We start from the raw sequence: 71,577 nt of genomic DNA on the forward strand, positions 1-71,577 counted from the left end.
ACTGCACTGGACTGAGTAGCTGTACATGTTTGGATTATTTTGTTAATTCATAAACCTTTTTTATGAACTATTTCAATATTGTGTTATATATTGTGTTCAATATTGTGTTCCTCATAAGAACCAGTTGTTGGACTGTATAGTAACGTAAAACATTGTTATTTACGATACATTTACAACAGAAATAATTTCAATTTCATAAGAAATATGTTCTGCTGCAAATACTGATGCTTAATTCCATCTAATAAAATATATTCCATACAATTTGAATGCTATTTTTTTCAGTTTAACCTTGGTCTGTGGTGAATATTACAATTAGAATGCAGTTGTTTTTTTAATAGGCAGCCATATTTATATATAGTTGTGTGAGTGTGTGCACACACACACACAACACACACACGCAGATGCACGCACACACAGATTGGCACCATTACTGATTTCTACATGCAAAATCTTTTCTTATAATATTTGTGATATTGTAATATTTGTGATTTGTGATATTGTTTATGCATTTTTGGCTTATAACATCCCTGCCAATTTCCATATCTGTCCATGTATGCAGTAAAATCAGGGTTTTTACAAATTGTGTTACATAAGAGTAAAGCCATTGGAAACATGAAACAGCTGGGAGAGATCATCAGGAGATTTGGTGCAGGGTGTTATCGGTATGCTGATGACACCCAAATCTATTTCTCCATAGCGCTTTCCAGATTACACCCTGCAACGGGGTCACAACGTATCTCTGAAGTGTGCTTCCACACTTCCTGTGCTGTGACACACAGTCCCTTTGCTGACAGCAGGGGGCTGTTCATATTTCCAATGCCTTGTTTCGAATTTAATTGCAGCAATATAATGTATATCTGGCGTAATGAAACTGCTGTTTTTTCAGGTTGTTAATTTTCGTGAGACTGATCACATTTTGAATGTGATTTGCCTGAACAAAAGCATTTTGCTACTGTTGAGCAGCTAAGCTGGAAAGCGCCCAGGTCAACATCATCAGGAGAAGGCATAACCTCCCTAACTGCCTGCCTGGAGGCAGTTGTCGCATGAGGACAGCTGGGAAACACCCCAGCGGCACGCTGTCTTAGCTGGAGGGAGCACTGCCGAACTTCCTGTGGTGGCCAGTGGAGGAGGAACAGGTATGGACCTGCGTTACATGCACATCCCTATTAATGACTTATGACTTGCAACTTACTTCAATCAGTTTGTTCTTTGACCACATAAGCAACTTGGAAGCCAAGCCAACTTGAAAAGGAGGCATTATCTTGGAACAACCAACTGGGTAGGAAGCACCACCTGCGAGTGCAATAGAAAGAGGCACATGAAGATGAAGTGGTGTCAGACCAAATCTGGTTTCTTCTCCAACCTCTACTGTTGGACCATCCTGATGTCCTTGTCTTTTATTGTGAAAGGATAAGGGCTGAGTTAAAGGTTTCTTTTTGCCACCAAAAAGGTTTCTTTTTGTACATGGGAGCTCCCATGCAAACTGAGAATTTGCACTAGAACCCTGTATATCATCATAACAGGTTTTGTTCCACACTTTCATTTAGTGTCAGGTACTGGGAGCAACACAAAAACCTGGACCTACATGTTGCCCTGCCACTTAATGGTGCAGCAGGGAAATGACTTGACAAGCAAACCACTGGTTGCCCGTTCGAATCCCCGCTGGTTTGTTTCTCAGACTATGGGAAACACCTATATCGAGCAGCAATGATATAGGAAGATGCTGAAAGGCATCATCTCATACTGCACAGGAGATGGCAATAGTAAACCTCTCCTGTATTCTACCAAAGTAAACCACAGGGCTCTGTGGTCGCCAGCAATCAACTCAACGGCACACTTTACCTTGACATGTTGCATGATCCACTAGTAATGTCTTTCCACTTGGAGGTGACTCCACCCTCTGTGGTGACTACCATACAATAGATAAGAGCAGCAGATTTTACATGGGAAACACAGATTGATGATACAAATGGGTTTGTCCTGTTTAATATGAAAGAGACCATTGTCGTTTGTGGGTATGTGAACTTAGAATTTTTATCTTTGCTTTAGCAAAGAAAATATACCTGTCTGTAGGTCAGATAATTGAAAATGATGAATCGCTGCAGAAATTACACAGAAACGGCAACTGGTTAATGTGGACAGGTTTGTCCTGTTTGAAAGAGATGTGTATGCACTGCCTATGGGAATGAATGACTTCCTCTATCTTTGCCCTTCTTTTTATCAATGACAGATATCTATCTTGGGACCAGGCAACTGAGATGAATGAAAGGATGAATCCCTATATTTCTACAAAGAATAAAATCTACACACAAGAAGGCCATCATTAATAACGTTTTATAGAGGTAAGCTGAAAAGAAAATCAATGGAAATTCTAAAGTTCCACTCAGCAGAAAACGTTTTGTAAGTTGTACTTCTTTCTCTTACCGGCTTTCTCCTTACCTCTCCATGTACATATGAATGATAAACATATAGAGACAAAAATAATCACAATTTAAATTTTAATATTTGAATTCAATCAGATAGTATTTCTACAGAAATATTTAATGCTGTTTGTCATTGAGGACTACTGAAATATCTACTGAAGACGACAAATATTTTTACAAATATTTAGACTCAACTACACATAGTAGAACAAGAGAAAGGGTAATTATTCAACAGGCAGTGCAGGTTATTCATAGAACAGACTCAATCACTGGATTGTCACATATGAAAACTATACAGCCCCAAATACTGGAAAAATACTCATGAAGACGTGAGATCACTAAATTGTCATTCTTCCTCTTCCATTGATTCTCTCCACCCCTTTGCCTCTCTGTCTTCATTTCCATACTGTAAAGTTGCTTATAGTTTTTAAAACAATAGAATAATGAACATTCGAATGTCAGAACAGCCCTGCTGGATCAGGCCCAAGGCCCATCCAGTCCTGCACCCTTTCACACAGTAGCCTCCGAGAAGCCGACCCCAAAGGCAAGAGGTGAGGGTATGCCCTCTCCTGCTGTTGCTCCCCTGCAACTGGTATTTAGAGGCTTCTTAGGTTGGAGGTGGCTTATAGACCTCAGATTAGTAACCACTGAAATACCTGTCCATCCTCTGACTTCAGTCAAGTTTATGTCCATCATAGATTGGACATAATTAAAAACAACAACTAATGACATCAACAACATATTTTTTTCAGATTTATAAAGAGAAAGTAGATACCTTACCCATGCAAGAAAAATACAGTGCTGTGGAAATGTTTGTCAGCCCCCTAGGATGGTCTGTATGTTGGCACAATTCTTATTCAAACATTATTAGATCCCAAGCTAAACCCTGATAAGAGAGAAAGGCAACCCCATTGAATAAGTAACTCAGGCAAAAAGGATATATTTTGAATATTCCTCCAAAAGAAAGATTCAACAACAAACATCCTTGTGTGGAAAAGTATGTGAACCCTTCACTCAGTAACTGGTGGCACCTCCTCGAGCAGCAATAACTGCAACAAAACGTTTCCTGTAATTGGAGATCAGTCTCTCACATCGGTTTGGAGGAATCCGGGCCCATTCTTCTATCAAAAACTGTTTCAGCAATGTGACTTTTGAGGGCTTTCATGCATGAACAGCTTGCTTCAGGTCTTGCCACAACATTTAAAGAGGGTTTGGGTTGGTATTTTGAGTTGGCCACTCCAACTCAATGAAATCTCTTTTTCTTCAATCATTCTGTGGTAACCTACTTGAATGTTTAGGGTCATTTTCTTGCTGCATGACCCACTTTTGGTTCAGCTTCAGTTCACAGACAGATGGCCTGACATTGTGCTCTAGAATTTTCTGATCTGCAGCTGAATTCATGGTTCCCTCAATGATGGTGCTGTATTCTTTCTAGTTAAACGCAAAACCTTTGTGTTTTGTTGATTGGTCATTTGTCCCAGTGAGGATCCTGTAGAGAGTGTGGGGAGGAGGAGTCAGAAAGAAAAGGAAGAGAAAGGAGAAGGATAAAAATGGAGTTGCTTCTGAATAAAATCTTAGTTAAATCAGCATAAGATTTTTTCGTGTTTACAAGGGAAACATTTATAAAAGATGGCGAGCCGTCTAGGTACTGATGCAGCAAAGCAGCCCAAACCATAATGCCTCCACCACCACGCTATCCTCCCATGAACACCATTCCCATTCAGTTTTTTCCTGATGAATCCTCTCATGAACCCTCACATCAGCCACACAGAGAGAGCCCTGCAGATCTTGAGATGTTAGTCTGGGGTTCCTTGTGACTTTATGGATGATTTTCTCGGTTGATCTTGGGATGATGTTGGCAGGACGTCTGTTCCTGGGTAGAATCACTGAGGTCTTCAGCTTTTTCCACTACCTGTCTGACAGTGGATGGATTGAACTTCAAATGCTTAGAAATGGCTTTGTAACACTGACCAGACAAATGAGCCGCAACCCCACTTTTCGTAGGTCCTCTGGAATTTCTTTTGATCGTGGCATGATGAGTTCCCACTGACTGTCATGGTACAAACCTAACTCTGGACTTTTAGGACCTTTATATAGGAGAGGATGCCCAAATGTTGCCATGCAGCTTTCCTCTGCAGGATTGTTTGCTTGTTACCCAACCCAATTAGTTAGGCACCTGATAGCCCCTTAACTGTTCTAACAGCACTAGGGGTTCACTTACTATCTCACAGACTGATCCTGAATTAGTTTCATTGTTCCCACTTTGTACATTATTGTGTCTCAAGAAATACAGCATTGTTTAATTCATGCCCTTTTATTGCATTAAGAAAGACTGGTTTCAGTTATGCAAGGGTATCATGGTAAGACCTTGCAGTGTGATTCTTGTTATTGGGGTTCACAAACTTTTTCTCAGCACTGTACTTAGTTTAGTGGACTGCCCACGTATTGGGACCATTGGATTTTTCTGCCCAACTGGGAATCCGCTGGGGGACAAATGGTAAGCCCCAGGAGAACAGATTCAGCTTCCAGGCTATTACTTGCCCGAAAGTAAGTATTAGCCTCCAGGCAAAGGCGTGTCACAGCAGTTTAAGTAATTGTGACGATGTTCCAACAGAACAAATTTCCCGTCAAGTGTAATGACAGTTCAAGTGCAATTATACTATCTTTAAAAAAATCTTAGTGACTTGATGCATTTGCCCTGGGATTCGTAAGTCTTGAGAGAGATACAACCCAGGGCTGATTCAAACTTGATGCAGCTACAGAGAAATCATGTCAAATGACAAGTGTAGACATACACAGACAGTGATTTTTCATTGTTAGCCATCATACTTGCAATAACATCAAAGTGCCCCACTGCTTTGGAAGAAAATCCCTGTATAAAATCTGGCCTAATTCTGCGCCACTGTCAGACTCAAGTTGAATTCTGGGTAGATAATGAGGAAATGTCATTCAGCTACAAAACAAATTTAGCTGGCTTTCATTTCTATAAAACAACTTTTAAAAGGTGATTTGAGTAAAATCACCAAACTACAAAAACAACAACAACAGAGACCCATAAAGTAAGAAAGGCATACATAATATACCCCATATAAAATAATGAGAACACTATAGATGTTGAGCTATTTATGCAATACTAGCTGGGCCGGGCTCAGACCATCTGCGCTTCCGCCGGCCTGCTTCATCGCCTGCCTGCTCCCCCCTCCCCCACGCGCTGCTTGGCCCTTTCTGGCTGGCGGGCTGGCCAGAAAGCCGGCCTGCAACCACCTCCCGCCCGCCGGCCCGCCAAGTCCCAGTGGCTGGGCCGGGCCGCTGCCGCCTACTCTCGGTGGCCAGCCTGCCACTGCCGCCTGCTGCTCTTGGCGGCCAGACTGGGCCGCTGCTCCCTGCTCCCGCCGGCCGCCCACTAGCAGGAGCAGCCCGCTTCTTCTGCCCCCACCCCGCCTGGCGTTTTCTGGCTGGCGTGCCGGCCGGAGAGCTGGCCCGTCGCCACCTCCTGTTCCCAGTGGCCAGCCCAGCCCGCCGCCGCCTCCTCATCCCTAGTTTCGTCCCCGTCACTAGTCCGGCAGCTCCTTGTAAACTCTTGCGAGAGCTGCCATGCATGGAATTAGCGATGGGTATGCGTAGGAGAAATAAATATATAGATTATGTTCCCTGTGAATCTAAGCATTTCATATTGATCTATATGTATTGATCCTAGGGTATATAGTTAATGGAGAACTGAGCTCTTGCTACACCTTTTTGATGGTAGCTGAAGAGAGCAAGAGTCCCCTCCATCTTGTATTCCTGAATGTATGTCAGTGGGAAAGAATCTGCTCAGTATGCTTTGGTTCTCAGACACTGTGCCTTGAAGACCTTGTAACTTGCAACATAGTATGGATTCTCTATGCCTTGCTTTGTTCTGGCCTACTGGTCAGGAGAGGTGCTGGTGCTGGTATCTGAACTGCCTCCTAGAGGCTGCATAAACACTCCTTTAACAATGGTAGTATTGTAAGCCGGAGTTGTACTGCCGGACTGCCTGGCTGGCTTGTTGTGAATGATGATGTATTCAGATGTATCAATTCATGTATAAATGCTTTGGACGGAAACCATCTTGGGTCCATCTTGTTTTGGGGAGCGATCCCCTTGACGGTCGCTTTGTTTATTCTGCAGAAATAACAAAGCTTCTTTGATCTTTCAGTCTCCTCTTGGTATGTATGGGAATCGGCTATCCACTACCAAGCAGAAATAACCCGTCGCAGTTATCAATTACATGATTTATATTTTATTTTAAGGTCTATTACTTGTTTTAGCAGTTTGCATTCATTTTATTATCCATTTTTATCATACACATTGGCCCAATTAACATATAATGTGGGACCATGGGTCCAATGGACCCGTGGTTCCATTCCCCACCCCACTCCAGCCCTCCTGTCCGATTTGGAACATTATGGAGAGCAGGGCGTCTGCAGAGAGCTAGAATGCAGAGAGGAGGCGAACTGGCTGTGCGGGCTTCCTTCTTGCATGAAGGAAGAACAGCCCACACAGCCAATCATGGCTGGAGAAAGGAAGGAGCTTCCTCCCTGAGGTTACAAGGAACGCAGCCTGCTATTCTGCATTTGGACATAACACAGGCTCTGTTCAACCTCAGGCTAGGGTGAAGAAACTCATCACTACAGCCTGAGTGTACAAATCAGAGTTTTAAAAAGCAAACCTCAGGTCTCTCTCCTCGCAGAACCAGAGTTTCCTGCATTTGGATGTACAGGGTTGGGAACCTCTGGTCCCTTAAACTCCAGTTTCACATTACATGCTAATGCAGCCATTATTTGTTTTTGTACCCCTGAGGAAGACCTACAGTTGAAATGTGTTGGATGTTCTGCACAAAATAAAGAATTATCTTCTGGCATCAACTTGACATCTGTCTAACCCTAGATATTATTTAAGCCTGGCTTCTAAGAATGTTGCTGGCCTGTACTTTGAGAACGTTTGATTCAGTTCTATAGATTGCTAATGCCAATTCAGATTAATGAAGGAAACCCAAGATGTGTCTATAGATCAGCTCAATCAGTAGTGAATTTTCAATGACCCAAATTGTGCAATGGCACAGGCAGCCTGAGCAACAGGGTGGCCTCTACATGGCTACTGTCTGGCTGCTGCTCAGAGAGGCTGCTGCGAGAATCAAGGAATCTATGTCTCCATTGAGCCAAGCACTCTCACCTCCCCCATCCCATTTCCTCCTTGAGAAGGTGAGTGTATGGTGGGGGGAGGGCTCTGGAGGAGAACAAAAGTGCCTCAGAGGAGGTCCTGGGTGGGGTGTGTGTGTGTGTGTGTGTTGGTGCATAGGAGCACAAACACACTATGGCACTATGGTTTTTGTCTTTGCTGATGGGGGGAATCGTTGAAGCCTTCAGCAACGTCTCCCCTCTCCCATCAGTAGTCCACAGGCTTCCTCAGTTGCTGCTGTATACAGTCTTTTCAGCTGCAGCAGCCCGCTTGAAAAGTGTGAGGGAGAGGTGCATACAGAGGCGTAACTAGGGAAAATAGCGCCTAGGGCAAGCACTGAAATTGCGCCCCTGTCCAAACAGGAATGATGGGACTTGTAGTCAACAATATCTGGAAATCCTTGTTAAAAGGAACACTGTACCATCTAGACATGGTTGTTGATCAAAACCTGAAAACATGAGCCATCTCTGTAAAAGACTTAGAACAGTGAGGAGTTATGCGAGGATTCCAAATGTCATTTTCTCTTTCTCATCTTATTCTTTTTAAAAAAACATGACTTTGTCTTAGAGGATCACCTGCCCAAATAGCCACTAGCAAAATAGGGGAAGAAGAAGGTGGTGGTGGTGGTGGGGGGGTAAATGATTCCTGCCAGCCTTTGTCTTATGATGACTGTTGGCTCATGATGGGGTATATGTGCATTCACCACACCAGTGCTTACTTTGACATCAAGAGGGAGGAGGATACATTAGTTTGCCACACTAGACAGAGGCAGTTGAAACAGCAGCAAGACAGCCAAGTTCTGCCAGGGCCAAAACCAGCCCCTGCCAAACTAAGAAATCGTTGTAATTTGCCTCTTCCTGTCACAAGCAGTGTGCTGTTCTTTGATTATTGACTCTAACTCTCAAATATCCCAGTCAAGGATGGAAAATTCAGGGTCCATTTACAAGAGACACATTTTCTACATGGAAGTTTCTTCTGTGCAGGTGTTGTGCAGAAACCCATGTGTAGTGACCGCCAGGGGCATAGCAAGGTTGGAATGGGCCAAGATGAGATTTTAAAATGGGCCCCCAGCCCCTCAAAGTCCAGGGCCTCCACACATCCCAAGGATTTAAGTCTGATATTTCAAAATAAGTATGCTGTCTGGAAATACATTTCACTGAATAGACACATGCACACTTCACAGTATATAGTGATATACACTGAGTACTATATATTTGTGCTACTTTTAATGCCTAAAACACACTAGCAACACTAATTATTAAAATGAACCCCTCACTGCAGATTAGCAAAGGAGACTTTCAACCATGCAGGGTGAGCCTATGTTTGTTTTCTCAGAATTCTGAACAAATTCAGTCAAGTTTGATTCCAGGAGGTTTTTCACACCAGGCTTTTAAAGCCCTTTAACACACATCTCCTCTGGAATGGAGGTGCTGCATTCACATGTTGGCCAGATTGACCCTGAAGTCCCTGCAAGTTATTGGGGAGCAGTTCACACACAAGAAAAATAAAATAAAATAAAATAAAATAAAATCACAACACATGCTTCACAGTTCTCACTCAGACCTTCTGGATTGCAAAACAACTTGAACATAAGTGCATTTATGAATGAATGAATGAAAATAAATAAAATATACTTGTTCCAGAAGTGTTTGTAATTTTCTGACATGAAACAAGCCACTTATAGGCCTTTTTAGATAGTTTTTGTTTTTAAAGCCAGCACATTTTCCAGTCTGTTTTAAATTAAATATTCAGAGACTTCCCAGTCTCGCCCCACCCCCCCATATCGAAGCCCTATGGCAAGCAGATCCCTATATATGGGGGTAACCACAAAAAGGAATTCACAGCCTACCTAGCAATAGCTGTTCTGGATGGGCTGGTCTGGGCAGAGGGTCTGCTGCCTGCTTCCTCCCTCCTTGCTTGGGGCCTACTCGAGTTCAGGCTTCAGGGAGGCCTACTGGGAGGCCTCTCTGGAAGCCCCGCCCACCCGCCGATCAGCTGAGAGGCGGGGAGAGAAGAGCTCTGCAGTTTGCTGGCCTTGCCGATCCTAGGCCTCTTTGCCGATCAGCAGAGCTGGAGGCAAGTGGCTGGGGGGCCCTGGGGCTGGGCAGGTGGGCCGTGGGGTGGGGGTGGCAGGAACTGGCATGGCGCCCCCCCTAGTTCCACCTATGCACACACACACACACACACACACACTTGCTATTTGCCCCCCAACGTCTCTGAAGATACTGGGGAGAGACATTTGATCTGCACAGTGCATCTAATTGGGGCAGGGCAACATACTGTATCTTGGACTAGCCTGCCATTTGTAACCTGCTGGCAGTGGTGGATTAACACACAGGCAAAGTAGGCACTTGCCGATGGCGGCAAATTTTGAGGAGCAGCAAATTTGCCTACGCATTAATCTGCCACGTGCACTTGGGGGGCAGGGGAACGTTGAATCTATGAAAACTTTTTAAACCACCGCTGTGTGAAGGCAGCAAGAGCTCCTAGTGGGCCTGCCTGCCTCCCAAATCATGGCAGGTTGTCAGGCTGTCTTCGTAGGTGCATGTGGCAGGATGGTGGCGGAGATGGCAGTGAGAGCTCCTCCCACAGGCCCACCTACCTCCCAAGTGGCACGTCCGGTTTGGGGGCCTCTGCGCACACGCATGCAAGGCCTGAAATGGGCTGAAAATGTTTTTAAAGTCGATTTAATTCCTCCCCCCCCCCCCACCAAGCCCTTTACTTGTAAAGGGGAACCCTTGCTGGAGTGGCAAATCTCTGGTCACCTATGGGCTGCATATAGCTTAATCCGCCCCTGGCTGCTGGAGCTTCTTCCTGCATTTTGCTAAGCTTGTAACCAGTGGGTCTAATTCCTCCCCACTGCAGGGTTCTCAACCATAATCCGCTGAAAGTCATTGATGATACCTGATTTTACAAGCTTCCCTCACTGAAACTTCTGTAAGTACCTGAAATGAATTAGTTATTACCATGATCACTGATTTTTCTGCATCTTGGACAGACACTCCTCTTCAGGGCCACTGTGTGGTCCAGAAGAACTCATCAGACCTTTCCCATATTTTTTTTTGTCATGGTAAAATCTGAGGGTACATTTCTGACTATGTGAAAGTACCTCTGAGTATATGCAGAGTATAGGGCATTTCCCTGTATCCTGTTTTTAATGCAGGACTTCAACTCTAAAATGTGTGATATAATTAAAAGAAGAAGCGAGTTTCTTGGAGTATGTGCAGATTGCCAAGTTTGTTTTGAGCCAAGATTTTGTGTCTGGAATGTAAGAATTAATGATAACGAAGTAAGCTCCTTTGATCATGTGCAGGCTGCTTTTGTGTCATCACTGAATAAACTAGATCAGCCCTCATGCATTTGGTACTGGAGATCCAGCTTGCTGGTCGGAGGCATGATTTCAGGGCAGGCTGAAACTAGTTACTCAGTGGTGAGAAAAATACACTCTGCATGTGCTTTGAAGCACTCTTTTCTTTAGTACTGTTGACTAAACAGTACTCCAGGGCTAAGACTCCAGAGCTAAGCCATGATGCTTTCTCCCTTTTCCATTCTGCCTGATGTGGAGTTGTGTGGTTCCAAAGCAGCAAACCCAACAAGCTTCATGAAATTGAGACTCCCTAGACATTACTTCTGCTACACCACACTGGCTTTCTCTTTCTCTTTTGTATCTCATGATATCTGGCATTGGCATTGCAAAAATTCTCTGTCCTTATTTCAGAGACCTTAGTTCCACAGAAATGACCCCAAAGATACTGGAGGCCCTGCTCCAGTCATCCCTGCAATTGAAGACTCTGTAAGTACTATCTACAACCCTTTTCCTTTTCTGGTTGCCAAACGAGAGAAGAAAAGAGACAACTGGAAATGGGGAGTCAGCCTTGTTCTAACCCCCTCCTACTCCTCAGCCCTCTAAGTAGGTAGATGGGGCGACTTCAGAGGCTGTAGTTTTTCCTGTGAGGAGGACGGCTTACCAATACTCACACTGCTAGCAAGTTGTTAGCCAATCCACACTTCTTGCCCAACATGCTATCAAGTTTTGCTGTGGGAATGGAAGTCATGCTAGAGTGGTAGTTTAGAGATCAGGCATTCCTCAGAAACTTGACAGGGGCTTCTCAGCGAGGTGGTCAGAAATGAGAGACAAGCTTCCCTGAAGCCAGAGGTATAGTGGAGGGGGGACGCGCAGGGACGGAGTGTAGGTACTTCCCGGCTTCTCTGACTGTTGGTGTGTGCGTGGCCATGGGGGCTGTCATGGAGAGTGCCTGCACTTCTGAATTTGCAATGACATCACTGCCTGAAGCTTGTCTACCACTACCAAACTTCCCCCTGAAATATGGAGCTACAGGATTGTTGGGTGTGTTCTAAGCTGTACGCTCAGTTTGTGTGGACCAATGGTGCGGGCAACAGCCCTGGCCAGCACCCTGTGTGGGTTGAAGGAGTGCAGGAACATTCCCCAGAATCCTCTGCAACACACAGGAAGTGGCAGATATGCAGGGAGTCTGTTGCAGACAAAAAATCGGAAAAGATTCCCTGATGGTAAAAAGTTTGAAAACCACTTAGCTAAAGTAATGAGTATCTTTGGGCATCATGTTGAGACATCTCCCAGTTCTGTCTTCTCTGGAAATATCTCTTCATTAAAAAAGGGTTCCTTCATTCTTCTCCTTCACAGGCTGTGTGCTTTCCCTCACCAGCACTCAAACACAAATGGAGTGGGGCCATAGCTTAATGACAGAGCTTTGCACATGTGGGGTCCCAAATTCACTCTCTGGCACTTCCAGTTTAAATAATCTCAGGGAACAGAGCTAGGATAGACCTCCATCTGAAGCACTGAAAAACCATTGCCAGTTAGAGTTAGAAAGCACTGAACTCAAGGGGCCAAAGATTTGCCACAGTATAAAGCAGCTTCGTACTTCTTCGTCAAGTAAATATTTCATCAGAAATTATTATCTCTCACAGCAAAGGGAGAATATTATCTCCCTCACAGCAAAGGGAGGAAGGTAATATCAATTATCTCCCTCACAGCAAAGTCAGCTGCATCTTCTTCAGTATATGGAGATGGGAATATCCCTTCATAGGGTAGTTTGGAGTTAGAACCATTTTCTGAAGAGATGTGGGGAAGAGGATATGTGGAGAGGCCCAAACGTGTGGGTTGGCATGGCACCCTCCTGAAAGGACTGGATTTGGTGTGGGGGTTGCTGGTTACGGTCCTCTTCTGCAAGAAATGCCAAGAAGTTGTGAGGAGTTCTGTCTTTTTCCTCCACAGCATCTTGCCTAACAAGATGTGCTGCTGTCTTTGCGGTATGAAGGATGACACTGAAGTTTTGTCTGATACGATTAAGTTGGACTGCACCGACACATGTACCACGAACGAATCTCTCTGCGGTAGGCCAGCAGTAGTTTATGAAATTCTGTATTGTTTGAATGTTAAAGACAGGGGAATAACTATAGAAGGGCAAAGGGAGACAGTTGTCTGGGGACCCATTGCCTTGGGTGGGGGCCCAGAGGCAAGTCACATGACTGACTCCCCCAGCCACGCACCCGCCCGGGCTTCCTTCAGTTGTATTCATCCTCCGAAACTGATGTGAGTGTTAATATCTGGAGCTACCAGAACAGCATGTCTTTCTCTAGTACCATTACATGACTTGTATTGTCCACAATTTACAAAACCTTTTTAAAAATAATTGAGGATGGTGTTCTTTTGTGGGACATATATACATTTTACTATGCTTTTTGTTACCACTATTTAGCCTCATTTAAGATTTCTTTACTTCATGAGCTGAGCTTCAGTGAGGGGGGGCATTTTAAAATCTTGTCTCTGGGCCCACTCCAACCTTGCTACACCCCTGGTTAAAGAGCATTTCACAATTTTCCCTCTAAGCAGAAAAAGAAATGTTGCAAAATGAGCTCATTGGCAGAATGTACTAATAAAGAACACCTCACATGGCAATGACCATAACTGCATAAAAATTAAAGCAGATCTGCGAATGTCTCCTTTTGGAGATAAAATAATTGTTGGACCTTTACAGGTCTGCTTTGATTTCGGGAGTTCTTCCCTTGGTAAAAAATATGTATCTTTCCTCCTTGTGTTTTGTGCAGAGTGACCTCTGAAAGTGTAAGGGCAATGCTTTCTAGAGGCCCTTACTATCCTTTTCTGGGGGGTGTCAGCTGCCTGGGACTCTAATTATTTTTCATCTTCGATTGCCAAACCAGTAATCTTACTCCAGAGAGCAAGAGTAAGTTGTTATTAAAACAAGCAAACAAATTTGTTAATACTTACTGAAGAACTGAAGGGTGAACAGATATTAGGGCAGCTCACATGATCACTCCTTGGGTCAGAGAAGCATCCTACCTATATTCTGTAACCTTCCACGCTCCCACTTACTGATCATGTGTCATTAAAAAACAAGGTGTGGGGTGAGGAGTGATAATCTGCTAAGCGATATCTGGGCAGGAGAGCTTCATCCTAACCAGCAGCTGTAAAGTAAACGTAAAGTTGCTCCGTCAAGTCAGTGTTGACTCCTGGAGACCTCAGAGCCGTGTGGTTTTAATTGGTAGAATACAGGAGGGGTTTACCAGGGCCATCTCTCCTGCAGGATGAAATGATGCCTTTCAGCATCTTCCTATATCGCTGCTGTCTGGTCTGCTGTCAAGGCACATGTTTCTTTGCTGCTCAGTATCCCTATGCATGTTCTACCTCCGTCCACATTGGCCATGCTGCTTGATTCAGCAGTCACATGCGTATTGCTTTTGTTGGACCAGGATCCATGAAACTACAGCCCTGGGTGCCCTGGTCTCTCTGGTTCCTTTGACCACACTCCTGTTCTCTCTTTTCCCGGAGAGAAAAGCGTCTTCCCCACTATGCTGTTGAGAGACAGAATGAACAATTGGGGAAGAGATGGCAGGTGGCGCTCTCTCTCTCTCTCTCTCTCTCTCTCTCTCTCTCTCTCTCTGGACATTGTGTTAATGGAGCTACAAGGCTCTTTGTTGTGATTTTGCCAGTCACACTTATAGATTTTCAAACAGCTAGAAACTTCCTTTAAAACAAATAAAGCTGAGATTTATGCTGCTTCCAGCAGCAATAAATGCTACACGTTTAAGTGGATTCTTACTGACTACACATACTCCCATAGGCTTCCATGCTGCTACTTAGCTGTTTTTTATTCTCTGGCCACACACTGATCACAGACCTTGTGCTATTTTCTCAGCGCCACCTGTTGGCCAGCACTTGCATTCCATTCTTTTACTATGTGGTGACTGCAAGCATTGGCTGGCAGGTGCTGCTGAGAAAATAGTGCAAGGTCTTTGATCAGTGTGTAGTCAGAGAATAAGATCTTCATAGAAAGCAGTTTAGAAGCTATTGGGAACATTTGTACTATCAGTAAGAACCCACTCTGAACTTATGCAGAAGCTTTCAGCATCACACAGTTGATTGTGTCTGGAAAGTACCCTATGTGCACACTAAGACTGCAACCTGGACATTCTCACAGAAGGCACCTTTTTTGGAATTTGGGAGTCACTTAGCCGGGTGCAGAAGCAAGCACACAGAGATCACAAATTGCAATTCCCTGCTGCACCGATGCAATTTGTTGGGAAATCCTGTTAGTTTGTTTTCTTGCTAACTGTTGCATCCTTGCTCTGCATGTAATTGACAGGATGATATGCACTAATACATTTGTCCCTTTACAACTTCTCTTCTTGCAACGTGCTAATCTGAGCATCAAGTGCCTCTGGACTTTGGATGATAATGTTCCTTTCTTCTTTTTTCTGAGCAGAGAAAGATGAGGCTTTGAACAGGATGCAAAAAGAAGTCATGAAGGCGTTGGAAATCAGGAAGCTGAATGCCAGCAGTACACTGAACATTGTGCCTGAGAAACTTTTACACAGCAACATAACAATGAAGGTCACCGTGAGGCAGAGAAACACCAATTTAGGTGAACTCAACCCACACCTTTTGAAATCGGTCCAGGAATTAGGTAAGCTGAAACCTGAAGAGGTCCTGCAAATCAAGTGGAATGACACGTCTGAACTGAAAAAGCTGTACATGCTGGCCAATTTGCTCCAGATGGCTCTTACAGAACAAGTTATGGAAGATAAAAGGGGCAGGCAAGGGGAACCTCGCCAAATAGCACGCCGGTCTGCTTGGAAGTGGTCTGTTATGCAGTTCACAACTAGCTTCCCCTTTTTGACAGCTTCCATCATGGTGGATAATGACGCTGCTGACTTGACTGGCCGAGTACTTATCATTCTGAAACATTTCAATGAGTCAAGCCATCAAGACCACTCTCTGCATGAGGAAGAAACAGCGGCTCCCAGTACCACTACCACCCCCACTACCACCCCCACTACTACCACAACTACTACCACTAGCACCACTAGTCCTACTAGTCAGAGTTTGCTGCTGGAAGGTACGTCCGGCTCTTCCAAAAATGAACCTAGTGAAGGAAACTCAGAGCAGACATCAGATAATGCACCATTAATGGCAAAGGAGGCGCTGCTCAACCAGCTCATGCATGGAACTCAGGAAGGTGGTGTGCCCCAAATCCCAGGAGATAACGCAGAGGCACCCCAAATCCCAGGAGATGACACAGAGGCCTCCTTAAACGAAATCTCCCCTGATATAACATTGTCCCATGAGACACACTGGGAGCATCATGAACTGAAGACCACTGCTCGCCACAAGCTGAACATCTTGCCCACTGATGATGACTACTTGCTTCAAGGGGACCTTTTTGAAGCTGAGCTGAACAAGCGGCTATCACCCCTTATCCCAAACACACCAGTGAGGAACCTCATATCCCACACACTCCGTATCCTCAAAATGGACTGCACAGTGTCCAGGGTCCAGCTGGCCTGTGCTAAGTTCATCTCCAGAACAGGTCTCCTCATGAAACTATTCAGTGAGAGAGAAAACCTCATGGATAACTCCGCCTTGTGGAAGTCATACTTCTTGTCTATGAAGAATGTCTCCAACTTGGCCACAGGAAGTCCAAGAAAACTGGGGAAATCTGAGGTAAGAGGCAAACCTTGTCAAGCCTGAGGGGTTGTCAAGACTACTAATGGGTTGTCGGGAGCTTGGGCAACAATCAGCTGACCTGGATGTGGCTCCAAAGCTGCTCACTGGGTGTGAACAATGGGAGGCAATGGGAGTTCACCTGGCACTGGCTTCTTGAAAGCATAGAGTCAGCCTATTAAACATTTGGGTTTGTTGTTCATGCTTTATTTTAAAATTTCAATAAACGCAGTTCTGATCAAGACACTGCCTTTAAAAAGTGGTTTGGTAACTGATTCGGTCAATTTGAATTGGTTTTGAATCAATTTAAATTTATTTCATGCAGAAAATACCAAACCGTTTTTGCAGAATATATTTCATGCAGAATAATGTCAAACTCTCATGCAGAATAAGAATATCAAACTCTCACTTGTATCTGTAAAATAAGTACCATGATATCACTTGAGAAACAATGAGGTCATTCTTACGACCAGCTCTAGCTGGGCCAGTGCAGCCCAACCTGGGTAGAGCTGCTCATGAGAAGCACCAGGATCGGTCCCAATCTCAGCAGTCCTCGACTGGGTAGTCCAGGTGAGGTAGGAGGGTGTCCATGCACCCTCCTCCCTCACCATCTGGTCATGTGGGCAGCTGGGCTGCTGACAGCTCCTTTCAGGCTGCTGGCAACCATTTTAATGATAGACACCAAGGGAAGGAACAAGCCAGCCTCTAGAGTTTCTCAATGCACAGTGCTGCTCGTGTGGTGCACTGTGGAATTCCTGGAGGCCAGGTTTTGCTTTCCCAGCCTCCAGATTGCTGCACTGCTCATTGCAGTGGCGGTCATGTGGACAGGCAGATGAATGGTGAGCCTGGGAGGGAATGGAGGTTGTGCAGGGAAAGGTAGTTGTGATCCTGCCGCTCCCGCCGCCCTCCCCATCCCCTACCACAGTGGTTGTGTGAATGATATATTTTTTACATATATATATATAATCTTTTTAATGTATATTTAAAATTTTAACAGAATTTTTCATTTCTGTTAATGGTTTTTACAAACAAAATACATGGAACAGGATTAAAAGAACAGGAAAATAAAATATAAAACGCACAATTAAATAGGTTGTTTTGAACCGCATTATTTAGCCACTTTTTTTTTAACCAAAAGCCTTTTGTTGAAATAAGAGCCGCCCCATCTCTGGCAACTTTTAAAAAGTCACTGTGAAGACATATTTATTCGCCCAGGTTTTTAGTTAGATTTATAGTTTTAATATTTTTAATGGGAATTTTAAATGATTTTAATGTTAATGATTTTAATGTTTAAATGATTTTAATGTTTAAATGATTTTAATTGTTTAATTGATTTAATTTCTAAATGATTTTAATTGTAAACCACCCAGAGTCACAAGTTTGGGGCAGTATAGAATTATGTTAAATAAATAAATAAACTAGTTGCCACTTTTTGTGATAAGGGGTTTGGCTCCAGTTCAAGGCAACCAAGAGTTTAGATTTGGGTGCAGTTTTGGTACACTGAACACAATTCTGAACCCGTTTTTCAGTTTAGGTTGAGTTTTGGTTTGACTCCTTCCTGGAAAATGGCTGAAAGTGGTTAGTGGGCCACTCAGCTGTGACTGGGTAGGTGCAAATTGGCTCAAGGGATCAGCATCTGTGGATATGGCCTGCAGCCAAGGGCCACAGCATGTAAAGAAGCAAGAAATCAAAGGCAAGGAGAGGCAGAGTCAGGTTGATCTGGGTTGAAAGGGACAAAGTAGAGTGGAATGAGGTTTTTGCACATACTAGAAAGCTGATAATATGGTTTTGAAGAGAACTCAAGGTGGAATGAAAGAATCCACATGGCCTGTGTGCTCTCATGCTCTCTCTCGCTCATTCGCTCTCCCTTTCTCACACTCACAAATACCTCCCTTGAATGGGGGCGATTTTTGCACCTTGAACTATAAACACCTGCAAAACCTATTTGACCAAAGAAGACACTGTGCCATAAAAATGACTTTGCACAGCATGAATGACAATGGCTCAATCATACCACTTTCAGCTCTCTGGAATCAGAAAAAAAAAATCTAACATCTATCTTTATCCTGGATTGTAGGATTTTGTAAATGTTCAGTATTTGCTTTTGAACTTTGGTTTGAGAGGTATTCTAAGAAGGAATGCAAATCTTAAGCCTTTTTCATGTATACCTGTTTTTCTAACATAGCAACATAGTGACTAATGGATGATGAAGAGGAACAAATTAAAATTAAACAACAGCAACAGGAAATTAGCAGAAACAGAGGAGCTCAGGTGCAGGTTACAAACTGTGGTGCTGGAGCAAAGAAGATTCTTAATTATTCGTTATGACATTTAATAAGGAAAACAGAGGCCAAAAAGTTCATTCTCTAGGGCCTGCAAACACCCTGTGGCTGCATCTGAGAGGAAGCATGTGGCTGAGAGGCAGATCATGGGTGTTTCCAGATGAAGAAATATTGTGTTTGAAAATGGAGGTTCTTACCACTTCTGCATGATGCCTTCAGATGATGTCACTAACCATCACACAATTTCACAGCACCACCTGCTGGCCATTTGCTGCCAATCTGTGATGGTCTCAAAAGACTTGATTTCCGTCATAGATTGGTAGCAGATGGTCAGCAGGTCATGCTGTGAAATTGCACGATGGCCAACAAACTCGGCAGATCACCCCGTGGAGAAATTGTGTGAACTTCAATTTCAAATAGAGTGGTTCTGTTTGGCAATTCCCCATGTCTTGCATTCAGGAGAGCTCAGGTTTAATCTCTAGCATCTTAGTTAAGGCTTCAGGGCTGAGAGCAGCTGTAAAATGGAGTAGACAGTACTGGGCTGAATGGACCAATGTTTGACTTGGTATAAGACAATTGCATATGCCCATATGAGAGCAAACTCAACAGAGAGCAATACAAGTGGTCTTTTTTTTATTCTGAGGAGAGAAAAAGTAGAAACACAAAAAAGCCTATTTTCCATTTTCCTTCTCTTTGTCCCACCTTGCAGATTGGAAGCCAGGGAATCCCAGAATATGGCTCTGGCAAAAAGCTGTTGTTTGCTATTTCAGTGACTGCAGTGATAATAATTATTAGCTGAGGAAGAACTACTATCACATTGGATGTGCCAAATACTCATGCTTTGTAGAGAGCTTTAAATTGAGCCAGAGTTCATCCTACCTCATCCTCTGGTGGACTCAGCTGCTGTTTCTAATCCCAGAGCTCAGATCTGAAGCGTGCAAAGACAGTAGGGCCTCTGAGCACGTTCAGTGTCTTTCCCTCGCCCCTGAATAACCACAGGCATGTCCTCACAACAGGGATTAGAGTTGGGAGATCCAAGCAACAATGAGCTCCAACACCTCTCTTTTTTTGGAGGACTATAATTATAGGAATGCTTACAAACCCATGTCTTGGTTGTCCACCCAAATCATTGGCTCTGGACAGATGCAGGAAATCTTTACGTGGTGGTTGGTTGCTCATGATCTTTCCTCTCTTTTTCTTGACAAACAGATCTGCTCTCAGCGTTCTGCAGCTAAGCATGGCACCCCTCAAGAAAAACGGTAAGCCTTGTTCAGGAATGCCTGGTCTTCTGTGATTCTGCAGTCTTGGGATTCTAGACACAGGACCTGGTCTCAAATGCAGGATTTGGGTGTCCACTTCCATGTTAAAAAACAAAAGAATTATTTAGCCCATAAGGCAGTAGATGAAAAGTTGAAAGTATGCGAATAGCATCTGCCAAATCCTCCAGTGTTTAATGGGCAGAGCTTCTGTATGCTGCATAAGCCTCTGGCCTATTCATCTAACCACACACTCCCCAGCCTTCATATTCCAAAACCTCTCCTCCTATTGTCATTTTGCCTTTTCCATTTTTGACATTTCAGTGTACAAATCTATCCCATCTGTGCAATTTCCACAACCTTTTTCATGTGTGGGAAAAATTGGTACACCAACTGTGAATACCACTAAAAATCACGTATCACCCATTTCTTTGCGATAACGTTTCCGTTTGTTCCATTCTCTCCCTCCTCCATCTCCGAGCATTCCAAGGCAAATGATCAGGCCTGGGTGTTATTTAGGAGTGTGCACGGACCGGTTCGGAGACCATTCTACTGGCCTCCGAACCGGTCCGGACATGGGGTGGTTTTGGTTCGGGAGGGATAGGGTGGGGAGTTCCACTAAGGGCGGGGGGGGGGGCTTTACTTACCCCTCCCACCCTTTCCACTTTTTGCGCTGTAAATATCCCAAAAAATCCCGGCGGCAGGATTCCTCGCCGCTCACTTCTATCCACTACGATGGGTCCGGCGGCGGCGCTCCTCCGTGTGTAAACAATCGGGCGGCAGGGTACTTCCCTGCCGCCCCTTTGAAGCCACCTGTTGCTGCTGCTGAAGCCCCCTTTCGCCCCCTTAAATCTCGCCCGGACCGGCTGCGCTCTCTATAAGCGCGCGGGCGACAGCGAGACATACTCCCGCCTGGCCCTTCCCTGCCGTCTGCGAAAGTGAAGCCTTCTCCTGCCGCCTGGATTTTTTGGGATATTTACAGCGCAAAAAGTGGAAAGGGCAGGAGGGGTAAGTAAAGCCCCCCCCCGCCCTTAGTGGAACCCCCCACCCCAGTGCCGGACCACAGCTCCGCGGTTCCGTGCACACCCCTAGTGTTAATTTCTTCTTTTTATTCTCCTTCAAAGGACGTTTCTGGGCAGAAAGAAGAAAGGAGCAGAACAGGTAAGGAGATAGCTTATGTTCTCCAGTCATCAACAGGAATATGGATTTTCTGGAAACGTTTGTTGAAATTTATCTGAAAAAGTATCCCATGCAAATGTTCCCACATTTGCCTAAAATTTGTGGGAGGGTTTCTCTAAAAATAATAATAAATACCGTAGAAATGTTCCTGATGCCCTAAATAGATTGAGATCTAATTTTGCGTTATATGATCTGATTTTGCAAGTTATTGATATAAAAAACCAACAACTCTACACCATGTTAATTTCCCTTCACTGTCCCTCATATGATTTTCAAGTAGCCAAACAGAAATTTTAGAAACAGAGATTTTTGTCTTCACCACAGCAGTATTCCTCACTTTACCTTTCTCTGTAGGAGGCTATCTTCCATTGACTTTTCTGTGAAAGTGAATTTTATGTGCATTTCTAAACTATTTTATGATGAGAACTAAACCTGCTTCTTGTCCCAGTGATTAAGACTCATCCTCCTTCCCACATAGCCATGTTTCTTCATCTGTATGGCCCCATTCTGGGTTTTTCTCTTTGGCATTCTAATGTAAAGAAATGGTGGGCGTTACTATCATATAGCTAGGATGTTTTCTAGACGTCAGTAAAAGATGCTACATATAGAATTTGCGAATAAATACAAGCCAAGAGTTTACAGAGAATCCAGACCCTCCCCAAGATTGGTGCTGCTTTTTCTCCAGGGATCTGATAGGGAGGTCACATGGGAAGAAGGCCCTTGGTGCAATTTTTGCTGCACCCCGCTGTTGGCCACTCCTTGCTTTTTGTGATTAGCTCACATTCACCAGAAAATAAATTTGAGAAGGGGTGGATTAATAACGAGAAGCAAGAGGTGGCCAGCAGGGGGCGCAGTGAAAATTGCACCAGCAGCCTTCTTCCCATGTGACCTCCCCATCAGAACCCAGAAGAAAAAAGCAACAATCTGCAGGAGGCTCTGGATTCTCTGTAAACTCTCAGCTTATATTCATTTGCAAGCTCGGTTTGTAGCATATTTTACTATCATCTAGAAAACCTCTAAATAATGGCATGATATCAACCCCAAAGCCTGAAGTTGGTTTGTTGTGACCCACTGACACATCCCCTTCTTCTGCTCAGTCTTCCAGTGCAGGTTCTTCAGTGCTCGATAAGCCTCTTTGGCTCAAGGATATGTACCAGCCTCTGGATGAAGTACGGAAAAAGAGCATGGTGGACAAAATGCACGATGAAGAATCCTCTGAAGACGAGGATATATTCAGCTGGGCAAGGTATAAATGAAAGGAATATTCTCAGAGCTGCATGGGTTGCATAACATCTCATCTTTGATTGCTCCCACACTAGCCCTTCCCTTCAGAATCACTATCTTTCATTCACTCACTTGGCGCATGAGGAGTGGCTTTATGACAATGTGGTTGATTATGATGCTCTGCCATTTCCTGGTCCTGGTGGCCACTATATGTCCTGCAATGTCTCTTCCACAATTATTTTTCAATAGAGGCTTGCCAGCTTTGAGGTGCTGATGTGGGAAGTCGCAACAGGGGACTCCTTGGGCAGTTTGGTATTGTTTTGTTCTTTAGTTTTTTAAATAAAACCTTTCTCTAATGTGCAATAAAGTTGGGAAATGGAGGACAAAACAGTGGAGTTGCTAGAGCAGATTACGATCACTCTCTCCCATCGATCACTCTCTCCCACCATTTCCCAGAACGAGCCTGCAAATGAGCTTTTCCTGACTCCCGAACTTGTGCTGATTATAAACAGCGGCAATCTACAACATTAACCCAATGCCTACATATATGTAGGAGTAAATGCCATCAAACGGAATGGGACTTACTTCATTCTGAGTAGACATGCATAGGAATGGACTGAGCTTAAGATCCACTTTCATAGCCTGTGCGCTTTCCAGACGATACGCTACAACAGTGTCACTACTGTCCATTAAGTGTGCTTACGTACTGCCTGTATTTCGACATCGTTGTCCTTCCGCTGTCAGCAAGGTGCCATTCACATTAGGGATGTGCAAACAGGTTTGGGGGTTTGCGGTTTGGGTTTGGGGGTTCGATGGTTCAACCCCTGGACCACACACCCCCAGTTCGGTTCTGCCTAGAACCAAACCACCCCGATGGTTCGGTGGTGGTTCATGAACATTTTCAAGTTTAATTTATTTCTTTTACCTTAAAAGTGATCATCGAGGGGGTGGTGGGGATGGGTGCGCAGAGGTCAAATGCCCCCCTCGAGCCCTGTAGGCCTGTTTTTTGGCCCCTTCATGCCTTCCTAAAACGGCACGGTGGCCAAAACGTCAGCCGCCAAGCATGCCTGGCATGGCCCACAGGGGCCGTTTGCTCATATATGGTGGCCATTAAAAATATATATTAAAAAAATAGCTGCCAAAACAAAAATGGCCACCTCGCATGTGCAAATGGCCTTTGTGAGGCCATGGGCCATGCCAGGCCTCGCAGAGGCCATTTGCACATGCACATTGGCTGCCATTTTGGCTGCCACGCCATTTTAGGAAGGCCTGAACAGGCAAAAAATGGGCCTAAAAGGCCCGAGGGAGGCATCTTGAAGGCTGGAGGAGGGAGGGGGAAGCTCCACTCACCCCCCTGCCATCTCAACAATCACTTTTAAGGTTAAAAAAGAAATTAATACTTGAAAAGGTTTCTGAATCCCCCCAGACCGAACCAAACGGGCTGGTGGTGGTGGTGGTGGTTCGAGGGGTGCTGGACCAAACTGGCTCGGTTGGGTTTGAGGTGAGTTCAGCTTCGAAGCAAACTGGGCCAGTGGGTTTTGTGCACACCCCTAATTCACATTTCTGATGTCCAGGGGCGTACCATTAATGAGGCAAAGGGAGATGAATGTCTCCTGGCCCACAGCCTCTGAGGGCCCCTCCAAGGCCAGTCCTTGGCCTCTCAATTCTGCCATGCAGTATGCCTGCAAGGGAGAGCAAAGGCAGCTGCCTGCCTGACATATCTCTCCCTGCTTCCCGGCCCATGCAGCATGCTTGCGAGAGCGAGAGGGAGCTGCTGGGAGCCCGAGGTGATGGAAGGAGAGAGACAAGCAAACTTCCGGCAGGCTGAGGTAGTTGAGAATAATTGTTTGAATCGCTGCTGAGCTCTGTCCTGCTGTTGGGGGAGGGAGACGGTTCTATATGCCTTCTATTGCCCAGGCTGGACCTGGAGGTGGAAGAGGACAGGAGACACCACAAAGAAGGCATGAACAAGTAAGCCCCCACCCCACCCTGTTTTTGGCTTTTGTTTTTTTGCAACTTATGGAGCTTGGAGTTCAGTTTGCAAACTGTCTCTCTTCAAAGGGGAAAGGGGAAGAGTTTCATGTGTTTGGGTGTGTGGAGAATGGAGCACCCTTGTGGAAATCGGGTCTGTCTTGTGTATGTTTCCCTTTTTTGTACCAATGTCTGCTCTCTGTGCTTGCAAAACTCCTGAACTCTGCAAATGTCGTGAAAAAGCAAAAGCAGCAGAAGCAGGAGGGAAGCTGGGAGAGGGGGAAAATGCCTTCCTTCCAAACACTCCATTCAGCGATGACGAGGGAAAGAGTGCAAGCCAGGAGAGAGAGGCATGAGGGAGCAGCTAAGCAGCTTCTGCTTTTCTGAATAGTGGGTCTCTTTCCCACCCAGCCCCCAAGTTGCATTAAAAAACAACAAAAATTCCAAGGTCTATCACATCCTCGCTCAAAAAAACCCATTACCTTGTGTGTAGGGTTTTTTTTTACATCTTTATATTGTTAGGAATTCAATTGTTTAAATATTCAAATATTCAAAATATTCAATAGGAATTCAATTGTTTAGAGACAGAGAGAGGAGTGGATAAAGAATTATGCAGGATGTGGGAATATGTTAAATTGTGTGTTGAAATGTTTCTGCTAATGCATATTTGCATGAATATACTTGTTTAATATTATTACATTATTGTGAGTTCAGTTGTTGTTTGTGCCCTCAAGAACCCAAGTGTGCCATGGTGTGTGTGTGTGTGTGTGTGTGTGTGTGTGTGTGTGTGTGTGTGTGTAAAGATGCTTGACTTCCCAGTCAGTGTACACAGGATTGCAGTTTTATTATAAACGTATGTCAGCACAAAATCTCAGGTGGTGTGGTTGTGTTTTGAAATAAGGGTCAAGGCTTTCAAACTGAGTCACTTGGTGACAACCCACAGGCTGGAAAAACTCCGAAAGAACCACATCCAAGCACTGGTTTGCAGGATTGTATGGATGTTTTAATTGTAAACCTCCCGGAGCCATTTTGGAAGGGCAGTATAAAAGTTGAATAAATACATAATAAATAAAAATGTTAAATTAATTTGCAGTGCTCTTTAAGGCTTGTTATTTTACCATGGAAAACCTCTACTGTGAATAGCCAATATACTAAAAACGCAGCATCGAATTTCAACAAGTTGCCTTCCCCATATTTTGCAAATTGTTTTGTTGGGTTTGAGAACAACTCCCCATCATTGGGTCCATATATCTTGGAGTGGATTCAGATGCCAGTTTGTGTTGTCTCTTTAATGTTCTTCTGCAGCAGAGTCATGGGTCCAGGAGAAGGAGAGGAAGGCAGCGAGGGGCCCATTTTAAAATCTCATCCCTGGGCCCACTCCTACCTTGGTACGCCCCTGCCAATGCCTTCTTTCGGATTTCATCCTTCCATTTTAGTCCTACAGCGTTGCATGTGTGTCACAAATATATTATTGTATTTTCCCATTCTAGGAGGGTTGCACAAGCTCTTTACGTTTTCAAAACGAACCTGCCAAGCCGAAGCATTTTACTGCTGAACAGAGTGTAATCTGGAAAGCACCCTGCTCCTATGCATGTCTATTCAGAAGTAAATCCTATGGAGTTCAGTGCAACTAACCTCCAGTTTAAATGTGCGTATGGTAACAGTCAAAATCTCTTGCTCAGCTGAAGGCCCCAGAAGAGAGCAGAGGCATCTGTCTGACTTGTATTGAGTTCCCCACTCTTCTCTGGGGCTGATGGAAAGGCAGAAGGAGCCTTCTTGGAGATTCTAGCCCTCAAAGCTAGTAGGAGAAGAGAAGGCAGCTCCAAGCAGCAGCATCCACTGTAGTGAGGCAAGAAGGGGATTCCAGCCAAAGAGGTTCCAGCCCTTTCTCAAAAAGAGGCTCCATCTCCAGCACTAGTACCTGAGGTCTGAGTCATTCTCCTTCTCCATTCTCTCTTATGGAAAAACATTTTAAAAGCCCGGTTGGTTCAATAAAGCGGGATTGCACTCCTGAATCTAAGTAACATTTAAAATTCGGAAAGTGGTGCTTCCTTCCCAATTGCTTCTCCACAGCAGGCATTTCCCCCCATTTGTCATGTGGATGGGAATTGTAAATCTATATTGCTGCACAGAACTTCTAGCCTATGGCCTTATGAGGACCTGGTGCCTAAACGGCTGTTCTTTCTTTAAACATAAAAGCAAATGCCAAAAGACAATTTTCTGTGACTTTCGGCTTCAAGCAAAATCTGCAAAATGTATGGAAGATTCCTGGAAATTATCCAGACATGGCTTCATGCCACGGGGTATCTGAAGAGTGAATTTGCTTTGCAGCAGATTCACAACAGTTTAATTTGGGGAATTAAATTGACGGTTCACATAGGGTCAGCTCCTCTCTTCATTCCCTGCAGATCTTTTCCTCCACAGCTTGCTCCTGGATTTTCTTCCCAACTAATCACCTCCCAGAGGAGAAGGCGAGAGACTTGTTGTTGTTGTTGTTATTGTTGGTTTGTCAGTTGGTGTTCTGCAAGATTGACTAGTCAAAACAACAGAACGCTAAACCTGAAGTATTATCTCAGCGAATGTTTCTGTGTGGATGCTCATAGAAACCACTCCCAATTTCAGGGGCTCATTTTTATCTTTATAGCATGCATAACAACTGAAGGATCCTCTAGGATAACTTATTTGTGTGAACAAAATCAATGGGCTCTATTTTTCAGCGATTCCTTCCACACCACACACATGAATTATCCCAAAGTTTCATTTCTTGACTTGCAAAAATGAATGAGAATTTGGAGAGACGCTTGCCTTGGCTGACATCTTGTCAATTCACATCTTGAGAGGGCTTAATTGTACTAGGGCCCACTTAGAACCATTCCAAACTTTGTGAAGCAAGAAAAAGCCCCTTTGAGCATGTGCAGAGTGCTGTTGCGGTCACAACCAAAATTCAGACTTATTAAAAAATTTAAATGAAGTACAAAATTTGGTTAGTAATTGGTTTCAGTATCATCAGCTAAATGAAATTTATAAAAAGGATCTTAAAGTTGGATTTGTGGATCAAATGTTGAGATTTGAGAAGGAGTTGTGTGAAAATGATGAAAGATGAGTCTCTAAGATGTATAAGTAACTAACTGGGCAAAGAGGAACCTTTTACCGTGGTGATTTTCTTTATTTAGCAGGGGGAGAGTAACTGGCCCTATCCACCCCCAGCACAGTACCTCCAGTGACTGTTGCTGGTGTCTATCTTGTGTTTTTTTAGAATGTGAGCCCTTTGGGGACAGGGAGCCATTTTATTTATTTATTATTTCTCTGTGTAAACCACCCTGAGCCATTTCTGGAAGGGCGGTATAGAAATCAAATTATTATTATTATTATTATTATTATTATTATTATTAAGTAGCTTTTGGAGGAGACAAGAGATGAAGTGTTTAAAACGACTATGAAAAAACGGGCTCAAGATGTGGGTCATAATATAGATATGGCTGCTTGGGAAAAATTATGGAAAACTGATTTAAAGTTTACTGCATATTATATTTTTAAAGAAAATTATTATAAGATGATGTATAGGTGGTATGTGACACCCAAAAAATTAGCATTAATGTATAAAAATGTTTCAAACAAATGTTGTAAATGTGGACAATGTGAAGGAACTTTTTTCCATATGTGGTGGTCATGCGGGGAGGCAAAGGCTGTTTGGGATATGATATGTAATGAGTTGAAGAAAAATTTTTAAATGACATTTCCTAAGAGGCCAGAATCCTTCCTGCTGGGAATAACCCAAGGAGAGTTTTCCACAAGAAATTTAACATTTTTTAATGTATGCAACCATGGCGGCCAGGATAGTATATGCACAGAAATCGAAAGACACTAAAATGCCCTCAAAAGGAGACTGGTTGATAAAAATTTTGGAATATGCTGAGTTGGCAAAGCTTACAGCACTTATAAGGGATGAAAATTTGGAATCTTTCAAAGAAGATTGGGAACCATTTTTACTTTACTTAAATAAATATTTTTCTAATATGGACTTTTCAGCAGGGTTTGAAATATAGTAATAACAGCAGGTTGGGTTTGGTAAAATCGAGTAGTAAGTGGAGTATCTATATTTTGAATTATTATAGCAATGGTTTATATGTATAGTTAACATGAACTGTGCAGATAGGTAAGCGGGAAGTCAATATTTACTTAATTGTAAGCTGTTGTAAAAGCCAATAAAAAATTAAAATGCAAAAGAACAACAACCCAAACCCAGACTTGAGTCCCGGCACCTCTAATTTTTGAAAATTAAGCTCTGAGTTTCCAACACACAGTGAAAAGCCGCCCTCTGCATTAACCACCCCCCACAAACGAACCTTGCACCAATCCTTTCTTTATAAGGGTCCCCACCACCACCACCATTTGCCAACACTGTTCTTTGAGCCCAGCCTGGAACAGATTTTCTAGGTTCACCAAACTTCTTTAACACAGCCAGAAGCAAATGCGATCTCCCCCTGCCCAAAGACTTCTCGCGAAAGTTGTACTCCGTGCACCACAACTCTGCCTCCTCATCGCCAGCGAAAGCATGTGTGGCTGGCTCTATTTTGCCCACACTCCATCCTAGGTTTACACTGCCAGAGCTGCATGATTGATCACAGGTAGTTTCTCTCCCCTCCAGCCTTCTGTTTCCAGCCAACTTGCTGGGAAAAGGCAGGCTACGGGGTAGGGAGGAGGAAGGCAGTAGGGTTGTGCATTTTGTTTTGTTTTCTGTTTTGTTTTTGGCCCGAGGAAGGCAGCCTAGAAGAAGTACACAGCAAGCAGTACTTCCAGTGGCCAAAGCCCTTTGCTATATTTCTCTTATTACACATTGCAAAAGGGCACTGGCTCTCCATTTAGCCCATTTCAATAACAGCTTGGATTCTTCTCCAGCAAAGCTAGCCACAGTCGGGAAAGCAGACAGACAATAAGGAACACAGCTATCAAATTCCCCTTCCTTGTGGAAGACCAGTGAGACAAGTTGCCAAGTAGCCACCTCTGTTGACTCTTGGCATTCCGATTTATTGGCAATGGTCCCTCTGCACATTGTGGAGAAGCGTCAGGGCATACCAGAAATCCCCCCCCCCGAAAAAGTTGCTGCAAATAGAGGATTATTTTACCCTAGACATAATTTGGGCTAAGCCAGAATGCGCAGCCCTAACTCGGGGAAAGCCAGAATCGTGTTTGAATTGGTCCCTGATAGCCCACCGCGATTTTGGGGTAAATCCAGCTGATTCGGACCCTCCATTCTGGAGGAGATGCGAGCTAAAAGTCATGTGTGTGAAAGTCCCTGGTGTGAAAGTTCCTGTGCCAATACAGGAACTAGCAAAACCAACACAAGCCATAGAATGAGTTGTCACCTTTTTCCTGGCATAGCTCTTGTGCCTGGCAACTGTGTAACCTGTTGAGCAGGCATTCAGGAGATGCACTTGTATTCTCTTAGCTTCAAGATACAATTAATGGCTTCCCCATTTGAACAGTTTGCCTGTCATTCAGCTGTTAACCTTAATCAAATGTGGGACTTCAGCACTCGGCATAGATCTTTGTGCCCTCCCTATGGCTAGTAGAAGCAGAAGGAATTACGCAAACATGGAAAGACATGCCAAACTGATTCATGTACATAATTTATTCCTGTTGCAGGATTTAGCCTTACTTAGCACACAATTTGGATTTGATCTTTCTAAATGTGTAGCCAGTACTCTGTTCTCGATACAAGCGGTTCATAGCTAAGGCTATCTCTTTTCGACCACTAACACAATCTTGGCCATGATATGAACCACTGCAGGGCAAATGTGTGCAGTGTCGCTGTGCCAATACAGCCAGGCTCATAACAGCCAAACAGTCTTGGATAAATGATACCAAGTTGGGAAACCATTTGAGACCCTAATACTCTTCTGCAAGCTCCACATAACTTTGGCTCTTCTCTGTTTGTCAGAGTTCCCGGAGCTCCACGAGGTCCACCAAGCCCATCACCAGTAGAACAACCGCCTTCAAGAAGGCCCAGCTCAAGAAAAATGTAAGTAACGGTTGTATTCTGTCCAATGAGTCTATTCTCACGATGGGGGTAAACGGGGCTAAAGGAGACCAGCCCAGTTTTCTATCATCGTGAGAACCACCGGGCTTGCGGGCAAGCCCGGTGATTCTCTGGCAGCTAGGCCGCCAAAGTAGCCCTCCCCTTAACCCAGGTTAGTGGAGTGAGTGCTCCGCTAACCTGGGTTTTCTGATCGTATGCCACCATGGCAAGGCACTCCACCATGGCAACACACAAGGAGACCTTGGCCAGCAGGCTCAAACAAGGCTCCTGGTCCCGAAGGTTTCTCCAGGATGCCCCACACTCTCGCGTGGGGCATCCTGTGGCTTCTGGGGGCCGCCAATCTCCACCACCCCAACCAGAGCCAGTAATTGTGTGGGCAGCCAAACGGCCGCCCAGGGACGGCTTGTTGATCATCTGCAGGGAGGTGTAAGTTAACCCGCTCTCCCCGCAGACCTGCTGGAAGCTCTTCTCACTGATTGTGAGAAGAGCTTCAATATCTGTTATGTTTTGTTGTTTAGAAGTTTGTCCCAGTGGGGATCCTGTAGAGATTATGTGGGGTGGAGTCAGAAAGGAAAAGGGTGGGGAAGGAGAAGGAGAAAATGGAGTTATTTCTGAATAAATGGTTTTATGTATGTATATATGTATCAAACCTTTGTCTCTGGGGGGTTAACATAAAACAATTAAAACACATATAAAAAGTTAAAACAATTCAACAATTTAAAATCAACCATAAAATTAAAACAGACAGTTTTTAAAAGCTGGGAAAACTTGGGTGAAAAGGTGAGTTTTCAGATGTTTTTTAAAAATTGACAGAGATGGGGAGGATCGTATATCAACAGGGAGCGCATTCCACCATCTCAGGGTAGTAACCGAGAAGGCCCATCACTGTGTAGCCACTAGATGAGTTGGCAGCAACTGGAGACGGACTTCCTCAGATGACCTCATTGGGCAGTGTGGCTCATAGTGAAGAAGACGCTCTCTTAAACACCAAGGGCCTAAGCCGTTTAGGGTTTTACAAGTTATAAGTACTGTAGCACTTTGTGTTTTACCTGGAAAGCAATTGGCAACCAGTGAAGCTCCATCAGCAAAGAAGTAATGTGGTCTCTCCGAGATGACCCACAGACTAACCTGGCTGCCGTATTCTGAACCAACTGAAGTTTCTCGACTACGTACAAAGGCAGTCCAACATAGAGCGCATTACAAAAGTCAAGCTTGGAGGTTACCAACAAATGTACCATTATTTTGAGGTCATTGATCTCAAGAAACGGGCACAGCTGGAGTATCAACCAAAGCTGATGGAAAGCACCACTGGCCACCGCCTCAACCTGAGAAACCAAGGAGAGGTGTGGATCCAGAAGTACTCCCAGAGTAATGTCTGCGAGCCATGCAAAAAACCAAGTGTGCCTTAATATGCACAGCAGTAATTCCCAACCAATGTTTCTTTGACGTATTTATTTGATATATTTTATACTGCCCAAACATATGTCTCAAGGCAGTTTGCAAAAGGGTTAAAGTACAAAAATTAAAACATTAATAAGCATGTGCATTTTGAGCATTTTTCTAAAGGCTACCAGAAATGTTGACGCTCTTGTTTCGACAGGGAGTGCATTCCAAAGTTTTGGGGTGGCCACAGAGGGGACCGAACTCTGAGTTGCCACCGGACACGCCGGTGTCAGTTGTGGGCCGACCTCCACAGATGATCTTAATGAGCGGTGGGGCTCTTGAAGTAGAAGGAATAATGTGCCACAAGGAATAAGCTCATGAGAATAATTACAGCTCCTGAAGCCCCAAGTGCTTCTCTGCAGAGAATCTGTTGCACTCCTACATGACTCACTGCTCGGGCACTGCCTCTGGGGAGGGGAGACCCCACTGAGGGCAGGCGATCCTGTCATGTTGGAGCTGTGTCACTCCCAGTGCAGTGGCATAGAAGAACTCCCCAGCCTGAGAGGGGCTGCCTGCTTGTTGCATCTCCGCAAGTCACCACTCTGAGCTTCCAGTCAGCAGGCTCCCCTAGCCACTAGCGTCATGATACAGGCAGTGGCCCATGGCCAGATTTTTTGATGCCTCTCACTGCCACTGCAGCTAACCTCTGCCTGCCCACCTGGCTGCCACCCTCTCTCCCTCCCTGCCTCCCTCCACAGCTTTCCACCCACTTGACCACCTGCCTGCCTCTGTCCCTGTGGCTGCTGGCAGCAAAGAGCCAGCATGTGGGCAAATGATGGCGCATGTCACTGAGCTGTGATGTCATTTGCCCATGCGCCAGCCTTTTGCTGCTGATGGTGACGGAGAGAGAGAGAAAGAGAGAGAGGCAAGAGGGAGAGAGAGAGGCAGGTAGCGCGTGGCTCCCCTACCCCTGGTCCCACTGAGTGACGTGTTTTTGCTCCACACAGTCGCCCAGCAGCAGATCTGCCCCTGCCCCCATCTCAGTGACCCATGGAAAACACCACATGGGGTGGGATCCCTTGAGGGCAGGTGGCTATTACGCTTCCACATTCTAAAAGTAAGCCTTTGCAGACCTAGGAAGAAAGTGTGCCTCTCATTTTATATCAGGGGGGAAAGCATGCCTCCACTACTAGAGGTTTGGGGAACATCAATCCATGGGAAGATTCATGCCTTCCTTCCATTCAGACTTTGGTTTCACCGATAACACAAGAAACCCTGAACAACAGAGAAATAGGTACACACAGCATAATACAAAGAATTAAAAAGCTGAACTATTAAAAATGTAAGTTCAGTTCCAGTTCAGGTTCTTCAGTTATTTTTTAACTTGTCCATTCAGGAACTAACTGTAAATACTGAGCACCAAGCTACACATGACATTAAACCTGGCATTAGTAGACAGCCTTAACCTGGAAGGCACTTTCCAGATTAGACCCTGCAACAAGGTCAGGACGTATCTCTGAAGTGTGCTTCCACACTTCCTGTGCTGTGACACCGCAGTCCCTACGCTGACAGCAGGGTGCCGTTCATATGTCAGATGCCTCGCTTTCAATGTAATCACTGTGATTTAGTACTATGATGTTGTATATCCGGCGTAAAGAAGTTGCTGTTTTGGGGGGTTATTAGTCACCTGAAGTGGCTCAGCGGGGAAATACTTGACTAACAAGCAGAAGGTTGCTGGTGCAAATCCCCGCTGGTACTATATCTGGCAGCAGCAATATAGGAAGATGCTAAAAGGCCATAATCTCATACTGTGTGGGAGGAAGCAATGGTAAACCCGTCCTGTATTTTACCAAAAGAAAACCACAGGATTCTGTGAGTGCCAGAAGTCCAAATTGACTTGATGGCACACTTTACTTTACTTTAATTTTTGTGAGACTGCTCCCCATGCTGTTTACGTTTTGAATGCGATTTGCCTGAAGGGAAGCATTTTGCTGCAGGAAAGCGCCGAAATGGTTCCTTTGGAAATCACCACTTTGGGGGCAAATGGCCACTTTGGTGTGGTGGGGAGAATTTTCACATGGATAGAGCACAGGAGGAAAGTCTTGACTCTGCCCCTCGCTGCACAGCACCTTCCCAGATTGGGGCCCCCTGTGACTGATAGTTTAAAAGGTCTGCTTCCAGGTTGCACCTGTCTTCTAACCATGGATCTCATGTCATGTGCAGTTTGGCCATCATTTGGTCACCAGGGCGGTTCCAGATTGTGAGCCTTACACCGCAAAAAGCGGTGTAAACTGCAACGTTTTGTGGCCCCAAATTCAAACCACATTAGAGAGACATTATAAGGCGGCAAGCCTCCTACAACGGGCAGATACAGCTGTGTGTGTGTGTGTGTGTGTGTGTGTGTGTGTGTGTGTGCAATGCAGATGCAACATTATAGAGCTGTGACACAGCAATAACATCCAAAAGGCGGTGTCGGATATATGAAAGGCATCTTCCTTACAACACAGGGGCTGTGATGTCAAAACACAGGCAGTACAGAAGCACAATTAAGGGACCCATTGTGACACTGTGATAGCATGCAATCTGGAAAGCGCCCTGTCCACACACTTTGAATCAGTCATACATTTCAAGCATAATGTCAGCAAACGCTTTTGGTTGCAGAATAACAGTATTGCTTGAGTGACCTGCCCTTCGCCGGCCAGATGTCACTTCCCCTGCCTGCCACTCCTGGCTCCCTTCCTGTCTCCATGACCTTCTTCGCTCTTCCCCATTGGGGATGGGATTTTAAACTGCAGGTTCAACAGTGAGGAGGGTGAAAAGGGAGCTTGTTCCTCCCACACAGCTGATCTGCAGTTCAAAATCCATCCGCATGGCAGTGACGAGGAATGGGTGCATGAAAGAGGCAGTTCTGGCCTTGTCCCCTGATGCTGCTGCCAGTGTCAAGGGTGTGGCCAGCAGCGCATGGACCTCACCTCGGGCAGCATCAGCACTGGAGCTGACACTGTATATCTAGTGCTACAGCTGAGTGACTTTGAAAAAGCTGCTGTCTTTGAGAAGTAATTGCAATGTGGTGACCAAATGACTAGGGAGGAGAAGAATGCAGCCTTGAACCCCATTCATTTCTCTGACTTCTGCTTCTCTTGCTTTGACAGGTCACAAATGACTGCACCGTCCCCTGCTAGAAAGCCCAGTTCCAAGACACTGTGAGTAATTGCAGAGTTCCTTATTATAGGCTGTTACTTCTTCCCTTTCAACTAGTCATTTGGGACTACTCAGTGTAGTGACCTATACTTATTGGCAGATCCATCGACAGGACATTTAACTGGCTCAAAATATTCATTATATTCTGCAAAGTATGTAAAGCGTTGCTCCCAAGCTAAAATTTGATGCTCCCAATCTAAAAACCTAGTGTAGAATACTATGTGCATTCATGTCACTTGGAGGAGAGCTGGTCTTGCGGTAGCGAGCAGGGTCTGGCCTGGTTTGGATTTGGATGGGTGACTACATGTGTGCGCTGCCTGGTATAGGGGAGGGGGCCATAGCTCAGTGATAGAGCATCTGCTTGCATGCAGAAGGTCCCAGGTTCCCTCCCTGGCATCTCCAGGTAGGGCTGGGAGAGATTCCGACCAGAAACCTGCGAGTTGCTGCCAGTCAGTGTAGAAAATACTGAACTAGATGGACCAATGGTCTGACTCAGTGGGAGGCAGCTTCCTATGTTGCTATGTAACTAAGTTTAGGCCTCTCTTTAAAAGGGAGGAGAAAGCGCAGTGGGAAGGCACCGCAGCCAATTGAATTGAAAACAGTGACTGACATCCAGAGCAGCAAGAGGTTGCTCCAGGGGCGTAGCTAGGGGATAGGGGTCCCGTGTTCATCCCTCTCTCTGGCGGCCCTCCAGATTGAGGGAGATAATGAAGAAAATAGGGAGGGATGGAGCTGGAGGGTTCTCAGGAGCTGGGGGCCCGTGCTCTTTGAACCCTTTCGCTCAATTATAGCTATGCTCCTGGGCTGCTCCTAATTCATCCAGAATCTTCCCAAGCAGCAGAGTGTGCATGCAGCAGGAGGGAGGAGCAATGTTCACTGTCTTCCCTGCCTCTGTTAGTATCCTTTGCCTTCCAAAACTATGTCCTTGAGGGATTTTTGGAAGGTAAAGAGCACTTATGGGGACAGGAAAGAGCAGCAAAAATTGGCAGCTATTCTGGTTGCTACTCTGGATATCAGCCAGTAATAAATGTAAGATGATGATGATGATGATGATGATGATGATGAACAACTTTGTTAGCTACCCCATAACAAATTGTTCTCTGGGTGGCCCACAACATGAAATTTAAACATGAAATTAAAACACATGACACATTAAATCATAATTGACCAAAAAATAAGGGAGACCGCCTGTCCTCCTCCCACTGCCCGTCATCCTCTCACTCTCCTGACATACGTTCCTTCCTCCCGCCCTTGCACGTGACACCCCCTCTGGGCCCGCCATTGGTAATGGCTGCAGCGGGGGCAGAGCTTGCCACATCCCCACGCATCACCTCTACAGGAATTAATTATATAGATAACACATTAAATCATAACAGACCAAAAAGGGGGTGGGGGAGAGAAAATACAAAATACAATACAAAGCAAAATACAATACAACACAACTCTTTTAAAATCCGTTTAAAAAAATCAAATTTGAAAATCATAATTTAAAAGGCTGGACTGAACAAAAAGGTCTTTACTTGGCATCTAAAAAAAAAAAATGATGAAGCCAGGCGAAGCTCACTCGGGAGGCTATTCCATAAATGGTGTGTAACCACCAAGAAGGCCCTCTCCCTAGTAGCCACCCGCCTCACCTCGTTTGGCAGGAGCATTCAGAAGAGGGCCTTTGAAGAAGCTCTTAAGGTCCGGGTTGGGACATAGGGAGCAAGGCACTCTCTCAGGCAACCCGACCCCAAGCCATTTAGAGCTTTAAAGGTTAAAACCAGCACTTTGAATTGGGCCTGGAAACGGACTGGGAGCCAGTGCAGCTGATGAAGCACTGGCGTAATGTGCTGAAAACGTCTAGTCGTAGTTAATAATCTTGCAGCCCTATTTTGTACCAGCTGTAGTTTCTGGACCATTTTAAAAAGCAACCCTACATACAATGCATTGTAATTATCTAAGCGAGAGGTTACCAGATACAGATAGAACATTAAAAAGTTCTACTGGAGCAGGTGAAAGATTCATCTAGTCTAGCATGCTGTACCCATGACTGGCTAGACCACAAACAGAGCATGAAACCAATAATGTTCACCCAGTGTTTGTCCCTAATATCAAGTATGCAGAGATATACTGCCTCTGTATGTGGAAGTTCAATTGAGCTATCTTGATAGAGCTGTCAGTGGGCCTCTGCTCCATGAATCTGTATCCTCTCCTTTCAAACTCATCCAAGCCTGTGGCCATCGCCACATCTTGTGGCAATGAATTCCATGAGAATATGCATTGTATGATGAAGGATGTTCTTTGGTTTGTCCTGAAGCTACTGTCAATATACTCCTAGATGCCTCTGATCAGTGGTGCGCTCTTACCCCTGAACTTTGGGGCCGAAGTCCAGGGCCTCCACCAGTGTTCTTTCTAACAGAGATTCCCAGATGTTGTTGACTACAGCTCCCAGAATCCCCAGCCAAAGGGCATTGCAGCCAAAGGCCATTGCTGGGTGTTGTAGTGAACAATATCTGGAAATCCCTGCTAGAGGCAACACTGGCCTCCACACCCCTGGCCCTCACTGCACCAGGCACTCAAGTGTAACTGTGACCTGTGCCAGGTGCTTTAGAGACAGAGGAGGGAGTGGGAAAAGAAATATGTGGGATGGGAATATGTTCAACTTGTGTGTTAACATTTCTGCTAGTGCATATCTGCATAAAGTATATCTGTTTCATATTCTGACATTCCTGTAAGTTCAATTGCTGTTTGTGCCCTCAAGAACCCCTGTATTAAAAATATTGTTTGTGTCACTGTGTGTGTGTAGGGGGATGATGCTTAACTTGTGGGGCAGGGGCTCCAGAAACCTTTGTGTCCAGGCTCCAAAATTACATAGGTGCACCGCTGCCTCTGACAGAGCACAGACTGTTTGGAGCAAAGGTGTATGTGGTTGGTTTGTGTAGTGCTGTAAGCAAATGTGCTCAGGCTGGCCTAGATGCAGCAGATTCTCTTTAATGTCTGCTTTCATTCTGTTAGGTCTGCACATCCGTCCCTCTTTGCACCTCAGTCCGCACCTCCATCTGTGCCTCCATCAATGCCCATGTATATGTCTCCGTATGTACCTCCATCTGCAACTCCATCCATACATCCATACGTACCCCCATCAGTATCTCCATCCATCCATCAATCCGTACCTCCATCCGAATATCAGTCCGTACCTCCGTCTGCACCTCACTCCGCACGTCCGTCTGTACATCAGTCCGCACCTCCGTCCGCACCTCCCTCTGCACCTCACTCCGCACGTCCGTCTGTACCTGCATCTGTGGAAGGAGCTCCGCACACACCATCACCAAAATCATCATTGACAAAGCCCCCCAGTGAACCTTCAAAACGAGGGTAAGTACATGTAGAGGAATCTGGGCCTGCTTCTTCCTCTCATTATTCTGGTCATCTTAGAGCTGGTCTTTAAGACAGCCTAGTACAAAGTAGGATTGTCAGAAACATTTTTTTAAAGGTAGCTAATTTGCACAACCTTTTACTTATGCCAGTTTGCTCTACCCTACATCCACTATCTACTCCACCTTTGAGCAGACTTAATATAGGATGCTCTGCATGCATTGCAATAGACTTAGGCATAAAACAATAACAAATGAATCAGTTCCCACTAAGACATAGTCAAAGAAGAAATGGAATCTCTGCTTGTTAAAGATTGGCCAGAGAAAGTTGTTTTGAGTACCTCACCCACTCCCAGTCTCTGTCCAGGCTGTAGGAAGGCTGGCAGCAACTCTGGACAGGCAGGTGCCTGCCCTTTTCCTGCCAATGCTGCCAGGCCTGTCCCCGTGCGACCCGACGATGTCTCCTCTGTCAGCACCGGGTCTCCCCCCACACATACTGCTACTGCCACTGCCTCCTCCTCTGATGCCAGGCTTGTCTCCGGCTGTGCCATCCCCTGCCGGCCATACCCCTTCCACCCTGTGTCAGTACACCAATGCAGGAGGCGTTTCTGGGGCTGAGCAAGATGTATGGTGCATCCAACTGGAGAACGCTTTCTGTGTTGACCCAGCTGGGGGCTTCTCTCTCTTGCTTGCCAAGGAGAGGAAGGAAGAACCCTACTGGGCCGGCACAGAAAGCACTCACTGATTGAATGGGCCATGTCACAACGGGAAAGAAGATAGATGCAGCATCAGGTAGCAGTAGGTGGGGAGGATGCCCTGGGGCACCCTGGTGGGGCCCATGGCCCAGGTACAGTCCCCCCCTCCCCCGTGCTACTCCATTATCCCTACTCACCTGGTCTCTGTGATGGAATTATCAAACAAAATTTATGGGGTGGAATCCAGAGTTGCATTTCTAGCACCTGAACAGCCTTTGGTTTTTTCAGACCTGAGGACCAGATCCAGGAAGGAAAGAGAACAAGCCTGATTGCCACAAATTGTTCTTAAGTTTTGCTTTTCACTCTCTTTAACAGATCGACGGCAGAAGGTGGCGCTAGCACAGAGTCAAAGAAAGCGTGAGTAGCTGCAAAGTCCAAACCTTTGCTGTTTCTTCTTCCCTCTAGTGTTGATCTGCTGCAAGATTGTGATCTTAAGAAGACATCTGCTTTTGCAAAACATTTTTCTGACATGTGTTTAGTTATTAAGGGACACGGGAGCACACACAGCTCCCAAACCTGGGCAGGACAAGTCTCCTGCTCTAATTAGAATTGTATAAACCAGCCCACTATGAGGAATTAAGGTTTTGCAACCATTTTAGTCTGTAGGAGACCAGGTTTAGAGTGGGAATGCTGCAAGACACCTTGTATGTGTACCTGCAATCCTGTAAAAGAAATGTAAGAGCCAGAATTGGGCTGTGCTGGCAAACCACAAAGCAAGGTTTGAAGGTTATGGAAAAGCAAGAAATACCAAAAGAGCCAGAAGCTCAAAGGACCTAGAACGGCTTGGTAGGCTAGGTGAGAGCCACAGTCTCCCTGTTGAAAAGAGGTATGTCTATATGGAAAGGTGCATCCTGATCCTATCCGTCAGTTGTGAAAACCAGCCCACAGTTTCTAGTTTGCCATAGTAATGGCAACAAAGAAATGTTTCCCAGATTCACGGGGGGAAATCCAATTTACTGAGTGCATTTTAATTTAATTATTTAATCTACTTTATATTTTCAGAAGTTGGGGTGCAGGAAGCGAAGCTGGAGGAAGCAAAGCTGGAGGAAGTGAAGGTGGAGGAAGCGCAACGGAAGAAGACTGACCTTTGTTCGTTTGTAAATAATGTTATATTATCTGTAGAGCTCTGTACAAAGTTCTGTTGTTATTATTACTATAATCATAATACTATTATTATTATTATTAAATACATAACTCCAAAAGACACACCTCTTCTGCTTCTCCATGGTCTCTGCAGCAAGAGTTCTGCTTATATACAGAACAACATTTGGAAGCTTCGGAGGTTTTGTAGAGTATTCTGGTTCCTGTTCTGAAATGGGGAGACCTGTGCATGGTGTGTGCCGAAGAATACTCCTGTCTCTCCATTACTTTACAATCATAACTCTAGCAGCAGCAGGGGAAGATCCGCCATTGGATACCTGTGTGCTCTGCACATGGGCTGCCGGGGGACCCTCAGGATGGGTGCTGAGGGGAGAGGCCTTGCTCAACCACCATTTGCTGCCTTTTGAAGGTCCATTGTGGATACGCCCACCTAACTTTTGAAAGGCTTTGGTATATGGGCTTAAGGAGAGGAGGCTGCTTGCTGGCAGCAGTTTCTTATTGCCCAGCCCCCTTGCCAGTCTTGAAAGGTGGCCAAGGTAATGAGAAAAGACTACCAGCCAGGAAACAGTCTCCTCAACCTGTGCCCCTTTTAATGCTGTGGAGGGTGTGAGGCAGTCACAGCTTGCCTCAGGTGAGCAAGAACCTGGGGCTGTTCCTACTTGGCAGGGAGAAAGTCCAGGAGGAGTAAACTGAGTTTAGAGCAGGGCTGCTCAACTCTGGCCCTCCTGCAGATGTTGGCCTACAATTCCCATAATCCCTGTCTGTTGGCCACTATGTCTGGGGATTATGGGAGTTGTTGTCGAAAAACCTCTGGGGGGCCTAAGTTGAGCAGGCCTACCTTAGAGGTATTAAGTGTTCACAACACCTCTGACCACTGGCAGAGTAATTTGTCCCTCAGAGTTATCCCATAGCGCCATGCCTTGACTTGCCCTGCTGCCACAGGATCAAAAGGAGAGCCTCGCTCACGCTAAACATGCAACATGCTTTCTCGTGCTACTTGTATAGGGCTTCTTTATGCCAAGTCAATAATAGACTGTCTGTTACCAGGGCTTTGTTTCTTCCCAGTTTCTGGCCTGCTGAGTGACTAACTTTAGCATAACAACTGGCTAAGAAAACATCACCAGAGTGGTCTCTCATCCTCTATGACTAATTTGAGAGGCCTCCTTTTTTCTGAGCTAGACAAACTAGACTAGCCAGCTATTTGGTCTATTTGAGCGCTATGATTTGGGGAACAGGGTCAGAGCAGATGCCCAATATGGCTTCTCTGTCTTACAAAATATATACTCCTAACCTAATTAGTAACCTACCTTCCGGTGCAGTAAGCTTGCTTGGCTCCTGCACAGAGACTGCACAGAGACTGCACAGAGACTATGAAGAAAAACAGGTTGCTTTACGAGCTTCAAATGTCCATCTGTGTAGACACACAACTCATCTGTCCTCCCACTCTGCACTGATAGGGAAACAGAGCCATGTTGCAGGGATACAGTACTTGCAAATCTATTAATGGAGCAACTAACAAACCTGGAGATACAGCAAAGCTAGATGATATACCTAGAACAAATGGTTTCTCTTAAACCACCTAGCTGCATATGGAAAAATATTTTTTTGAATATTTCTAGTTAGGGTTGCCAAATTTCTTTTTAGTAGGGCCTCTCTGAAGCCACCTAATGGCGCAGCAGAGAAATAACTTGCCTAGCGAGCAAGAGGTTGCTGTTTCGATTGCCTGCTGGTGTGTTTCCCACCTATATTGGGCAGCAGTGATATAGGAAGGTGTTGAAAGGCATCATCTCACACAGTGTGGGAGGAGGCAATGGTAAACCCCTCCTGTATTCTATCAAAGAAAACCACAGGGCTCTGTAGTCACCAGGAGTCGACACTGGCTCAACTGCACAACTTTACCCTTAGGGCTGTTTTGCTTTAGATATTTGCATGACAGCTACAAATCTGACAGGCACAGCTTCTCTTGTGGCCAGATTTCCATGCCACAACATTTGCATAATTTAGACTCCTGCCTATCCTACAAACTCTTCAAGACACAGGACCCTCAAGGCTGAGGGGAGAGAATGACAGACCCTAGTGCATAGTGAGTTTCACTCATTAATTTAAAAGTGCTTTGTCCTTTTTTGTTATTATTTATTGAAGAATTGTAGTAAACCAATCAAACAGCACAACACAAGTTATGCATATTATAATCACTAGCCTCAAAAAGGAAAAAAAAAGGAGCTAAACATAAATAAATACTTTAACAATAAGAAGAAAAACAGCTCTCCCATGAACGAAACATTGATTGTGTGAGTATGTACTCTTAGAACCCAAATAAGTCCATAGTTCTGGAAATTTGAAGGATTTGTCCATCTTCCTGAAGGTGACTTCCTCCATAGCTGCAAGCTCCACCACATCTGTCAACCAGTCATCCAGTTGTGGTCCAAGGTTGCAGAATTAGTCCCTTTGGGCTACTGATAAATCTGTAATCTGAGAGATTAAACCTAGAACAATTGCAATTTTTGAAGATTTAAAGGGAACAGTTGAAGCTAAGTTCATTCGCTCAACTATCTCATTCCAACATAGGTGTATAGTGATATATTCCCCCAAAAGGTGAAGTCAATGTGTCCTGGAACACTGCATACTCCAAAAGGTAAAGTGGTGCTGCCTAGACAGTGTTGACTCGGCTTTACACACATGGCTTTTGGTTCGAATCTCCTTCGGGATGAAGAGTGTGAGTTCACATATCAGCTGCCATTACTTCGAAGTCCCTTCGGGCTATCAGGGACCTTTACCAACAGAACTCTGTTTTTCCCCAAATTGAGGCTGCACATTTTGGCTTAGCCCAATTTATGTCTGACTTAAAATAGTCCTCTATTTTCAGTGGCTTTTGAAAAAAGCCTGTTATGCCCCACCACTTCCCTTTGATGTGTGGAGTGGCATTTCCCAAAACTTGGCATTTTTCAAAACTCAGTGAAGTGGAGTTTGACAGCTGTTGAGTATGGCCTGCTCTGAGTATTTGCAATTGCAAGCACTTGGGGGGTGGTTTTTTTTTTTTTTTAGCAGATTGGTTAAATTCTTTGGAGGGAGTCCAGGAGACGGGGAGGGAGAAATTCTTGTAGAAAAATCCAGAACCAGCTGGTGGGAACACACAGGAAGAAGATTTCTTGGGACCACAGAGCCATGTGTTTTTCTTTGGTAAAATACAGGAGTGGTTTACCATTGCCATCTCTCCTGCAGTATGAGATTATACATTTTCCTATATCGCTGCTGCCTGATATTGGTGTTTCCCATAGTCAGGGAAACATATCAGCGGGGATTCATACCAGCAACCTCTTGCTCCCTAGGCAAGGTACTTCCCTGCTGTGACATCATCATCATCATCATCACCATCATTTTATAACCTGCTCTTCCTCCAAGGGGCCCGGAGCAGTGTACTACATACTTAAGTTTCTCCTCACAACAACCCTGTGAAGTAGGTTAGGCTGAGGGGATGGGAGAAAACGGCCGCCAGGGTTACGAGGCGGCGGAGGGCAGGAGGACGGGATGGGCTGCTTTGAAAGCCAGCCAGAAACCACGGCCGGGTGGGGGGAGAAGCGGGCTGGCAGAGGCACAGATGTTCTGTGTCCAGCCCAGCTTGTAGTGTTTATAGTTTTATCCAATGCCCAGTTATTTCAGTGGGCCAAAAAAAAAAAAAAGGCATTATGTTAAAACCTGCACTGTGGTAGGTTAAAACCTCAATTTTTGAGGGGAAGGTGGAACTTTTGCAGTGTGACGGCAAGCATATGAAGGTAAGAAAAATCTTCTCAATTTTCATAAAATAAGTTTGTGGTACCTTCAGCGGTAAGCCAAGCAAAACACAAAACATTCTAGATATTACATTAGATTTGAGTGCATTAATTTTGCCCTGTAAAGTGTAATTTGCCCTGGTGTTATACATTGATCTCAATTTTATTAAGAAGGGGGTCTAAATTTAATGTGATCGCTTGACATTTTACTTATTTATTTCCATCTATGTAAAGCACTTTGGAAACTTCTGTTGAAAAGCAGTATATAAATAGTAATGCTCATTCACTCACTCACTCATTCATTCCGTCTTTGGAATTAGTAACACTCAAGTATGTAAACTGATATTTCTGTCAATGGACACCCAACATAATTAAAGAAATATCTTTTGGCAAGGACCCAAATTGTTGGAAGTGAAGGACTCTGTGTTACCTAATGCCTCAATGACACGACAGACTAGTGAGTCAGAGGGCTACAGGGATCAAAACATTGGTCATTCCTCCTCTCTACTGCTCTGACACTATGCCTTTAATTTGCTACTCTCAGGGACTTCCTGCCTCCCCTCCTTCCTACCTTCCTTTCTTCCCTCTATCACCCACAGGCTTGCCTCTCTCTCTGCACCATGTGTGCAGAGATGCAGACAGCATCTCTCTGCATCCAGCTAGCTAGCTAGATTAGAGATACTATCTCTCCACTTTCCTATCTAGAATGGAGTTCTCCAATAAAGACTCATTGATTTGAAACTATGAACTAGCTCCAAATAATTTCTTTTGCTCTCAGCATACACGCATGCCTAGGCAGACTCCGCTGTGTTTTGCCTCTGTGCACGCTGCTGTAATAGAAGGGTGTCTCTTACCAGAAAGACATTCCCTACACAAATATAGTGCATCAGATTTTGACCAATTAATTTTTCATCCTGAAAGAGAAGCATATTTAGCAATCAGTTTCATCAAGGGAAGGGCAGAGTTAGCTAGGTCCGAAAGTGATATTCATTCATTCATTCCTTCATTTGATGAATGAAGATCATCTGTATATAAAACCACTTTAAGCTCATCCTACAGCTTTGATCTTCTTTGGTGGAAGCAGAATGTTTTCTACTATGATTTCTGCAGCACTTAGATTTTAGAGTACCCCGTGTGCTAGATTGTTTCATTTGTGCTCCCATTGCCTTATGACAAATGTTTCTCAATCCAAGACTTGAGGAAAGGCTGACTAACTGGGATGTCCAACTTGGAAGGGGGGAAACTAGCAGTGAGCACAAGATACAAGCTCAACTATATAGGGCTGGACTGGGGGCACTGAGAGGGCAGTGAGAAGTATGTGGGGAGGGTGCCAGGTTTTGAGCAGAATGGGTAGGTTTCACCATACCTTTTGGGTTTCATTTAATAATTATTTTTTTTCTGTTAACTTTTGATATCTGACCTCTGTTTTCTGTTACTTATAGGTTACTATAAATACTTCAAATGAAATATCACTTGTAACTATTAAGAAAGCACAATTCTATACTAATAAATTAGTTTGGATATATGTGTTCCTATGTAGCCCAGTTCCTGCAGGATAGTTAGAAACGGAAGCAGATGGCATCTTAATTCACTCTATGAGTCACTCCACAATCTCCCCTTCAGTCCTACAATAGCACTGTTTTAAGTTCTCTCTCCCCACCAGTTTCCACGAGCTGCCTGCCCTCCCACCAGTGTTCCCTCTAGTTCTTACCATCAGTGAGCGGAGAGAGTTTTGTTCTGGGCAGCACTATCAAGGCAGTGTGTGCACATCACTCTCTCTCTCACACGTAAATAATGCACCATGCACTGTGTGGCACACAAAAAAACATTTTCTCTCACCCCCAGTTCCCTACCTCTGGCTCTGACTTTATAAGAAGTAAGGTCTCCAGGATAGCTGAGGAGATAAGTATCAGCCTCTCAAGCTGTGTTATTTTAAGGCATATAGAAGAACAGGCTCATTTCACATGGGGTTATGAAATCTCATGGCTCCTCTCTGTCCCTTACAGATACATTTATACACATGCTACATGGAAGATGCTGAAAGGCATCATCTCACACTGTGAGGGAGATGGCAATGGTAAACCCCTCCTGTATTCTACCTAAGACAACCACAGGGGTCTGTGGTTGCCAGGAGTTGAAATCGACTTGACGGCACACTTTACCTTTACATGTCCAGAACTGAGTGAGTGTCTGTGTGTGTGTGGTGGTGGTGGGGATTCGTGTGTATATTTTAACATATAAGTAAGGTTTGCATTTCACAGCAATTCACTGGCAAGCATGAACAACCACCTTCACAAAATTCTTCTTACTCCCCTCCATCTCATTATTGAAACTTACACAATATCTTTGTGCCAATTAGTCTCGAATAGCTACCATTGAGGATCTGTCTTCGCAATTGCTAATGCAAATTATATTTCCCATTTCACGCATTTAAATTAAATGCACAGCATGCATTTAAAAAGTGAGGCAGGGACACACACACTTCTCTCATTCCTCAGCCACTATGACTGCAAGTACAAGGTAGTGGGCTTGGGGTGAGGAGGAGGAGGTAAAAAGTATGCATTAAGTCATCTTGAATGTGTGATCCAAGCTGAAATTTGGATCCAGGAGAGAGAGCACGTGCCAGATTTCTAAAAAGGCTGTCCTTTATTTTTGGGAAGACATAGATCTGCAGAATACCGGGGGGGGGGGGAGCTAAAATAGAGTGATGGTGACTAGCGACCAGCTCATCGACAGCCTCTTTAATGGAAAGGCATTTCAAAAGTAATCTCTTGGCTACAACATGCTTTTTCTCTCTCCCTTAGGTGGCTGGGAAGGGCAGGCTTCAGTAAGATGAGTTTCCCCAGTGGAGGTGCCATAGAATTTGGGCAATGTATGTTCAAACTATTTGGGGGAGAAAGAAGATGGAGAAACCCTACAAACCATTAAAGCCACCCAGAAGAGCCTACATGCCCCAACCTGAGGCAGGGGAAGTGGTGTGTGTGTGGTGGGGGGGGAGGATGGGACAATTAGCTACTGACCCCCCCTCCCCTTATCTGCCACATACAGGAAAGGCAACCAGGGTAGGCAGGGGCGTATCTAGGGTAGGGCAGGCAGGGCATGTGCCCTGGGCGCCACTTGAAAGGGGGTGCAAATTCCTAAAATTAATTTTTTTAAAAAAAAATGGCCACCCAAAACAAAATGGCCACTGCACATGCTCAAATGGCCTCTGTGAGGCCCTAGGCCATGCCAGACCTCACAGAGGTCATTTGAGCATGCCTGGTGGCCATTTTGTTTTCAGCGGCCATTAAAAAAATTATTTTTAAAAATGGCCACTGCACATGCTCAAATGTTCTCTGTGAGGCCCTAGAGGCCAGCAGTGGGAGGGGTAACCTTTGCAGAGGCCCCCCTCCCACGGCCTATAGGAAGCGCCCTGAAGGGGCTACAGGTAAAAAAAATTTAATATAATATAATATAAGTCACTGTACACATATTCAGTTTAGCACTATGTACAGAGAATCAGGGCTTGTGAATACTGAGCTGAAGCTTATGAGCTAAGATTGTATCCATTTGCTCTTACTTTGCTTCTTATGATAAGTGAGTTAAATGTGGTGTCTTAATAATACGGCTATTAATGGTGAGTTTGTCTTTGAATCAGTGTGAAATCCTTAGTATTAAGGCTCACTGGGAATTTCTTGCTCTCTTTCTCTCATTTTAACTATCTTTCTGAAATACTAGAATATATTCCAAGCAGTGACACAGTTTACTCTGCATATCCTTTGATTATTTTCAGAGTATCTGGGAAAAGCCAAATTCTCCATTTATTTTTAAAACTTATGTAATAGTGATGCTACAATGCATAGTAAAGAATTAGATAGGCACTTCTGTTTAGTTTTCCAAGTACACCTCCACATAGTATTTGGGTATTTCATGATCCCCAGCATACTGATATTTGTAGTTTTCCAGCATTTTTGGGTCTGGCTACATCCACTGCTAAATAGTTTTTGAAATTTTAAAGATTAACGAGCTTGACTTATATTTTTTAGCTGATATTATAGTAAAGTTATCTGAAAGATGGGTGTCAGATGTTTGGACAGGGGGCGCAATTTCAGTGCTTGCCCTAGGCGCTATTTTTCCTAGATACGCCTCTGAGGATAGGTGAGATGTCCCCCCGCCCCCAATCCTTCTCTGTCGTTCTCTCAGCGCAAAGAGATTTCACTTCGCGGGGAGGGGTCTGTGCATGAAAAATAGGAAAGAGAAGCATAAAGGGTGGGGCAGTGCAGTGAATGTGGGGCCACAGGATACTCACCCTCTCACTCTCTTTGAGTTGGAAATATGTATCCAGCACATACACCCGTTGGTGCTCAACTCCCCCTCCTCCTCCTCTGGTGTTTGGACTTGGGAGTTAAGAAGCTTCCGTTCAAGCGCCCCCTTCGCGGGCAAGAGCTTGTGAGAATTCAGAGTGGGAGAGGAGGAGGGAACGGTTGGAAGTGGAGTTGGGGAGCTAAGAAAATGCCTCAAGGAGGGTTCTCTAGAAGAAACTTAACTCTTTTTATGTATGCAACCACGGCGGCTAGAATAGTATATGCGGAGGAATGGAAAGACAATAAAATGCTAGGGATGTGCATTTCGTTTCGGGCACAGATCGTTCTGTGCCCGAAACAACGAATTTTGGGTGATTTGGCGCCGAGCCGAATCACCCCCCAGGACCCCCGAAATTTTCTGTGCCCGAGCCGAATCACCCCCCAGGACCCCCGAAATTTTCTGTGCCCGAGCCGAATCACCCCGATTTCGGGGGGGGGGGATTTCGGTGATTTGGACCTCCGTGGGCATGCAAGCAGCCTCCATTTTGTGGCAGCAGAATTGCCTTCTTCTTCCCCCTCCATTTTCATTCTGACAGCTCTTTGAATTTCCCGCCTTTTTTTCTCCATTGACTTCAATGCAAAAATTTCTTCCCATTCACCTCCATTGAAAATAAAAGTTGCTACCTGCAGAGGAAAATGACCAAATAAGGTTTGGATAGTAAATCACACCCTCCCATTGGCCAGGTAGAGGTGGAGGTAGGGTCAAGGGTGGGGGTGATTTTTGGAGGGCTTTGCAGGAGGGTATTTAAGGGGCCACCAGTAGCCATTTTCTTCCTTTCTGCTGCCTTGCGTGGGAGAAGAGACACAAGAGAGAGATCTGCTGCCTTGCTTACTCAGCCTTGCCTCCATTTTGATTTTGGATTTTTGTGGGTGCTGTTTTGCTGCATTTACGCCAGTGCTCTGCCTTGTTGGTTGCTTTTCTGCTTTATTTCAGCACTTTTTTAAATAAAGAGAGAAGAGGGGGGGAATTTTCTTTAAAGAAACCTCTGCCTTGCAGAGGCAATCCACTGCTCATTTTTTAATCCTTGTTGGGGCTAGAAGAGGGGGAGATTTTTTTTAAGGAAAGGAAACCTCTTCCTTGCAGAGCAAACCTCTTCTCATTTTTTAATCCTTTTTTGGGAAGAGAAGAGGAATAGATTTTAGATTTTTTTTTTAAACATCTGCCTGGCTGCAAGCTTCGCCAGCCTGCAGCCCTTGGTGGAAAAGGAGGGTTTTTTTCCCTCCTTTTAAATCCCGCCACCCTATTTTTTGCCAAAAAAACTTCTTTGGCAAATTTTTCCTGCGGAGAGTCACTGCTGCCTGTCCCTGCCTGCCTGCCTGCACTCCAGGCCCGCCTGTGTGACCACCAGACCAGACCCTCAGAGGTGGACGACAGAGACCCTTCGTTGGAGAAGCCTACACCTGAGTGAGATTGGCCCAGCCATTTATATTTTACACACGCACACACCACACAACAGACACACACAGACACACGCACGTCACACACGGCGTTCTAATAATCTGTAGTCTTCCGTTCCTTTAACTGTGTGTTTGGGGTTTATTATTTTTTCCCTGTTTTAAGGTTTTTGGGGTTTTAACTTTTCTCTATAAGTTTTGTGATAGTTGTAAGATTGGGTTTTAAATAAATAGTGTTTTAAATAAATAGGGTTTTAAATAACTAGGGTTTGTGTGTGTAGCCTTCCCCGGTAGCTAGCTATTTTAGGAGGTTCAACTGTAGAGTAGACTGTAAGAGTAGCCTGGCCTAGTAGTGCTGCAACTTTATATTTCTGTTGCTGCTTTCGTGTTTTTTGCAAAAATATTTTTTAAGGGCCTAGTCTGCCCACAGTTACTTTTCCATCTTGTTTGCCTGTGAAATTGACACAGAGATAATTTTTTGAAACATTTTTGTAACTGTGTGTTACTTTCAGACCACAGAGAGGGTAACTTCCCCTGTGGGTGGAGTGCATTCGATACATTAGTAACAAGTTACTTGCAACAACTTCTCCAGTCCATTCAAAGCGACCACAGTCAGAGAAAGATATATAACTAAACTTACTTTCACTTCTACTGACTAAGTGCACTGCACACTGTGTGCGCAAGGCTCCAGCCTTAAATAACTCCTCCACGCCCTGCACCTGTGCACAGCAGCTGAGCTAATATTTTAATTTTTATATTTTTTTGTTGCACAGCCTGCTTCTGTTGTATCGCGCATCAAGTAACTCCCAGTCCCTCTGTGACTGTGTTGTGATACATTCATTGCACAGCAACTTCTGACTGAGATCTTGCAGCAACAGCATTTGTGCCAACACAACAAGCCTTAAGCAAGGAGGCATTGTAAAGTCACCGCAGCACATCCACTGTTTTTCTGGCCCTCTAGTATACCTGCCCCCGAGACAACTACACCCCTTCTTCACATTTTAAATTTTTAAAAAAAGTTTTAAAAAGCAATGGTTGGGAGGACAGCAGGAAAAGGGAGGGCGCAAGTAAGCGGGAGGCTTGTCTTCCCTACAGCTGGTCGTGGCAAGGGGCGGCAAGAGGGGCCTACTCCCCAAGTCACCCCCGGCCCTGCTTCGGCACGCAGGCTTGACTTCTTCTCGTTTCAGCCTGGCCCTATGCCAGGGCCTGCGGCCGAGCGGAATTTAGGGGGGGGGGGCCTCCCAGATTGCCAGGGAAGAAGATCTTCCTGTGGCAGCTGAGGAGGTGGTGCTGGTGGAGGAGGTTGGCAGTCCAGCCAGATCCACCTTGCGGACCCCCCAAATGGTCACTATGGGGGGTGGGGGCTCAGTCTGGCATCTGAGGGGGCTCAGGAGGAGGGGAGATCTTCTCCTGCCCCTGGGCCTTCCCATGCCAGCGCTGAGGGCATTGGTGGTGGTATGCCCGAGAAGGAACCAGCAAAAGTTCCACCAACAAAGCGACCTTGTGTCGCTGGGGAGTCTGGCAGTGTGGTCTGGGATCACTTTGAGCTTAGCCCTGATGATCCCACCCATGCTGTGTGCACCCACTGCAAGGCACTGGTCAGCAGAGGCAGGGACCCTATGCACTTCACAACCTCGGGGCTGTGGTCGCACATGCGTCGGCGGCACCCAGGTGTGGAGACCTCTGCTGGCACTGGCAGTAGGCCCGGTGCCTCACCTGGTAGCAGAAGCAGTAGTAGTGACAGCAGCAGCAAGCGGCCAGCGGCTCCTGCCCACAGGCAGGAAAAGCTGACCGATCATCAGTGGGTGCAATCTCTTGGAAAGTGGTCTGATCGTCCAAAGCCTCATCTCGTGACTCGGGCCATTGGTGAGATGATCGCTCATGATGACCAGCTGTTCTCCATTGTTGACAATGTCGGCTTCCGGCGTCTGCTCCAGCTGCTTTCTCCAGAGTACAAGATCCCCTCAAGGACCACTTTCAGCAGGAGGGTGGTCCCCTCCCTGTACCGTGCGTGCAGGGGGGCCGTGTTGGCCAAGCTGCGTGCAGCTGGGCCAAACACCAGTGTGCATTTCACTGCGGATATCTGGACTAGCCGCAGTGGGCTGCACACTGCCTTCATGTCCCTGACAGCCCATTGGTGGGGGCATGGGGGTGAGGGGACATCTGGCACTGCTGGTGCTGTATCCAGTTCCTCCCATGCATGCACGCCTTCTTGGGCAGTGTTGCATGTGGAGGCGATGGACACAGACCACACTTCAGATGAGTTGGCTGCCCTCATGGAGCGGCAGGTGGGGGCGTGGCTGCCCGGGGAACCAATCCTCCGCTGAGGCTTCATGGTGACGGACAACGCAGCCAACATCACCAAGGCTGCTAGGCGGGTTTACGGTGTGAACATCGCTTGCGCTGCACACACCTTGAACCTCGTAGTGAAGGGTGCGCTTGGCCTCAAGGAGGTGTCGAAGAAGGCCAAGGAGCACCAGCGTGTTCGGGGCTCTTCTAGTTTAGGTCAGGATCCTGCTGCTCCCGTGGCTGCCCTGATGGAGCGTTGCCGCCAGGTAGTGGGCCACTTCCACCGGAGTGAAAAGGCAAGGCGCCAGCTCAAGGCCAGACAGATCAAGCTGGGCCTGCCTGAACACCAAATCCCCCAGGATGTTCCTACCCGGTGGAACTCCACTTTTCTCTTGCTCCGGCGCATGCATGAGCAAGAGGGAGCACTCAACAGCCTGGGGACGCGTGGTTGCTTGGATCTGTGCAAGTCTCTCTATGATGACTGGCCGGTGATCCGCGAGCTGGTCTTAGTACTAGAGCCGTTCTATTCTGCTACGAATGACTTGTGTACTCAGACTGCCACGCTGAGCCTGGCTTTGCCCACTGCTATTCTCCTGGAGAAGGCAATGAGCGATCTCCAGACCACTCTGACCACTGGGGTTGCGATTGCCCTGGCAGGTCGGTTGAGGACTGGGGTAGTTGAGCGGCTCAAGACACCATGGGCCGCATCTGCATGGCATGTCCTGGCATGCATTTGTGACCCAAGGATGAAGGGCAGCGCTGTGCCTCCTGGCGAGCTGCCCAGGTGGAGGGGCCTCCTGGTCAAACACGTGAAGCGTGAAGAGGAAAGGAGGCTAGGGATAGGTGATGCAGCAGACGACCAGGAGGAGGGGTCTTGGTCGCAGGCTGGCACTGTGCATCCCACCCCCAGCAGCAGCAGCAGCAGCAGCACTGCCACCACCCCCACATCTTCCCAGTCCAGCGGCGTGGTTTCTCCGGCAGTGGGACCAGCAGAGCAACCAGTGCAACCTCAAACCACCACCCGGTGGCTCAGGGGCTATGCTAGTCTCATGCCGGGGAGACGGGAGGAGCCTGTCCCTCGCCCCAGCCGTGCTGAGCAGACTGTTCTGCAGTACCTGGAGGAGGCGACGGAAGACGAGGAGAGTGAGCCGTTCCCCTTTTGGGCAACGCGTCAAAAAGTCTGGCCGGACTTGGCGACCGTTGCTGTCCGGTTTATCTCTTGCCCGCCAACCAGCGTCTCGAGCGAGAGGTTGTTCTCCATGGCCGGGGACGTGGTGACTCCTCTGCGCTCACGCCTGGATGCTGAGTTGGTCGAGCAGCTCATCTTCTTGAAGACCAACCTCCCCCTGCTGGGCTACCCCGAACTGGCCGTGGAGGGCGAGTGACTCGCGTCACCCCCCCTATGCAGCGCCTCCCACGCCACGGCAGTTCATCCCGGCCAGAAGATGTGTCACAGTCCATCCCTCTAAGACCACCCTGCCACTAAAACATGCCCCTTAGTGCTGCTGGCACATCCAGACACACATGCATACACAGGCACCGCTGCACTGTCAGCCTGGGATGGTGGACTGCCAAGTGAGTGCTCCCAGCATGAGGGAGGGGTTACCACAGATGTGGCAGAGAGACTACAACTCCCATTTCCCACTGTCTCGATGGCTGGCCACCATCAAGACTAGGGACAATGGGAGCTGTAGTCGCTGTCTCTGCAGAAGAAATCTGTGGTGCCCCCCCCCGATGCTGGGAGCACCCACTTGCCCAGTGCTGAAGGCTGGGCCGTAGGGCAGCGCACCATCCATCCACAACCTGAGAGACAGGCTGCTGCGTGTGCGTGGGGGGGGGGGGCACAGTCAGGATGGGAAGGGACATCCCTGGGGGAGAGTAGTGCCTCTGTGCAATGGACCTGTGCCTCCTGGCGAGGGGGGCACACACACACTGTCACTGAGAGGGCTTGCTGCTAATTGCTAGCTTTTGCTTGCCTTCTAAAGCTGTCATTGATTCCTCCCATGAACAATTGCATTGAAGCTGAAATCTAAAAAATGTATGTCTGCTGCGTTTCTCAATGTGATGTGCTTATTTCTGATTTTGGCTTGCTGGTCAGGTGATGTTCTTTCTTAATCTTCATGCTCTCCTCTGTTCAAATCCAAATATGTGGTTTGCCTTGGTCTACTGAGCTATAGGTTGTCGCCGCCGCCGCTGAGTGAGATGGTCTGCTCTGCTGCTGCCTGCTTTTTCTGGCCACAATGGGAGTAGTACTACTGCTGTGCCTGAAGCGGCACACAAACACACATGCACCCGCCCTCCCCTCCCCCCAAAAAGCTGTGTCGCCAATGATGAGCTTGATGCTGGTGCAGCCCTCACACAAATGTCTGTCTCACGCAGACAGAGAGAGCACACATTGCAACCTGAGGCGACACAACCCTTTCAGCCCTAACCCTCTTGCAGAGTGAGTGAGCACACCCACACAGTGCACACACACAGGGGAATAAAGGCATATTACTAGTCTGGACTCTAAACTAGTGGTAATGTTGTATCATGTGATTGCACACAGTCTTTCTGCCCAGTATCTGCGGTATGCACTGGGATGCAATCCGAAAAAGCCTGCCAATTCTAGCTTGCTTTGTTGCAGAGACCTCTTTGTGGTGTGTGGTGTTGTTGTGTGATGTGGTGTGGTGTGGTCACGTGGGGCCCGGGAAAGGACAGGACAGGTGCAATTCACTGTGCCTGTGCGTGTGTGGGGAGATATATTATGTTTTCAAATGAAGATCGGGTCATGTTTGAGACTTGATTGACAGCATTTTATTTGAAGATTGCTTGCCCATACATAGATGCGGCGATCACATGCCACAGAGTCAGACAGGTTGCGGAAAAGAAATGTCCAGAGACACGTGCGTGCTGCCATTCTCTTCTTATCTGCCATCATCATCCATGCATTACTCTTCAAAGCTGTGTGGGCTAGGAGGTGGCAACATGCCAAGCCTTGCTGCTCCACTTGCGGAGTGTTGTTGTTTTGCGTGCGTCCTCCACATGCTATGCGTGTTCCCTCCTGGCTGTGCCTCTCTGTTGACTGTAGTGGGCAAAAAAAAGTTTGGATGAGGTGAGGTTCAGGGCAGGGCACTGTTGCTGGACTTGGAGTGGGATATGGGGCAGCAGAGTGGGGTGGGGTGGGGTGGTAGTGCCTAGTGGGTGTAGTAGGCTGCCACCCCAATTGCAGGGCGATGGGACAAAGGGCTGATTTTTTTGTGAATTTCTGAGGTTTTTGTGTCTTTGGGGCAGATGGGGGGGCAGAAAGTGGATCTGCCCCAAAAGAGTGGGGTGGGGTGGTAGTGCCTGATGGGTGTAGGCTGCCACCCCAATTTCAGGGGGATGGGACAGAGGGCTGATTTTTTGTGAATTTCTGAGGTTTTTGTGTCTTTGGGGCAGATGGGGGGGCAGAAAGTGGATCTGCCCCAAAAGAGTGGGGTGGGGTGGTAGTGCCTGATGGGTGTAGGCTGCCACCCCAATTTCAGTGGGATGGGACAAAGGGCTGGTTTTTTGTGAATTTCTGAGTTTTTTGTGTCTTTGGGGCAGATGGGGGGGGCAGAAAGTGGATCTGCCCCAAAAGAGTGGGGTGGGTTGGTAGTGCCTGATGGGTGTAGGCTGCCACCCCAATTTCAGGGGGATGGGACAAAGGGCTGGTTTTTTGTGAATTTCTGAGGTTTATCTTCATAAGGTGCATCAGATTGATTCATTCATTCATCAAGCATCATACTACTACTCTCAACTCTAAATGACCCCACACTCTCACTTTCTCACACTCTCCTTTATTACTATGACGAGTATGGGAATGAATCAATCTAGCACTCTGCACCCAAGAAAAACTGGTTTACCTGGTTTGCTTCGAGTCCAAACCAGACTCAAACCAGACCGGACATGTTCAGTTTGGCACCCCAAATGAGGGGCCCAGTTTGGTTCTAATTCAGACTGGTTTGGGGGTGCCAGAGACATTACGTTTGGGGAGGGGGAAGGCAGACTCACTGTCGCTGAGTGCTTCCATAGCATTGGGGAGTGCTGCTGTAGCCACGGTGTGTGTGTGTGTGTCTTCTGCAGTTCCCCTCCCCCCACTGGCCTCCTCTCAGTTGGGCCTCTCTGAGTGCACAGTGTACATTTTGGAAGTCACCATGTACGCACATGGGCCATTTGTGTGCCCGAGTCTGGGCATGCAAATGGCCTGTGTGCATGCATGGCAGCCTCCAAAATGGCCACTGCGTGCTTAGAGAGGCCTGAAACGGGCCCGAAGGAGACCATGGGGAGGCTGGCAGGGGAGGAGAAACAGCTGGAGACACACACACCCATGGCTGCAGCAGCACCACTTCACCGGCGGTAAGTCTGCCTTCCCCCAAAAAAGATTAACACCCCTGGCACACCCAAACTGGACCCAAACTGGTCCGGGTGGGAGGGTTTGGCTCAACTTCGACAAATCAAACCCAGTTCAGCTCGAGGGCAAGCCCTCAAATTGGTCCAGTTCAATGTTGAACCGTCTCGAGGTTGAGCCAGTTTGCACATCCCTAGCAGCTGAGGCCACATTTTAGGGCTAAGTATGAAGAGGAGAGCTGGTCTTGTGGTAGCAAGCATTTATTGTCCCATTTGCTAAGCAGTCTGCCCTGGTTTGCATTTGAATGTGAGACTATGTGTATGAGCTAGAGATGTGCAAACCGGTTTGAATTCGAACCAGTTCGGTTTGAAGGTTCGAACTCGGACCAAACAGGGCATTGCACCGAGTTCCAATAGATCAAGCCAGGTTTGGTTCAAGCCTGTTGGAGTGGGTTCAAAGGTTCTAGAGGCCATTTTAGATGTTGTCCTCCATTTTGTGTGACTTGTGTTCCTTGATTTCGTTGGCTGAGCTCTTGCTTCCCAGATTGGCCAGATGAGTCTGGCTTTCTGGTAGGCTCTACACTGTGTCAGTCCTTGAGATCTATTGGCCAGGGGGGAGGGCAAAGGTGGGGGTTCCCAAAGGAGGAAGTTTCAAATCCTATTTAAAGCCAAGTCTCTGGCCTAGTAAAATCACTCTGGCTGCAGTTGGTACTTGGCTTCCTTCTGGTCTGCTGTTGCTGGTGCTGTGGTGAGAGTCTGCTTGGCAGACTGCTGTCTTTTTGTTCCCAATCCCCTGCTCCCTTCTGCCTGTTTCCCTCTGCCCCACCTTTTCGCCCCTGCTTTAAACTGTTTCCCCCCTGGTGTGTGTCTGTTCTGCTGTGTGTTTGTTCTGCTGCTTTTATATACCCCCCCCCCCACCCACTGAGTGAGTGAGTGAGTGAGTGAGTGTCTGTCTCTTTCTCTCTCCCCTCTCCACTGGGCCAGGGGCCCCCAGGCCCTTTGGCCTGAGGCCTCGCTCTGGCCCATTTCCCTAACCCAGTCCCCACTCTCCCCCACCTTTTTTTACTTTTGTTGGCTGCTGCTTTTAAATCTGTTGGCTGAGTTGAGATAGAGAGAGAGTCCTCATCCTCAGCTCAGCAGCCACCGCCAGTTGTTTTTATTTTATTCTGGGTTCTTTGTGTGTGGGAGGGGAGGGTTCCCCTTGTTTTCTCTGGAAGAGGTGCTTTTCTTTGTTAATCCTTTTCTTGCTGTTCTTAGCACACCACCTGCTCCAGAGTCCTGCACCTCTCTGTCCTCCTCTTTCCTTCCCATCCCCATTCCCACAGCCTTTCCCCTCACCAGCCTTTTTATTTATTTTCTCAGTGTTTCTACTTTTAATTTGTTTTTTGGGTGAGTGAAATAGCTGGTAAGCTTTTCATTCTGCCCCACCCCTGCCCCAGCTGTGCCTGCCCACCACCAGTAGCTCTCCAGAGCTCATTTCCAGGCAGTCCTCATTGCTGGATAATGTTCATTTGAGGAAGCTGAATTAACATTACCCAGCAACAAGGGCTGCCTGCCTAGAAATGAGCTCTGGAGAGCTTGCCCAGGCTCCAAGGATCCCAGGCCCCGCCCCTCTATGTGTGAGGGACCGGCACCCTCACGGACCGGTACCCAACAGCTCACGGACCGGCACCAGTCCACAGACTGGTGGTTGAGAAACACTGGTGTAGTTTATTCATTGTATTGTTTTTTGTTGTATTGTGTTGTTGTGGGTGGAGTGGGTGTGTAGGCTTATTTTAAAAGGGGTTTTCTTTAAATAGGGTTTCTTTTTAAAACAAAACAAAACAGGTCTCCTCCCAATAGGTTTTAAAAAAGGGGGGGGTTCCCCTGAAATAGGCTTTTTTAAAAAAGGTCCCCCCGATAGGTGTTTTGTTTTTTTTAAACCCTCCATTTTTCTTCTACATTTCCCCATTTTTTTTAAAAAAGGCCCAGGGTCTTCAGGAATGTCTGAGTGCCATGTGGTGAGCAATGTTTGCAGCAGAGTTGCAGGCAGAGGTGGGAGGGGTCCCCAAGCTGGTGCGGGAGGCCAGAGTGGGGGCAAAGAAGATGCCATCCTGGGGTCCCACATGTTCCCATCGGCGAATTCTTTGGCCTAGGTGAGGCGGTGGTGTGAAGGCTCTCCTATCCTCAGGAGCATGCTGCCACCGAACCAGTTCCTGGACCAGTGGCGGGTCCATCGGCTGTTGTGCCACCAGTGTTGCTGCCGCGTTCTGAGCCTGGCGGTGAGAGGGTTCTCCTGCCAAGGAAGCTCCTTCCATGGCAAGGGTGGAGGGCAGTGACTTAACGGCTGGCAGTGCAGCCAGATTTCCCGCCCCCTCTTGTGGCCCTTCCAAAACTCCTCTTGCCACACAGTGAGGGCCCGTCTGATGATGCCCATGTCATGGCAGTCCAGTGCTAGGCCCTCATAGTCTGGCTTTGAGGAAGAAGGGTCTGCTGCTGAGGTGGAGGGGGCAGCCCCTCCTCCACTGAAGCCAGGATCTTCTTCCGCGCAGAGTGCAAGGGGGGTGGGTGACAGCGGTGGGTGAGCATCAGCAGCCCCCCAAGTCCGCGGTCACACTAAAGGCCCAAGATGGTGCCGGCCATACCCCTCCCACCCTGTGTCAGGACACCAGTGCAGGAGGGGTTTCTGGGGCTGAGCAAGATGTGTGGTGCATCCAACTGGAGAACGCTTTCTGTGTTGACCCAGCTGGGGGCTTCTCTCCCTTGCTTGCCAGGGAGAGGAAAGAAGAACCCTACTGGGCCAGCACAGAAAACACTCACTGATTGAATGGGCCATGTCACAATGGGAAAAGAGATAGGTGCCGCATCAGGTAGCAGTAGGTGGGGAGGGTGGCCTAGTGGGAGGGGCACCTTGGTGGGGCCTAATGCCCTGGGGACATTTTTCTGACATGTGTTTAGTTATTAACGGAAACGGGAACACACACCGCTCCCAAACCTGGGTAGGACACGTCTCCTGCTCTAATTAGAATTGAATAAATGGTCTGTAGGAGACCAGGTTTAGAGTGGGAACCATAATGAGACCGCTTGACATTTTACTTATTTATTTACATCTATGTAAACTGCTTTAGAAACTTCTGTTGAAAAGCAGTATATAAATATTAATATTCATTCATTCATTCATTCATTCATTCATTCATTCATTCATTCAATCTTTGGAATTGGTAACACTCAAGTATTTAAACGGATATTTCTGTCAATGGACACCCAACATATTGAAAGAAATATCTTTTGGCACAGGACCCAAATAAAGTGCATCAGATTTTGACCAATTAATTTTTCATCCTGAAAGAGAACCATATTTACCAATCAGTTTCATCAAGAGAAGGGCAGAGCTAGTTGGGTCTGAAAGTAATATACAGCCATATCATCTGTATATAAAACCGCTTTAAGCTCGTCCTACAGCTTTGACCTTCTTTAGTGGAAGTGGAATGTTTTCTACTATGATTTCTGCAGCCCTTAGATTTTAGACTACCCAGTGTGCTAGGTTGTCTCATTTGCGCTTCCATTGGCCTTATGACAAATGTTCCTCAATTCAAGACTTGAGGAAAGGCTGACTAACTGGGATGTCCAACTTGGAAGGGGGGGGAAATAGCAGTGAGAACAAGAACAAGCTCAACTATACAAAAAGGGCACCATATGAAAGAGGAAGAAACTGTACCACTGCAGAAATAATCAACAGCAATGGGCTCAAGTTTCAAAGTAGTCTTTTAGAGTGGGCATTAGTGTGAATCAGTGTGCTGCAGTGGGTTTGAATATAATAAGTCCACAATTAAACCACACAGCTACAAAAGTCACTGAGTGGTCCCACAGGTGAGCCACCATCTCCAAACCTAATCTAGCATACCTGATTGTAAGGCAACAGAAGCTTCCCAGAGGTCCCCCGCCGCCCCCTTTCAAAATCTGCCCCATTATAAAGAGGACGGCAGGAGAACTCCCTGCCGTCCCCTTCCCCCTTGCCGGCTAGGCTGCAAATGGCTTCCTAGAAGCCATTTGCAGCCTAGCTGGCAAGGGGGAAGGGGACGGCAGGGAGTTCTCCTGCCGTCCTCTTTATAATGGGGCAGATTTTGAGAGAAGGGGGCGGCGTGGGACCTCTGGGAAGCTTCAGGGGGCGGCCGCCAGCCGAGGGGGACAGCTTGAAGGGGCGGCAGGGACTGGGAGCGATCCTGCCGCCCGGATTATGGATGAGGACCACTGAGAGTAGATTGAAGCGGGCGGCACCCTGCCGCCGGATTACTAGAAAAAATACGACAGTTTAATGGAAGGGGTGAGTAAAGCCCCCCCTGCTTTGTGTGGAACCCCCCACCCCAGTGCCGGACCGCAGCTCTGCGGTTCCGTGCACACCCCTAGATGACTCCATATATACCATCCTGTTGTCTAGTTTGAAATGGCATTAGTGGTTGCATATATATTGGCTAAGGCTAGTAGGCAACTTCTCTTTCTGTTTGGCATAAATGGCATTGAATGGGATGCATTTATTCGAGACATGTGACTAAACGTCAGCATAAATATGAATATGTTGTATGCACATCATGCATATATGTGTTTTGTCATGACACTTGCATCCTGCCCTTCCTTTAAGAGGCTCAGTGTGCATGATTCTTTCTTCCTACTTTTATTCTTACTACAGTCCTGTGAGGTGGGTTAGGATAAAAACTTTTGCTGTAAATTGTTGTTGTGATTGCTTAATTGGTTAAATGGATGCCTGCCAATAAACAGTAAACTTGGCCTAATAATTAACAACCTATAACTACATAGCCACCCCCAGTGTTCCCTCTAACAGGGATTCCCAAATGTTGGGTAAAAACAGATTGAACAATCTCACTCTAATGAACATTGAACATGAACTTCTGCATGAAATAGACATTTCAGATATCATCAAGAAATTTGCTCATGCTAAATCTAGAAAATGTAACTTTGTAATGTAATGTAATTGTGGTTTTCTCACTTTTGACATTTGAAATTGATACCTACATCATGTAAATGTAAATAATAGTATTACTGAAGTGTAAGACATTTGCTGTATTATCTGGCTGTATAGCAAATGAAAAAAATGAATTACTTTACTATGTAAGTAAATAATTTATGTTTTAATATTTATGTTCATTTTTAAAAATTTGGGGCCCCTTCATAACATATGCTACAGGCCCCACACTAGCTTAATCCGGCCCTGTTCTTAAGCAAGTAGAGAAGAATTACCAGTGTTAATCAGAGAGAACTGCTACATAGATGGAACGTTGCCTGATCTGAATAAATGCTTTTGTTGTTTGTTTGCTGACTTTTTTGGACAAACGATTTTATTGGAGTAATTTGAATTTTCTGATAAAGTTTTACTGGTGAGGGTGTTGGATTTTATTTCCTTCTGGTTGCAAAACCTTAATTCCTCATAGTGGGCTGGTTTTTACAGCTCTAATGAGAGCAGGAGACATGTCCAACCCAGGTTTGGGAGCTGTGTGTGTTCCCGTTTCCCTTAATAACTAAACGCATGTCAGAAAAATGTTTTACAAATGCAGATATCGTCTTAGGATCACAGTCTTGCAGCAGATCAACACTAGAGGGAAGAAGAAACAACAGCAAAGGTTTGGAGTTTGCAGTTACTCACGCTTTCTTTGACTCTGTGCTAGTGCCACCTTCTGCCGTCGATCTGTTAAAGAGTAAAAAGCAAAACTTCAGAACAATTTGTGACAATCGGGCTTGCTCTCTTCTCTTCACAGTTCTGGTACTCAGGTCTGAAAAACCGAAGGCTGTTCAGGTACTAGAAATGCAGCTCTGGATTCGACCCCACAAATTTTGTTTGAGAATCTCATCACAGAGACCAGGTGCATGGGGGAAAATGGAGTAGGGGGGACTGCCCCTAGGCCGTGGGCCCCACCAGGGTGCCCCTCCCATTAGGGCAGCCCCCCCCAACTCCTAGCTGCTGCTGAACCTGTCTTCTTCCCGGTTGTGACATGGCCCATTCAGTCGGTGAGTGCTTTCTGCGCCGGTCCAGTAGTGTTGTTCTTTCCTCTCCCTGGCAAGCAAGGGAGAGAAGCCCCCAGCTGGGCCAACACAGAAAGTGCTCTCCATGCGCCACACATCCTGCTCAGCCCCAGAAATGCCTCCTGCATTGGTGTACTGACACAGGGTGGAAGGGGTATGGCCGGCAGGGGATGGCACAGCCGGAGACAAGCCTGGCATCAGAGGAAGGGGCAGTGGCAGTAGCAGTATGTGTGGGGGGAGACCTGGTGCTGGCAAAGGAGACATCGTCGGGTGGCGAGGGGACAGGCCTGGCAGCATTGGCAGGAAAAGGGCAGGCACTTGCCTGTCCAGGGTTGCTGCCAGCCTTCCTACAGCCTGGACAGAGACTGGGAATGGGCGAGGTACTCAAAACAACTTTCTCTGGCTCATCTTTAACAAGCAGAGATCCCATTTCTTTTTTGACTATGTCTTAGTGGGAACTGATTAGTTTGTTATTGTTTTATGCCTAAGTCTATTGCAATGCATGCAGAGCATCCTATATTAAGTCTGCTCAAAGGGGAAGTGGGTAGTTGATGTAGGGAAGAGCAAACTGGCATAAGTAAAAGGTTGTGCAAATTAGCTACCTTTAAAAAAATGTATCTGACAATCCTACTTTGTACTACATTGTCTTACAGACCAGCTCTAAAATTGTTGGAAATTCTCAGTTGTGAGAGAATCCCTTTCTCATTATAGCAGAGTGCACAGAGGCACAACACAGCGGTAGTTTAGTTAGGCATGCGTGTATGCTGAGAGTAAAGTAACTTGGAGCCAATTCATAGTTTCAAATCAATATAAAAGGCATTTATTAAGGAACTCCATTCTAGATAGGAAAGTGAGGAGTTAGGATCTCTAATCTATCTATCTAGCTGGATGCAGATGGATTCTGCATCCTCTCTGCACATATGGTGCAGGGAGAGAGGCTTGCCATGTTGCAAGGTAGAAGGGCAGGTAGGAAGAGAGAGAGGAAGGAAGTTGAATCCCCTAAGAGTAGCAATCTACATTTCAAAGGGATAGCATCAGAGCAGTGGAGAAGGGATGACCAATGTCTTGACTCTCTAGCCCTCTGACTTACTAGTCTGTCCTCCACTGTCTGAGGCAAAGAGACAGCGCAAAGTCCTTTAACTTCCAACAAAAACGACCAGGTTAATGAAAGGAAGAAGCAGGCCCAGAGTACTCTACATTTACTTACCCCATGTACAGACGGAGGTGCAGACGGAGGTTGAAATGATGATTGAGGTACAGATGGAGGTTTGGATGGAGAGAGATACAGATACAGGGGTGGTATATACAGTTATGTACATAGGCACGGATGGCGCTACAGACGCAGGTGTGGACTGAGGTGCAAACAGGGGTGGATGTGCAGACCTGACAGAATGGAAACAGGCATTAAAGAAAATTTGCTGCCTCTTATTATTATCTTATTATTATTACATTTATATCTTGCTCTTCCTCCAAGGAGCCCAGAGCGGTGTACTACATACTTGAGTTTCTCTTTCACAACCGCTCTGTGAAGAAGGTTAGGCTGAGGGAGAAGTGACTGGCCCAGAGTCATCCAGCTAGTTTCATGGCTGAATGGGGATTTGAACTCGGGTCTTCCCGGTCCTACTCCAGCACTCTAACCACTACACCACACTGGCTTACACCACACATTTGCTTACAGCACTACACAAACCAACCATATGCACCTTTGCTCCAAACAGTCTGTCCTCTTTCAGAAGCAGAGGTGCACCTAGGTAATTTTGGAGCCTGGACCTAAAGGTTTCTGGAGCACACACCCCTGCCCCGCAAGTTAAGCATCATCCCCCTACACACACACACACACACACACACACACACACACACTATTTATAATATGTGGGTTCTTGAAGGCACAAACAGCAACTGAGGTCACAAGAATGTCAGAATATGAAACAGATATATTTATGCAGATATGCACTAGCAGAAATGTTTACACACAAGTTGAATATATTCCCATCCCACATATTTCTTTTCCCACTCCCTCCTCTGTCTCTAAAGCACCTGGCACAGGTCACAATTACACTTGAGTGCCTGGTGCAGTGAGGGCCAGTGGAGACCACATGACCCAGGGCAGCCTAAAAAGGATGTGGGAGGCCCCAAGGGGTGTGGAGGCCAGTGTTGCCTCTAGCAGGGATTTCCAGATATTGTTCACTACAACACCCAGCAATGGCCTTTGGCTGCAATGGCCTTTGGCTGGGGATTCTGGGAGCTGTAGACAACAACATCTAGGAATCCCTGCTAGAGAGAACACAGGTGGAGGCCCTGGACTTCGGCCCAAAAATTCAAAGTGCCTTGCTCCATATGTCCCATCCAGGACCTTAAGATCTTCTTCAGAGGCTCTCCAAGTGCCTTTGCCAAATGAGGTGAAGCGGGTGGCTACTAGGGAGAGGGCCTTTTTGGTGGTTACACCCCATTTATGGAATAGCCTCCCGAGTGAGCTTCACCTGGCTTCATCACTTTGTTCTTTTAGATGCCAAGTAAAGACCTTTTTGTTTAGTCCGGCCTTTTAAATTATGATTTCCAAATTTGATTTTTTAAACTCATTTTAAAAGAGTTTTAAAATTTCTTTGTATTGTATTTTGTATTTTCTCCCCTCCACACACACACTTTTTTTGGTCTGTTATGATTTTATATGTTATGTGTTTTAATTTCATGTTTTAATTTCATGTTGTGAGCTGCCCAGAGAACAATTTGTTATGGGGTAGCTAACAAAGTTGTTCTTCTTCTTCATCATCATCACCACCACCACCACCACCACCTTAAATTTATTACTGGCTGATATCCAGAGCAGCAACCAGAGAAGCTGCTCCTAACTCTGCCAGATTGTTCCAGAGCAGAGGGGAGGGGAGCAATTTTCGTTGCTCTTTCCTTTCTCCATAAGTGCTCTATTTACATTCCAAAAATCCCTCAGGGACATATTATTGGAAGGCAAAGGACGCAGGGAGAACAGTGAACATGGCTCCTCCCTCCTGCTGCATGCACACTCTGCTGCTTGGGGAGATTCTGAATGAATTAGGAGCAGCCTCTTTTTCAGGGGCGTACCAGCCCGCCAGCAGCCCATGTGCGGCCGTGGCGGGTGCCCCGATAGCCCCGCTCCCACGTCTGATGTCAGTCGCAGGGGATAGCCACGCCCCCGCATCTGACGTCAGACGCGGGGGGCGTGGTCTGGCTCCTTGAGGCTCCATTTGGGAGTTGAAGTTTAACTGCCGAAGGGGCCGCGCGGCGCCTTTGGCAGTTAAACTAAGGCTGGCGCTGCCTTCGCAGCGGCCGCGCAGCTCCTTCAGGAGCTAGTAAGGCTGGTGCTCCCTTCGCAGCCAGGAGTGACTCTTCTCTGCCTTTGCAAATGCAAAGCCAACCTTAGTTTAGGTCCCGAAGGGGCCGCGAGGCCCCCGCTCGGGAGCTATACTACCGCCCCCGAATCTGACATCAGATGTGGTGGGCGTATCGGGGCCACTCTCAAAGCCCCTGATTGGTCAGTGGCCCGGGTTCTTTGAACCTGTTGGCCCAATAGTGGCTCAGCCCCTGCTCTTGCTGCTCTGGATGTCAGTCACTGTTTTCAGTTCAATTGGGCTGCGGTGCCTTCCCACTGCGCCCTCTCCTCCCACTTAAAGAGAGGCCTAAACATAGTTACATAGCAACATAGGAAGCTGCCTCCCACTGAGTCAGACCATTGGTCCACTCGTTCAGTATTTTCTACACTGACTGGCAGCAACTCTCAGCTTTCTGGTCGGAATCTCTCCCAGCCATACCTGGAGATACCAGGGAGGGAACCTGGGAACTTCTGCATGCAAGCAGATGCTCTATCACTGAGCTATGGCCCCCTCCCCTATACCAGGCAGCGCACACATGTAGTCACCCATCCAAATCCAAACCAGGCCAGACCCTGCTCGCTACCGCAAGACCAGCTCTCCTCCAAGTGACATGAATGCACATAGTATTCTAAACTAGGTTTTTAGATCGGGAGCATCAAATTTTAGGTTGGGAGCATAATAATAAGGAACTCTGCAATTACTCACAGTGTCTTGGAACTGGGCTTTCTAGCAGGGGACGGTGCAGTCATTTGTGACCTGTCAAAGCAAGAGAAGCAGAAGTCAGAGAAATGAATGGGGTTCAAGGCTGCATTCTTCTCCTCCCTAGTCATTTGGTCACCACATTGCAATTACTTCTCAAAGACAGCAGCTTTTTCAAAGTCACTCAGCTGTAGCGCTAGATATACAGTGTCAGCTCCAGTGCTGATGCTGCCCGAGGTGAGGTCCATGCACTCCTGGCCACACCCTTGACACTGGCAGCAGCATCAGGGGACAAGGCCAGAGCTGCCTCTTTCATGCACCCATTCCTCGTCACTGCCATGCGGATGGATTTTGAACTGCAGATCAGCTGTGTGGGAGGAACCAGCTCCCTTTTCACCCTCCTCACTGCTGAACCTGCAGTTTAAAATCCCATCCCCAATGGGGAAGAGCGAAGGAGGTCATGGAGACAGGAAGGGAGGGTGGCAGGGAGCCAGGAGTGGCAGGCAGGGGGAGTGACATCTGGCCGGTGAAGGGCAGGTCACTCAAGCAATACTGTTATTCTGCAAGCAAAAGAGTTTGCTGACATTATGCTTGAAAATGTAGAACTGATTCAAAGTGTGTGGACAGGGCGCTTTCCAGATTGCACGCTATCACAGTGTCACAATGGGTCCCTTAAGTGCGCTTCTGTACTGCCTGTGTTTTGACATCACAGCCCCTGTGTTGTAAGGAAGATGCCTTTCATATATCCGACACCGCCTTTTGGATTTTATTGCTGTGTCACAGCTCTATAATGTTGCATCTGCATTGCACACACACACACAGAGCTGTATCTGCCCGTTGTAGGAGGCTTGTCCCCTTATAACGGCTCTCTAATGTGGTTTGAATTTGGGGCCACAAAACGTTGCAGTTTACACCGCTTTTTTCGGTGTAAGGCTCACAATCTGGAAAGCGCCCTGGTGACCAAATGATGGCCAAACTGCACATGACATGAGATCCATGGTTAGAAGACAGGTGCAACCTGGAAGCAGACCCTTTTAACTAAAATGTATAAACTGTTGCTTCTGGAGGAGACAAGAGAGGAAGTGGTTAAAACGACTATGATAAAGTGGGCTCAAGATTTGGGCATAATATAGAAATGGCAGCCTGGGAAAAGTTATGGAAAAATGATTTAAAATTCACTGCATGTTATACTATAAAAGAAAACTATTATAAAATGATGTATAGATGGTACTTGACACCAAAAAAATTGGCATTAATGTACAAAAATGTTTCAAACAAATGTTGGAAGTGTGGACACTCTGAAGGCACTTTTTTTCATATGTGGTGAACCTGTGGGAAGGCCAAGGCCTATTGGGATATGATATATAATGAGTTAAAGAAAATATTTAAAATGACATTTCCTAAGAAGCCAGAATCCTTCCTGCTGGGAATAACACAAGGAGTAATCTCTACAAATAACTTAACATTCTTCATGTATGCTTCCACGGCGGCCAGAATAATATATGCACAGAAATGGAAGAGTAATGAATTGCCTTCAAAAGAAGATTGGCTGATAAAAATTTTGGAATATGCGGAGATGGCAAAACTTACAACACTGATAAGAAACCAAAACTTAGAATGTTTTAAAGAAGATTGGAAACCATTGTTGTTGTATCTAAAAAAAAATATTTCCCTACTATGGATCTTACAGCAGGTTTTGGAACTTTTTGAAAAAATGCAGGTTGGGTAGATTAACTGTGTTTGTAAGGGTCTAAATTTATATTTTGAATTATTAATATAGCAAGGGTAAATTTTATAGCTGATGTTTCACGAAGAGAGGTGTGCGGGAAGTCCAGTTTCGTTTATTCTGTTTGTTATGAATGATAATAATACTATTGTTAAAATCAATAAAAATTGATTTAGGGAAGAAAAAAGAGATGACGTCCTTTCAGCATCTTCCTATATTGCTGCTGCCCAATATAGTACCTGCGGGGATTCGAACCAGCAACCTTCTGCTTGTTAGTCAAGCATTTCCCTGCTGCGCCACTTCAGGTGACTAACAAGCCCTCAAAACAGCAACTTCTTTATGCTGGATATACAACATCATAGTACTAAATCACAGTGATTACATTCAAAGCGAGGCATCCGACATATGAACGGCATCGTGCTGTCAGCGTAGGGACTGCGGTGTCACAGCACAGGAAGTGTGGAAGCACACTTCAGAGATACGTCCTGACCTTGTTGCAGGGTCTAATCTGGAAAGCGCCTTCCAGGTTAAGGCTGTCTACTAATGCCAGGTTTAATGTCATGTGTAGCTTGGTGCTCAGTATTTACAGTTAGTTCCTGAATGGACGAGTTAAAAAATAACTGAGGAACCCGTTCTGGAACGGAACTCACATTTTTAGTTTTTGATTCTTTGCATTATGCTGTGTGTACCTATTTCTCTATTGTCCAGGGCTGTTTGTGTTATCGGTAAAACCAAAGGATGAATGGAAGGAAGGCATGAATGAAGGCATGAAGGCATGATTGATGTCCCCCAAACGTCTAGTAGTGGAGGCATGCTTTCCCCCCCGATATAAAATGAGAGGCACACTTTCTTCCTAGGTCTGCAAAGGCTTACTTTTAGAATGTGGAAGCATAATAGCCACCTGCCCTCAAGGGATCCCACCCCATGTGGTGTTTTCCATGAGCCACTGAGTTGGGGGCTGGGGCAGATCTACCACGGGGCGACTGCGTGCAGCAAAAACCCATCACTCAGTGAGACCAGGTTTTGGGGAGCCATGCACTACCTGCCTCTCGCTCGCTCTCTTGCCTCTCTCTCTTTCTCTCCCCCTGTCACCATCAGCAGCAAAAAGCTGGCATGGGCAAATGACCTCACAGGCCAATGACATGTGCCAAGAGGTAACATCATTAGCCCAAATGTTGGCCCTTTGCTGCTGGCAGCACCAGGGACAGAGGCAGGTAGGTGGTAGGAAGGCATCCCCCCCCCCCCCAGCTTCCCTCGTGTTCCTGCTGATTTTGCTTTTCCAGGACATTTGCAGAGTTCATGAGTTCTGCAAGCACAGAGGGCAGACACTGGCACAAAAAAGGAAACACACCAGACAGACCCAATCTAAACTAGGGTGCTCCATTCTACAGCCCCCCCCAAAAAAAAACCACTCTTCCCTTTTCCCCTTTGAAGAGAGACAGACAGTTCTGTTGCATGGCAGAATTGAGAGGGCAAGGACTGGCCTTGGGGGGCCACTCAGACTCTGTGGGCCAGGAGGCATTCGTTTCCCTTTGCCATATTAGCGGTACGCCCCTGGACATCAGAAATGTGAACAGCACCTTGCTGACAGTGCAGGGACTGCAATGCCAAAACACAGGCAGTACGGAAGCACACTTAGTGGATAGTAATGACACTTTTGTAGCATATATTCTGAAAGCGCCCAGGCTATGAAAGTGGATATTAAGCACGGCCCATTCCTATGCATGTCTAAAAGATGCTATATAGAGAACTTGCAAATAAATACAAGCTGAGAGTTTACAGAGAATCCAGAGCCTCCTGCAAATTGTTGCTTTTTTCTTCTGGGATCTGATGGGGAGGTCACATGGGAAGAAGGCTTCTGGTGCAATTTTCAATGCGCCCCCTGCTGGCCACCTCTTGCTTCTCATTACTAACCCACCCCTATTTTCAAATTTATTTTCTGGTGAATGTGAGCTAATCACAAAAAGCAAGGAGTCGCCAATGGGGTGGTGCAGCACAAATTGCACCAAGGGCCTTCTTCCCATGTGACCTCCCCATCCGATCCCAGGAGAAAAACCAGCAGCAATCTTGGGAAGGCTCTGCATTCTATGTAAACTCTCCGCTTGTATTTATTTGCAAGTTCTCTATATAGCATCTTTTACTGCCGTCTAAAAAACATCCTAGATATATGATAGTAATGCCCACCATTAGGTACAGTGAAGGGAAGTTAACATGGTGTAGAGTTGTTGGTTTTTTATATCAATAACTTGCAAAATCAGATCAAATGACTTGCAAAATTAGATCTCAATCTATTTAGGGCATCGGGAAATTTTCTACAGTTTTTTTTTTTTTTGGAGAGAGAAAGAGAGAGAGAACCCCCCCCCACACACACACACAAATTTTAAGCAAATGAGGGGAAATTTGCATGGGAAACTTTTTCATATAAATTCCCTCCAGAAAATTCATATCTCTGTTGATGACTGGAGAACATAAGCTATCCCCTTACCCATTTTGCACCTTTCTTCTTTCTGCCCAGAAAGGTCCTTTGAAGGAGAATAAAAAGAAGAAATTAACACCCAGGCCTGATCATTTGCCTTGGAATGCTTATTATTTAATTTAATTTAATTTAATTTATTCAATTTCTATACCGCCCTTACAAAAATGGCTGAGGGCAGTTTACCCAGAGATATAACAAAAAAATAAAATTGATCCCTGTCCCCAAAGGGCTCACCCTCTAAAAGAAACATAAGACAGACACCAGCAACAGTCACTGGAGGTACTGTGCTGGGGGTGGATAGGGCCAGTTACTCTCCTCCTGCTAAATAAAGAGAACCATCATGTTAAAAGGGGCCTCTTTGCCAAGATAGCAGGGAAGATGGAGGAGGGAGAGAATGGAACAAACTGAAACGTTCAGAGGTGTAACTAGGAAAAATAGCACCTAGGGCAAGCACTGAAATTGCGCCCCTGTCCAAACAGGAATGATGGGACTTGTAGTCAACAATATCTGGAAATCCTTGTTAAAAGGAACACTGTACCATCTAGACATGGTTGTTGATCAAAACCTGAAAACATGAGCCATCTCTGTAAAAGACTTAGAACAACAGTCAGGAGTTATGCGAGGATTCCAAGTGTCATTTTCTCTGTCTCATCTCATTCTTTTTAAAAAACATGACTTTGTCCTGGAGGATCACCTGCCCAAATAGCCACTAGCAAAATAGGGGAAGAAGAAGGTGCTGGTGTGTGTGTGTGTGTGTGTGTCTGTTTGTCTGTCTGTCTGTCTATAAACCAGT

General features: G+C 46.1%; 1 protein-coding gene and 1 long non-coding RNA gene across 8 annotated transcripts; one reads left to right on the forward strand and one right to left on the reverse strand.

The window, feature by feature from the left end:
- Positions 1–944: 944 nt before the first annotated feature.
- On the forward strand, positions 945–40,481 carry LOC128330119 (leucine-rich repeat-containing protein 37A-like). 7 transcript variants are annotated; one of them, XM_053262447.1, is made up of 14 exons: positions 945–1,136; positions 2,231–2,342; positions 10,488–10,559; positions 11,341–11,415; positions 12,880–12,998; positions 15,389–16,626; positions 20,118–20,167; positions 21,289–21,325; positions 22,441–22,589; positions 30,480–30,560; positions 35,114–35,164; positions 38,160–38,519; positions 39,589–39,630; positions 40,276–40,481. In XM_053262447.1, the coding sequence occupies exons 4-14, from the start codon at positions 11,360–11,362 to the stop codon at positions 40,355–40,357; spliced, it is 2,265 nt and encodes a 754-aa protein (XP_053118422.1). In that variant the 5' UTR covers positions 945–1,136; positions 2,231–2,342; positions 10,488–10,559; positions 11,341–11,359; the 3' UTR covers positions 40,358–40,481. The 7 variants fall into 7 exon arrangements, with proteins under 7 accessions (XP_053118422.1, XP_053118424.1, XP_053118420.1 ...); XM_053262445.1 differs by lacking the exon at positions 945–1,136 and adding an exon at positions 1,142–1,279; XM_053262449.1 differs by lacking the exons at positions 945–1,136; positions 12,880–12,998 and adding an exon at positions 1,139–1,279.
- Positions 2,482–9,597, reverse strand: LOC128330121 (uncharacterized). The gene is made up of 2 exons (XR_008309966.1): positions 9,472–9,597; positions 2,482–3,912 (listed from the first exon to the last, which is right to left on the reverse strand). It is a non-coding gene; the product is annotated as an uncharacterized LOC128330121 (long non-coding RNA).
- Positions 40,482–71,577: the final 31,096 nt, after the last annotated feature.

Source organism: Hemicordylus capensis, chromosome 6, assembly GCF_027244095.1.
Source record: "Hemicordylus capensis ecotype Gifberg chromosome 6, rHemCap1.1.pri, whole genome shotgun sequence".
Lineage (NCBI taxonomy): Eukaryota > Metazoa > Chordata > Lepidosauria > Squamata > Cordylidae > Hemicordylus > Hemicordylus capensis.

Bases quoted from the DNA above. Each gene is read 5' to 3' on its own strand.
- LOC128330119 (XM_053262447.1), top strand. From the start codon at position 11,360: ATGACCCCAAAGATACTGGAGGCCCTGCTCCAGTCATCCCTGCAATTG. The intron at 12,999-15,388 runs GTAGGCCAGCAG...TTTTCTGAGCAG, and splicing joins CACGAACGAATCTCTCTGCG to AGAAAGATGAGGCTTTGAAC. The intron at 20,168-21,288 runs GTAAGCCTTGTT...TCTCCTTCAAAG, and splicing joins GGCACCCCTCAAGAAAAACG to GACGTTTCTGGGCAGAAAGA.